The sequence below is a fragment of the Pinus tabuliformis genome, chromosome 4_1 (genome assembly GCF_031772625.1).
Source record: "Pinus tabuliformis cultivar Carrire ecotype Pingquan chromosome 4_1, CPIR1, whole genome shotgun sequence".
NCBI lineage: Eukaryota > Viridiplantae > Streptophyta > Pinopsida > Pinales > Pinaceae > Pinus > Pinus tabuliformis.
This window is the reverse complement of record NC_142303.1, coordinates 134639640-134711728: the sequence shown is the minus strand read 5'-3', so window position 1 is coordinate 134711728 and position 72089 is coordinate 134639640. Positions and strand designations below refer to the sequence as shown.

General features: G+C 36.7%; 1 protein-coding gene across 2 annotated transcripts; it reads left to right on the top strand.

The window, feature by feature from the left end:
• The first annotated feature begins 15725 nt into the window (after positions 1-15725).
• LOC149174572 (protein DEHYDRATION-INDUCED 19-like) lies at positions 15726-66049 on the top strand. Of its 2 annotated transcripts, XM_089419347.1 has the most exons (6): positions 15726-16076; positions 16618-16760; positions 17921-18000; positions 18278-18550; positions 65482-65603; positions 65717-66049. In XM_089419347.1, exons 1-5 carry the CDS (start codon positions 15998-16000, stop codon positions 65594-65596), a joined length of 690 nt encoding a protein of 229 aa, XP_089275473.1. In that variant the 5' UTR covers positions 15726-15997; the 3' UTR covers positions 65597-65603; positions 65717-66049. The 2 variants fall into 2 exon arrangements, with proteins under 2 accessions (XP_089275473.1, XP_089275472.1); XM_089419346.1 differs by having other exon boundaries at positions 65482-66049.
• The last annotated feature ends 6040 nt before the right edge of the window (positions 66050-72089 follow it).

Here is a 72089-nt window from a genome sequence, read left to right as displayed (position 1 = left end):
AATGATATTTTATGTTAGCGTTAGAGAATATTAATGGTTAGATGTAGTGTGGCAGAGTAATGCCTCGACATAAATATGATAGGTACAATTCTAAAATGTGTAGAGAGACAAACTTGATTTGCATAGAAAAATTAAGAGAAACATGTCCAACGATTTGTGGGCAGAGATTGTAGCTAGAATTTAGTTGAGAAAACATTCATGAAATGCAAAACTAACCTGCATAAAAAGGCCATAAAACAAGTGGCTCAAATATGAGGGCAGGATATCACCCGCTCTGATACCATGTTAAACACACACATGGCAGCAACAGAATATTAAAGATAAGTAGGAGAGTACATCTCTTATTTGACAATGATATACATTTATAGTACATTCGTGTGACTGTTGGGTTCCACATCCCAAGGTCTCTTGGACTCTCATGGTTGTTCACATTCTACACCAACCCATAGAGGATTAGGTGTCCAACACTATAGAGCGTATGCATAAAATTTAAATAAAATAATATTAAATTATTTTTAAATTTTATATTATAATTATTAAAATATATACTTTTTTGTATACAGTGGAATCGACAACAGGGGTAGCCTCGCGACTCGCGTTACATGGGGTCGATTCTGACCGCTACCTCTATAACCACTGGGAGCTGAACTCATGACCTTCAGTACGGAGCCCGCCTTTCTAACGAACTTCACCGCAGTGTGATTACCAACTCGCCTACCCCCGTGGGGCTAAAATATATACTTAAAAATAAAATAATCTACATTTTTTTCTCAGAATTTTTTTGGCAAATCTTATAGACATGATAAACGTTTAACATTTTAAAAATAAATAAATAATTGAAGTACACTAACTTGGTTCGTTTGCCATTTAACCAACATCTAATTTGCAACTTTTTCTTCAACCCATCTCCGAGAAATGAGTGAAACTTTGAAAACATTTTCGTTCTCCATGCCACGTTGACAAAACTAAAATAATATAGTTATTTCTTATTTTAAATGTCTATTTTTATCTATTATTTTTAGATATGGTTAAATTTTTTTTATAAGTATGCAAAGCTTATCTATATTATCAATATTTTATTATATATATGTTTAACTCATACTATTATTAGTAAAAATAAAATATATATTTAATATACAAATTTATCAATTCAAATATACTATACTATCTCATTTTTAAACTAAACTATCTTTAAAAATATAACATTTTAAACATCATTTAATATTTTTTCCTCATCCAAAACAAACTATATATTAGAAATAACTATTTATAAATAATACACTGTATTATTTTCTTTGTTTTTTAAGTTGAGTTACATTTTTTTTCAAACAAGTAGTGAATCCACCAAACAAGTGGTTCACCAACCACATTTCTTTCAAAATTTGTGCAAATATTAATTTATATTTTAAATTATAATTTTCGAGACTCACCACTGGATTGAAACTTGCAATTTTAATCCAACTCATTGTTTTAATCCCTCCCCCAAAAATATATTATAAAACTACAATTACAAATAATAGTAACCAATTCTTTTAATATATATAATTTTACTATTTTTTTACAGACAACCAGAACAAACTATTATATAACACTTGCATTAAAATTATTTTATATATCTCTTAAAAAACAACTTATTATTCGAAATAATAGCTATATATATAATATTCAATACTAAACAAAAATATTATAAAATATTATAGTTTCTCCCTTCCAATGTTCTTAAAATCGAAAGCCTATCTATAAAAAAATTCTTGTTATTAACTTGTTTTATTAGATATCTTAGATTGATCCATAATTAAAATGTCTAACATATCATTTATTTCCCAACATTTTAATATTATATTCTATTAATATATTTATACATTAATATAATGTAAAATTATATTAATGATATATAATCAAATAATATATATAAATTGTATAACATAAATTAAATAACTTTATGGATCACCAAAAAATTTATTATTTAGTCTAATTTAATAGATGGATTGAAAAATTGATCATTTAGTCTAATTTAATAGATGGATTGAAGTACACTATGTAAAGCCAATTTTACCATAGTAAAATTGCTTTCACTGTGAGAAATTACCTAAGAAATCATTTTTGTTAAGTAATTTATAGTTAGACCCATGAAGAATACTTAAATAAATAACTACTTATTTGATTTTCTTCTGGGAATAATTAATTAAACCATTGTTCAATTATTATTCCTTGTCATATTTGACTCAATCATGAAAAATAAACTCATTAATTATCTTATTTTTTTCTAAGAATAATTAATTAATTTCTAATTAATTATTATTCTTTGTTAAATTTGACTAAATCCCTTAGGAATAATTAAATAAATCCTTATTTATTTATTATTCCTTAACTAATTTTTTGAGATGATAAATAAAACATTTATTTATTTATTATTTATAAATAAAAATTTAAATACTTTTTCCCTCCTGACCAAATATAATAAAATATTCCAAATGGTTATTCCAAGAATGAGATCAATAATATTTTATTATTGCTCATTATTCAAGGATAGCTCAATATTTTGTTATAAATAGAAGGGTTTTCCATTCATTATTCACTTTTAATTATTTTCATTGTTGCACTCCATGTTGTAACTTTGATTATTTTCATTGTCACACACCATTATTTGTTGGGTTTACACATTATAGAGGAGAGAGACTCTACACAAGCTGAAGACGTTTGAAGATAGCCAAGAACCCATCCCATAGAGGGGGACTAGTAACATTTATTTGTTCCCTTCACAGGTGTTATAATAAAACTATTCTTTGTATATCTGGTTTCCATTGGATGATTGGAGTTATTACTCTTTAATTTTTGTTGTTTAACTATGGTTATGGCATAGATCAGAATTTTCTCGGGTTTTGTTTCTATCAATTGCTGCAAATCTACAATATTTAGTAGCCATTTATATTGTTAATATTGTTTGTCATCTACAATCTTAAGTGGGTTCTTTTCATACATCTTTGAAAAGAAAACACTACAACAATATATATACTTCAAATAAATAAAATAATAAATAGAAAGAAAAGTGATAACGCTAGAAAATTATTTAGATAATGCCCCACCTTTAGCTACTTTTCCTCTATCTTAAACTCATATTTACAATGACACATTACCCATATATATATGGGGTGCTAGAATACTAGATGTGTTGGTGTCTTAAATTATATATGTGGAGTTTTTTTTAATAAAAAGTATATTTTCATTTGTTTATAAATGTATATTGTAGAGTCTTGAGATTAAGAAGGCATTAAGGTTTATACTAGAATACTAGATTTGTTGGTGTCTTAAATTATATATGTGGAGTTTTTTAACAAAAAGTATATTTCCATTAGTTTATAAATGTATATTGTAGATTCTTGAGATTAAGAAGCCATTAAGGGTTCTTTTATAATCATTTGACAAGTGCTTAGAATAGATTAAAAATGTAATTTTTTATTTTGTTATAAATAGAAATATAATTTTTTCTTTTGGAAAATAAATAAACTAAAATGAAAATTAAATTTATAACTAGAAAACAATGCCCATAACATATTATTAGTCCCTACCTGGACTATAGCGATCGATTGATCGTTGACTCTGCATTAATTCATCTTTTGACCGATTTTTTTTCCACCTAAACATATTTTAACCAAAGTTTAATGCTGACAATGTGATTCACTGAAATTTTAACCAAAGTTTTCGTTTGAAAAATATTGTACCTCTTATTGCGGCCTTCACGTGGCCCGAGACAAAAATATTGTGGTAACTTTGTTTTATACAAAGTTTTCTGGCACCCTGCAACAGTGATTTTTTCGTGCCTTCATTTTGCAAGAAGCAATACCATTTTATCCAAAGTTCTATCATTTTATATACTGTTGCCAATTTCTTTACATCAAAGTTTTTGCAATTTATTTATATCGCAGCGTTTGAAATCTTTTATGCAAATTTTTTAAGTCTCCACTGGCTGCATGCCGGCCACCTGCATGTTCTTCGGGCCACTTGTCACCTCCTATATCTCATGTCCTGTATTCGTTCCACACAATAAACAATACATGCTCATTCCTCTTGCCCCTCCATGCTCATGCTAGCCCATTGTTCTCTGCAATAGTTGAGCCAGTCGTTGCCTGTCCAGAGAAAGAAATGGCGAGATAAACAATGAGATAAACGCATGGTTCAATAATAATTCGCTCTCGCAGAAGGAACCTGGAACCTTACACTATCTCCCGGAGTCAAATTATTATGTGAAATGATGGCTGCAGATGGCTTCTTTCTTCTGCAATTCTTAAGGTATGGTTTCCTTTTCAGTAGAAAGTACTTATTTCTTCTGTAATTCTTGAGGTATGTTCTTCTTTTCAGTAGAAATTTCACTGGAATTTTAAAGTTAGGCCAAACAAGCCCCCTTTTAAAAATTACAAGTAACATATATCCATTATATCTCTGATTTCTGATTTAGTGTTACAAGGATAGAATTGTTGTAGCTACATATTCAATGTATACTTTTCTATTTTTTTCAACCATGAAGATCTACTTGTAATTGTTTTTTTAAAGCATAACTCTGTTAACACCAGAACTTTATTTATTTTTGGTTCATTTTAAGGGAATTCTCCAGGGCGTATGGCTCTCGCTTGACGTTCTTGGCTATCAGGTATACAGATCCAAAATATGTGCAATTGCAAGAGTTATTTGCATTTGCAGTTCGGGAAGATATTATTAAGCTAGAAAATCAAATACCTGTATTTGCGCTATGGAGGATCCTTCAATGGGAGCTAGCTATACTTTCAGATTTATATTAAGAAATCATAAAAGATCTTGAAAGACAGACCTTTAATAGTCGATATCTAGTCATCAAGATCAATCGATGCTATCTCCTGCAATGGGTTTTAGGTGCAGGTCAAGACCTCAACTCAACTCTAAGACTGGCTTGGCACAATCTCTGCCCTTTTCCGAATATGCGTGACAACCCTGATTCGCATGTATCAGCCGGGGGAACATTGAAAAAGAATTCACATCTATTGGAATTTCTGTATGAAAATATCATCTGCTCTTTTGATTCCACAGATCGTACTAAATGCGATCGAAGGAAGAAGAAGATGAATTGCGGCATCACTCTCCCATCGGCGGGAGAACTCAAAAAGAAAGGAGTGACGTTCATTGCAGACGTAAAGCTTCTCAACAGAATTCGTTTTGATAGCAGAACTGGCACGTTTCACTTGCCCAAAGCTGAAATAAACAAGAGAATAGTGGTTTTAATGGAGAATCTGGTGGCTTTCGAGGCACTGGCCCGGAAAGAGGAAACAAAACCGCTAAAGACTTATATGGACCTGATGGAATGCTTGATAACCACATCTGCGGACGTTGATGTGCTCATAGATAGTGATCATCGACGAAGGCTCGTGCCCCTACGAAGTGGCGAGTGTCTGGAAAGGAATTGGGGAAGGACTGGACAGAGGTGAATATGAACCAATCCACAACGTTATTGACGAGGTTGCAACCTTCTGCGTCAGTTACGATTACAGAATAATGTATCGTGTTGTCAAGGAAAAGTATTTGCCCAGGAGATGGATAGTCTTGACTTTGATCATAGGATGTATCCTGTTAATTTTGAGTGTATTCCAAACTATTTTCGCCTGGAAGCAACTCCGCCTTCAACAAATGAGTATGAAAATGGTATAATCATACTCAGCTCCCCAGGGATTCCTTGTACGATAACCCCAAAGAATCCAAAATAGCAGTGACTTCTGTTGTCACAAGTTAGTTATTATGTCCTATCGTATCAGAATTATCTCTGAGAGTTTTATTTTCAATAATCTCTTTAGCAGTGGCTCTTTTTTATTGCTACCAGGATTTATTAATTCAAGTTTTGGTTTTCAGTATGTATGTTTACTTTTCCGTTAGTATAAACACAGGCCTGGTGCTTTCAACGAGTTGAATGCAATGAGCTACATGTTGTAGACTGGGCAATAAAATCCATGGTTTGCTTTGCACACAGGTCTGAGAATGATCCAAATTTACTATCCATTTAGTTACTTTTTCTAATAGTAAGACTGTATCACTTTATTACTCTTGGCACTAGCACTGACCTCACTTTCGTGCGGGGAAGATCTGAAAATAAATCCAAGTTAGATAGATTCTATTTTTGTGAAGTGTTTTGGAGTATAGGGCTTTCATAAAGTTATGATGTTTATGTTTAAAACATTAAGTTGAATTTAGGTTAGAGTTAGTTTATATCTTGGTTTAAGAAATAATATGGTTAATAATTTGATAATGGTTTCAAGATTGTGTTAAATTCAACAGAGAGTTCAGAGAATTTTGAGTCACATCTGTCCGAACTGTGTTGGCGACATCTGGTTACATCTGGTAAACATGCATGTTGATGTGACGGATGGGCCCACTTTATGGTAGTTGCGTTTGAAAAATCTCTCTTATTTGAGGAACAAGCAAACTGTTAAACTCTTTTGTTTTACAACTTTTATGAAAACGTTAAAAGTTTTATAAATGTGGCCACAAATATCACTCCAGTCATGAAATGATCGAAAATGAAAGATAATATTTATGAAACAAAACGATTTTGAGCTTTATGTTCTTGTGGTTGTTCAAGCCAAATACAACATACCTATCGACAATTATTATAGACACGTATGGGAAAAGAAAAGAATAAAGCATCACGTATTTCTACTTTAGTTGTTTATTTAATTTGTATGCATGAGTTAGATGTTCAAAACAATTAACCATAGAATATACATAGTCATATAATCCAGAAACTATTACATCCGACCAAATTTTTAATTAAATCACATTATTTTTTTGGCTAAATGACTAAAACTCTCGTGGAGAGAAGCTCAAAATTCCCTGTCATCTTTAGATTTCAGATTATGGAATATTTAGGAAATCTGGGTTAATAGAATTTGATTCATTTTCTTCAATTTTATAAAATATTTTAGAATATACAATAAAATTACACTCAAATTACTTTCCCTTTATTTTTATAAAACTTATGAACATATTCATCGGCTCTTTCATAGTATTCGGAAATTCATGTTCTTAATTGATGGGTTTTCGTTCGTGGTTTGGTTGCCTGGACTGCACTTAATCCAGGTTAAAAAATAAAAATAATTCTCGTGTTTTATGCTTTCACAAATTGATTGTTAGACTTATCTCAACGCGCAATAAATACAGAAAAACATATTTATTATCCGCTAAATGCTTTTGGTGGGTATGATATGTACAGAACATCTAGTTCACATTATGCATTATGATGACAGTGTGAAAGCGCAATGAATGACAGCATGACAATCCCATTAGTTTATTCATTGCTCTCCATCTTATTATGGTGATACTTTTCAAAAAAATATTAAACTCTTTTTTAAATGTGTTTGAATTTCATCTTATTGAACCTAATTTATACATAATACTTTTCCTAATCTTATAAAACAACTTTAATCTTTATTAACCATTATTATGTAAATTAAATATTAAAAATAAAAAATCATTATTATTTCATCTTATCACCTAATTTATACATAATACTTTTCCTAATACAAATTCTGCAATTCAGTCCAGCTCCTACTTCATGCAATCCATTTGCTGTTAGCTAACTTGAAGTTGTCCCTCCAGACCCCGGCAGGGACTACTGCCACGGCAGTGGCTCCTTGTTTAAAATATGATATTGGTGGAAGAAAAGGAAGGTAATGAATAGTCAAAGTATGACATTCTAACCCCCCTAAACCTTTAAGAATTAAAGGTTAAGGTTTCAAAGTTAAAGGTTAAGATTTTAAAGTTAATGGTGCCTATGACAAAATTTTCAAAGTTCAAAGGAATGGATAATAAATGAGATGGACTTTTATTCTTCTTCTTTATCTTTTTTTTTTTCACATTATATGTGTGTGTGTGTGTGGACACATATATGTAAATGTAGATGTGCATGTGTGTATGCGTTCGTGTGTGCATACACATATTTATATGTGTACATGCATACATATATATGTAATCTGTACACACACACATTGACATCCTAATACATTGAAACCTAGGTACAAAATGACACTTGACAACTCAAGCATTGATTGCGAGAGATTCAACAAATTGATAAAGAATTTGTGAACAAAACCCTCACGTTATGCAAGAATACAATCAACATGCATGCCCTTTTAATAGGGAAGAACACAAACCACTAAGCCATAAATGACATGCATTATGCAAGATGGTAGAATGTTCACCATGGATTAAACTTGGGTTATTGAGGAGACAACCTCTCTACGTTTTTGCTAAATCACAACTCAACATACTATATGTGTGTGTGTGTGTGAGTCACCTAGAATGTTGCATAGTCATTTAGTTGTAATTACGACAATCCCTCACGTATATAATAGTGAAATTCTTAATTAAAACATGAAACACACACACATTTTCCAATGAAAACTTTTGGGATCCCTCCCCCCCCCCAAACCTCCCCAACTTCCCTAGAATACAACAATGAAAGGTGACTCAATTGTCAATGACAACAATGATTAGCAACCCCAAGAAACTTGTTTGGATTTGAACATATCACCGATAACCTATCATATTTGTCTTATTTTCATATTGTCTACGTTTTGAGTCTAGAACAAGACTCATCAACATGACTGATTTACAAAGAAAAGAAACGCAAGTTATAAATATGATTAAGTGAGTTGTAAAGTAAAGCTGACCAGTTCAAGATTGTTTATTTTATTTTAATTATTTATTATTATCTTCTTAATAAAATATTTATTTATTTTATAAATTCTCTATTATTTACTTTGTTATAATAATGATTTACTAGAATAATTGTTAACCTATTTTTATTAATATATCCATAATGGTTATAATAATTCATGATGTTATTTATATTCCTACTTTTATGCTTTTTTGTAATAAGATTAGTTTCTTTAATTTTTAATTTAATTATATTCTAATTAAATTTCAATAGTTTATTTAATTATAGGTAAAGTGTTAAATATTACTATAATGCCTATGGGTTTTATTTCCGTTTATAGCTAGGGTTTTGTATAGTCCTCCACCTGCCGACCCAATTATGTTTGATTCTCATGTTGAGGATCGTCTTGATGAATCGTTTCATGCAAAGCAACTAGATTATTCTGACCATAATGAAGTTGTAGATCCTGAAATTACATCGGTTCGTATTACCAGGAGCATGGCTAAAAATGTCAAATTCCATTATGAAGAGTTGAAACCCTCACATTTTAGCCCTCGATTCAAACTTGCAAAACAAGAAAAGGTCAGTTAGTATGAGTATAATTCACAATATAAAGTGAAGGCTAAACAGATTAAAAGAAAGATTTCAAGGGCTCAATGTAATAGACGAAAGAACACCCCATGTAAAGAAGGCCTTCGTCGATCTAGAAGCAACAACCGAGCCTTCACCGAATAAGACTGAATCTTAGACCAAAGAAAATTATGACTTTTCTAATAATGATAAACTTAAGTGTGATGGCAATAGTAATGCAGAAAAGACTCCTCAGAGAAATTTTGGCTCTGACCCATTCCTTCTCGACATGTATTGGCACCAACAATTTCTTGTTATAGTTCCTTGCCTGGAACCTCGTATTAATCAATTGTTATAGGAAATCAACCAACATAAAGCCCTAAATCAATTAAGAGAAACTCAAAGAAAACAAAAATCTACCAAAAGTTGAAGTAAAAACGCAATCTAGGGACACTCATATAATCATAAAATCTTCAAATGTGAAGGTTGTCATCTCTCCAGATCCAAATCCTGCTTAATAAAGACTTATGTTTATCTATGTTTTAGCAGATCTTTTGATGTATGTTTTTTTTTCTATATCATTTGCCAAATTTAAGACAACTGCTACAGAATCTCGATTCTGTAGCAAGCTTTGTTTAACATCAATGGTAATTATGTTTTTCTTTATTTTGTTAACAGGTTATTCTTATTTTCCAAATGATGGTCTCGATGTCAACATAAGCACTCATTCTGGATACCTTTCATCTATGTGAGGATGGCTTGTTAGTCCTTCCATGTTTATTTCTTGCAAGTAGTTAGGATATGACCAACATGTCAAAGACATCATATTGTAATTTTGGTAAAAACAATTTTATTTTGCAAATTTTGCTTTGAATAGAGTTAGACTCTCGGGCCTGTATGTAAACCCTTTAATTTTGAACAATAGGGGACATAGGAGAGTACTAAAAGGAAATGTTAGTTAACATTACTTTTGACTGCATAATTTTTTTTAACTAAAAATTCTTTATGTAAGTGTGTTTGGTTTGGTTTGGTTCAATCAATATATACTTATATTATTCCTCTTTTCAATAGTAACTTTTATTTATGGTCTTCTCAATGCTCTGTGATTTGATTCTTGGATGTTTGGAAGATAACATGTTGTTGTTAAGTGGCATGGACTCGTGAACAAACAATGAAAATATTTGCATTTCTTTTCATCTTTCTTAGTTCAATTTTAGTTGTTTATAATTAATCATATCTTCATTCAATGATTTGTATCCTAAGGGTGATATTGATTTGGACATTAGTTCAATTCGAATTCTTGTGAATTGTGTCTAGGAATTTAGATTGTAAATAATGTTATTTTTATATGAGTTGGATTAACATATGTTCGATAACAGTTTCTAATGTGTATTTACATTTAATTATTTATTTAATGTTTTGATTCATACATGGATAATTGAAACATCATTTAATCGTTGGAAATCGTTACAGTCAACTTTCCACTTTACTTTAACCAAAAGTTGTAGATTAGTTAGTATTAGTTAGTTAATCCTTTAGTCTTGCATATGATGATAATTCTTGATGTTTAATTGAAAACAAGTCTAGTTTGATATGTCTCTGTTTGGAAAAGTTGAGGGCTTACATGTTCATAGTCTTTATCTTTTATCTTTATACCATCAAGAACTATCAACATTTCATAGATTTATAATTGCTTTCATAGTTTAGAATTAGTAATCTGTTTGAATTTAAACACTTAGCATAATATACATTCATTGTTGCATATTATTGCTAGTTATAGTGCTTTTTGGAGCTTATTTTTTTGCATTATATATTTGTATATTTTGTATCATATGCTATACCAATTTGTAACATATTTTATTAATCATTTAATTAGTAGAATAGGTAAATTAACATAAACAATAACTTTAGATTAATCATAAGATAGTGATAGAATAAACCCCTGTCTTTTCCTTCAAAAGAGAAAGAGGCAAAAGGCCAACTAAGCCTTAAAACTCATTGAAAGTGACCATCCCAAACAGATTGGGCTATTTAAAGAGCTTCGGCTTGGGTCACTTCTCCTTTGTTGACAAAGGTCATAAAACCTGAGTCAATAAGCCTTTAATAGGTCCACAGAAAGAGATGAACGATGTCCTTAGTCAACTTGAATGAGTAACCAAAGAGAGGGAGTCTCCTTTAGAATAATAACTCGACCCCTTAAAGGTTCAACCTTTACCAATGATAAACTCGACCCCTTTGACTATAATATCTTCAACCCTCAAATAATAACAACCCACAACTGAGAATAATCTAGTAATAAATCAACCAACAAGGAGAATAACCCACAACCCCCTTTGAATAGTGATCTCGACTTGAGATAAGAAGGAATTCTCGGTCTGAGATAAGAGGGAATCCTCGACCTTTGTTAATGGAGTAGAGTAAACCAACAACACTGGAAAGATCTCGACCCTTGGTGCAAGCAAAACTCAACTCTTATGGAATAGAACTCGGCCCCATAAATAGTGACTTCATACAACAATAAAAGGACACTATGACCTCTCTAAAGTGACTTAGATTTGGCCCTCAACCATAGCAAATAACTCAGACTGCAAGGAGATTATAGAATACCCAACATCAACATATTAAATCAACTGATAACACCATTAAAACTCACTCCATCTCTACCACCGCCTTCTTCCTTATCAACAGTGAAGCCCAATGACGAAATCTGAGTGATTATGCTTCAATACAAGTTAGAGTGTATAATTTCAACACTGAAACCAACAACCAAAATTAGGGTTTCCAAAAACGCTAGACTCTTTCTTAATAACTCTTCAAAATTTTAATTTTCAAGTGAGCAAATGCAAGAATGAGGAGAGACTTCTCTTTTTTTTCTTTTTATAACTCACTTGCCTCTTTTGCTATTTATTTTAGTAAAGTCCCTTTAGTGGGTTTTCTCACTTTTAATTTAAAAGTGACTTTTAGTTAGCTTATGACCCATGTCCCCTTCCCCCTTTTAGTTTTTGTAAGGTTTTCTCCTAGGTGTATTGCGTTCCCTTGATTAATTTTCCCATCCTAGCCTACGAGAACTTAATTAGGCTAGCATAATCATACCCTTATGTCTCCTAAGTGGATGGGGGCATTACACATTTGCTACTCGTCATGTATTGAATTTGTCATTTTAAGTGATTGCTTGATTTACATGCTTAAGGGAAATGAGTACTTTGTAAAAGGCTCATGAAAAATGTCCAGTGAAAGTGACAAGTGCATAGTTAGGAAAGAAAACAAATTAAAAAAATATGAAAATTGTACTGCACTTGTTTTGTGTATTTCAAGTGAAAAAGACAACTCACCTTTGGAGATACCCTCTAAAAAAATAAAACAAATAAGCACATAGTTAAGAAATAAAACAAATCCCAAAAATATAAAAATATCATATTAAGTTTGTGTTATGTATTTCAAGCGAAAAAAACCAACTCCCCATTGGAAATAGCCACATGAACAAATTTTAATGAAAAAAATATACTTCACACAACATTATTAGGTACCAACCAATAATATTCCAATTTCTCGCACCTTTTTCTTAGAATAGAAAATTTAATTAATTTAAAACTTTTCTTAAATTACTCTTTTAAAGACTCCAATTATATTGATATAATTTAAATATAATTAAAAAAATTAAAATACAATTTATATTATAACATTTTAATATGACGTATCTTATTAACATATTTATATATTATTAATTATAATTATCAATACAAAATTACTAATTTTATTAAATAATATAAATTACTTAAATCACCAAATAAAAAATATAAACCCTACGAAATTCAACTATATATCCAACTACCATGTTTTATATATAAACAAGTAATAAATTCTCTCACATTATATGAAGAATTAAATATAAGAATATGTGGACTCTGAAAAGGAGGATAATAGATGAAAGGAGGGTCATGAAGCTTAGAGAATTTTTGGATGGTACTCAATTTTTATGATTGCTAAGAGCTTTGCTTTGGTAAAGGAGAAGAACTACTCCCATGAAAGAGCTTACCGTGGTAGAGAAAAAGATTGTTAGCCTTCCTTAGAAAACGAACCTTAATAACCAGAGGTGAGTTAATAGTTTTTGGGGTAGGATGTGTAGCGCTAGGGTTCTTCTTGCTTGGAGGTCCTTTTGATAAGCTTGGGGGCTAGGTGCTTCAATCCCAAGCTAGGTGCTTCAATGAATGACTTTAGTTAACAACGACTTCTATACGATTTTCTCTTTAGGGCTAGCCAACCGACTACCCTAACCATTTAGGAACCGCCTTCCCACTTTTCACTTGAATGCTTCGAACCACCTTCCGACCAAACACCTATCCACCCACCTTCAGACCTAAACCTAAACCTATTAACCCTAGACCACTTGCTTCATGTTGCACTTTAAAGTTATATTTGCAATGATTTTATTTTATTTTATAAAATTGCAATGATTTATATATATATATATATATATATATAATTTAGTACATATATGTTGAATTTTTAAATTAAATATGTTAAGTTTTTAAATAAGAAATATATTTAAAATAATTTATAAAAGTATATTATCAAGTTTTGAGATTAAAACGAAATGGATTTTTTTATTATATATTATATATTATGTGACGAAGTGCAAATTAAAAAGTATCATTTTTAAATAAAAAATATTATATTATTTTAAACTATAAATAATAAATAAAGGTAACGAATAGACATACTACCATATTCTTATTTCATTAAATCTGTAACAAATTAAAACTCAAAAGTTAATGATGTCAATAACAATTTTATAAAGAAATATCTAGAAAAATAAATAATAAATGGGTTGAATACCTATACATATATATATATATATATATATATGATGTTAGTATTGTGAATATTATCATGTGCCACATATGTATATGGTTGTATAGAAACATGTAAACATATACACAAAGACAAACACATTTACATTAGCATGGGTGTATGTGTAAAATCTCAATATATTGAAACCTAAGTATAAAATTACACTTAGACACTCAAACATTTATTTCAATAAGAGGGAGTCATTATAGAGATCTCATAAATTGATACATTAATTTGTGAACAACACCACAACATTAGTGTGCTTATATATATAGAAAGCACGAGAAACCTCAAAGAACTTCCCCACATTTTGTGGATGGTAAACTGGGTACCCTACTTATGGGGTCTCATCCCATAATTAACCTAAAACAACATAATATATATAATAGTAGACATAAGTTAATGTCCACAAAAAATTGAACTTAAGTTGGTGTGGGGATAATCTCTCTAAATTTTTATTAAATCACAACTCAACATATCATATATAATATTACACATAATTCACCAAAAACAACATAGCATACTATATATAATATTAGACATAATTCACCCAAAATATGACATAGTAATTTAGATATGATTTGCCAAAGATGGGCACAATGATTTAGGTGATGTCAAAATAACCCCATGCATATACTATAGTGAAATGTTCAAATAAAACATGAAATAAATACACATCTTTCTTGAAAAAAAACCTCAAAAATTCTCCCATTTTCCCTAAATTATTTTTAAGTAGGGTGCCTGTTAATAAAAAAAAAATTTAATTAGAATTAAACACATTACCTACATTTTGTATAAAATATATTAATTAGATAATTTAATCAATTAAACTAACATTTAAATTATATAATAAATAAATTAATAATTATTAAAATTAATAATTAAATAAATATATTTTAAATATAAATAATTTAGTGTATAGTCTCAATAATTAAACCATCAATATTCTCCAAAATAGGCAGATCCTACCAAAATTTGAATTTCAAAATAGACTTACCTATCAGATTTGAAGATTTTCACACTTCGCCATCCTATCTTTACAGTTGCAAAGAAAAAAATTGACAAATTTGCAAACTAATATATTTTTTTATCTATAGTGGATGAGGGCAAATCACCGGGTGAGGTTGATACAATAAAAAGAAAACCCAACAAAATAAACGAATATCCTTTGAAATACTGCCAGCTGAATTTCCAATTCAACTAAAACTTTGAACCGTCCGGAATGAGAAACTCAATTCTCCTCTCCGCGTCTTTAGGAGTAAACTATGCTGTACAATCCGTTAATTTCTGACACACAATTCCTCACGATAAAAGAAAAATCTGTCAGTCTATCGGGTGGAAGGCGGCACACCCTTTAACGGACGACCGGTAGCTTTGCCCTTTAGATCCACCATCCAGTAACTGGCAATAGGCGGTGGCTTACTGGCCCACCTTGAGCTTGCCAATTCACCGACATGAACGCGTGTCAGACGGAAGAAGCAACACAATTGGACACAGAAATACGACTCGTTTGCAACCACAAAGGAACCATCCGTTGTCGTGTATTAATTAAAAAATGAAATGTTAAAAATTCAGAAAATGATTTATAATAGAAAAATTATATATATATATGGATCTGAATATCCTTCTCGTTGTTTGTTTCATAGGATAATTCAGAGAAGTCGCTTATATTCTATCCTGACACCCATTACTTGAAGGAAGCGCTCCAGTGTTAGAGGCCCTGGGGTTTGAAAGCTGATTGGTAGCAGGGTCTTTTATCAGTGTACCTCCTGGTTTAATTTCTATGAATGACATGCATCCTTATTAGGACAAGGGGTTTGATATATCAATTGCAAAGGGTTTGAGAGAAGCCAGGGTTTGGTCTTGTGTCAGGCGAGAAATTGTTAAGCTCCAGACGCCATGGACGCTGAATTATGGGCGGCTCGTGTCACGGCAGCAAAGCGCCATCACGCAGTTCATCATTATCATCATCATACAGGTTTCTTACTTTTGCCCTGTTTTTAATTTCGAAGTGTTCCCAGGGTCCTAAAATCTTGAGGGTTTTTGAGTTCTATGTGCTGGTTTCTCAACGCTGTAGATGGTTGAAATCTACCTTATCCGCTGGGTCATTTTGTTATAATGTTCAGAACATTTGCTTTTGTTGGACTAATTTTTAGGAATTATGGCACTTATTTTGAGAAAATTAAGTACCTTTGTATGAATGAACTCATGTAGTATTTGCAGTACTTTGAAGGCGACCCCTGTGGAGTTATCGCTACATATTAACTGCAGTGGCTCAAAGTTGGTCTTGCTGTGCTGTAAAGTTCATTTTTTTATCTATCTACTTTTGGGGTCAATTCCGTAAATGCATCGGTATTGCCCGTTAGAAGCCCCCTCTGTTTTGTCTGGGTTCAACCTACGAGCCTATTAATTTGACCTGCTTCGGGCTAATTGCCTTTTGGGGGTTTTCAATTTTGTAAACTGTGTTTTTGTTTGGGATCATTTGAAGTTCTGAGTAGGTTGTTTTTCTGTCTGTACAGATCGGCAGTTTAACTTTGATGAATTGGAGGGCGATGATGACATACGGGCGGATTTCACTTGCCCATTTTGTTTTGAGGATTTTGATATCGCATTGCTCTGCTGCCATCTTGAGGATGAACATTGCATCGACACAAAAAATGCGGTGTGTGGAAACTCTGTCCTTATTTTTACATTGTTTTTTGGGTCGCTCTTCAGCCGCAGTTACTGTTTGCCAGCATTTTTCCTGCATGTTTTATATTACACATTTTAATCTTGCAACTATGGTTGTAAGATTGAGGAAATCTTACAACCATCAGTTCTGGGTTGGCAAATCAGTTTATTTTAATCTTGTAACTATGGTTGTAAGATTGAGGAACGGATTCAAGACCTTTCAAGAGCCATTTTAGGAAAATATTCCATAGAATAGTTGCAAGCGAATACAATCTGTGCCATAGACAATGGGGCCCATATTATATAATCAGTTGCTCAGTCCAATCGCATTGAACCCAAGGGTATTTTTTGGCAAATGACATCCACTAGCCAATTGGATAAGCGGTTCTCTGCTTGAGATTTCTGAGTACCAAAATCAAACAGTTGCTTGATACTGACCAATATAACATGGGCCAGTGGAAGTCTTCCCACTTTTAATAAAGATATATTACTTGTTTGAGAATTTTCCAGCAAGAAAATGCCTGTATGTGGGGTGTGCCTTTTTGAGATAGACAGAATCTGTCATCTGTGTTAGTGCACATGAAACAATCCATGTTGACATTGTTCAAAAGTTGCTTTTTTCAAGTCTCAATGTGTGAGAATTTACATCCATGTTGGTTTAAACAACTTTTAGTATTTTTTAGTATATTTAAGAGTCACTCCTAGGACGAGATGACAGTGAATAGGCAGGTATTTGTTATTGAGATGGTCTAAGCCTAGGAGATGCATTGAAGAACGTAAAAATTCTATTCTGATAAGTCGTTTTAAACTTTTTAATTCGATATGTAAACGGTAATATACATAGGAAAACCATTCCTATTGCTGGATGAAATTGCCATTTGATTGTTTGATCTTTTCAGTCTTCTTATGACACATTTGCTTTCCTGCTGACTATTTGCAATAAGCTATGGAATACTTATTAGTTATTTCTGTCTAAACATTATTGTTTCCTCAAGTTTTTGGATGTATAGTTTGACTTCCTATAAAGAGCAAATAAACTTATTGTTTTAAGTAAGAGGAAACTTTTGTGGGTCTTTAATTTTATGAAGCTGGGCTGTTAGATGAGGTCTCATGTGTAATGCTTTCCTGAATATCTTGTGTATTTCTTTGCAGCTATGTCCTGTGTGCGCAGCTAAAGTTGGGAAGGATATGGTTGGGCATATAACTCTTCAACATGGTCATTTGTTCAAAATATCCTCTACTTTGACTATGACATGACAAGATATAGTGGAATCTAAGTTTGAAATGCTTGGGCAGAGAAGAATTTATATTTACTTTCAATATTTCAGATGCTACTCCCTTGTATCAGCAGAGCTGTGTTCTGACTTCCTTGGGTTTTCTGTCTGTTAAAAATGTAGATTATGTTTGTCAGTGCTTGTCCACCTTAGTGTTCTATCCATTAAAATTATAGTTCTTGAATGACATGGATGCGAAGGGTGTCAATTTGTTTCCTTTGATTACTAGATACATGCAGCGTAGGAGGAGATTTCGCAGAGGTGGGTTGCCACCTAATTCCACACTGTCTTTTCTGAGTAGAGAGCTTCGGGAGGGGCAGCTGCATCCACTTCTGGGAGGTGTGTCCTCGCGTGGGGTGGCTGCTAATAGTGCAGTACCAGATCCTCTGCTATCTTCCTTTGTTTATAATTTGTCGATTTCTGAGAGCAATGAGGATCAAATAAAACCAATTGTATCATCAGAGGAAAGCTCGACAAAAAAATCTCTTGATGTGCGAGTTATGGGCAGGTAACATTAAGAGTGTTTTTTTTTTTAATAATTTTTTAATGCTTATCTGCAATTGCTTAATGATTCTCAATGCTCATGTAGTTTTCTTTCCTATTGTTCTTTTGATTGCTGACCCATTGATATGTCTGTTTTATTTTGGGCTTATAATAACTTTATGCCAAACATTGGAAAAGGAAAATAAGCCTTTGTTGTTATGAAATAATGGACCGGCTATTTAAATGTCACCATTAGATTTGTCACAGGGAAGGGAGTGCTTAGGCATGTAACACGTTTTATTATTGTTTACCTGTTAGAATGCTTTCTGAAAAGTTCATATTTTAAAAACACCAACAGCACTGCAAGTATAAAGTGTCACGGTGGAGTTTATTAAATTTGCATATATTATTCCATATTGATGCATGGTGAAACTGCATATAATATTATCAACATACAGTCTACGATATACATATATACTAGCCTACATCCAACTTTTGGCTGGGGGGTTGTGCGTACAAACTAAAAATTCATAGCAATGGTATTAAACAGGGCTGTAGCCTGCAATAGCTAGTTGTTATCATCCCTTTTGATGCAAGTTTAGCCAGCTTTTCCATGATTGCATCAGAAATTATCTGTTTCTCATTTTGGAGTTGAGTTCTGTTCTCTATCTCAGATCAGGTATTTGGTTCCAAAGCTGTTGAGCCCTTGTGTAGATGTTATCCCCCACGCTAGCGACTTGTCCAAGACCATGACTTGCAGCTGGTAATTTCTGTCATCTGGGGCATGCACTTCAAGCTGTTTTCTACCACTAGAATCAAGGCCAGTTAGATCGGTGCTCTTTTTTATGCTCATTTGATGAGACCCTGGGTCCAGGGTCCAGACACATATCTGTGGTTATTAGGTGCTTGCATTTCAGCATGGTTATTAGGTGATCACATTTCAGCATGGCATGAAAAGTATTTGCTAACTGGCAGGGTTTGACAGGAAGATTTAGGAGTGTCATGTGCCCTGGGAATTCTCCAAATCAGCGCCAAACACTTAGGTACATTGGTCGATGCTCTTTGAAAGGATTCAATGAAGGCAAGCCGTCTAGTGAAGGCAAAGAGCAAAGACAAAACTGTCAAAACTGTGCATGCATCTAGAGAAGGCAAGCCCTCCTGTATGAACATCAGCTCAAAATCTATCACATGACAAAGTAATATTCCTTGATTGAGGCTCAGGGAAAATTGGGAAGCTATGTGTGATACATCCTCAAGTAGCTTTATCAAATGACTAGAAGAAAACAGCTTGATTAAGAGTTTGAATGATGGTAGCATTGTTCCGAATGTTGGAAAAATGGTAGGGGTATAGTTCATGATTTTTTTACAGAACAGAAAAAGAACATGACGTTCTTTGCATTAACATTTAGTTCCATTGGACATATTTATAATCTTCTGTAAGATATCTTTTGGAGAGACCCAAAAATACCACTGTGTTTTTCTGGGATAGTGGAGTTGTTCCTCAATGAAATGTTTCATCAAACAGTTTAATAACAAATTACTTTAGGTGCATTTTCAATCATAAAACCCAAAATAAAGAATACAGGAACACATCCACTACATAAAATCATTTCAGATCAGCAAATGTTCTGATATTAAGTTCAGAGGTAAGAAACATCCCAAATATAAATAAGTGCTCAGCCAGAGAGGACTATTGTAATCACAAATATCAGCATATATATTTTATAACATCAAATAGTGATAGCATGAAGCTCAGGAAACAAATCTGGAATATTATACCAGGAGGGACATTGGCAAACAGTGGTACACTTTGGCTGAAGTTCCTTCGTGATATCAATGGCTTGAATATGCATCTACAGGAGAAACACGTGCATCACTTCCCATAGTGACTTGACCTTCCATAATACAACAAGTCTGACCCTTTAAACTGTGAAAATTTCAACTACTGAAATTTTATTGCAGCATATGGAATTAATTCTTCTAACTGATAAGTTAATTATGCAGTTTATTGCTAGGACAACAACGAAATAATCACATTGCAATATTCACAAATAAAAATACCGCGGAAGATAAACTGGAAACTGAGAAAATACTGGCACGCACACACAAAAGTATAACACCGTTATTTTTGGACAAAAGTCCCGGAAAAACCTAATGTGGGAAAATTGGTGCAGAAACTGAGGGTTTTACACACAAAAATATAACACTGTTATTTTTGGACAAAAAATTCTGAGTACAATAAATATTGCCCAACTGACAAATCTATCCAAAAGAAATACTGGCAAAAATATTTGAGGGAATTTACCCTCACTTCGAGCAATCCTGACACTGTTTAACCTCTGAAAAGCTAGCCGTCCAAACTGGTCTGTGCAAGCTTTACGTCACCCCTGCGCTGCCCGCCAAACGCATTACTTGAAAGTTGAAACAACTACCAATCTAGCCGTCTTGCCTATTGCTGATTGGGAAAATGCTTCTCCGGCCCTCTAGAAAATCTTCCCGGCCTCTGGAACTAAAGACGTCCTTTCCTTCCACTGAATCACACTGCTTACTTGAGGCTTTGCGCAACCTCCTGGAGAATATTTTCAGCCTCCTCTTTCTGACTTTTCGGAACTGGAAAACTTCCTCTGGACTCAGTATCTCTGCCCCTCTCTGTCTCTGCGTCCCCTCTTTGGCCCAAACTCTTTTGACAAAATGCTGCTGCTCTCTGGAAAGTCGATCTGCCCAAGGAAATCGATCTCAAGTATGTTCCTCCATCCACACATTGACTTCTTATAATATCCAGTTGGGACTCCAACGGCCAAGATTAAATCTTAATCAATGGCTGAGATTATTTCCTAGTCGATCTGTGTGAGTTTCTAGAGAAATCTCACTTTCCTCAATTAATTGTTGTTAATTAATTATTTTCCCAAAGTTAAACTTAGGAAAAATTTAATTATTGATTAATTAACTTAATTAAGGCATTTCTAGGTGGATTTTCCTGAAACATTTTTTGGTTTATGGAATACTAGTGTTTCTTAGCCTCTTTGACAATTGTCGAGACTAGGACACCATCCGATGCTACAAAAGCTAACACTCCCTCTCAGTGAGGAAGTTCTTCTAGTGTCGTATTGTTACAACAACCTGTCTCTGCATCATCCTCCCATACACACTATTGATGTCTGGCCACTATGAATACTTGCCACTGCCCACCAACCACTGCGCAACTCTGATATTGCATCTGTGTTGCTGTTGACACTGCCATATTGCATTTGCATTGCAACTCCCTCTCAATTGTGTTGTTGCTACTGCAACCACTGCAACTGAGAAGCATTTGAAATATTGAATCAACTGTGTCTGTGTGCTGCATCTGTCTCCTAAGCATTTGATTGGTACTAGCCTTTGCACTGTGCACTGAGAAATCTGTGCTGCTGCTGGCTCTGCTACTAAGCCTTTTGCTTTGCTATCAACACTGCACTACGCTCCTTAGCATCTGACTGCTACTAGTCTGCAACTGTCACTCTGGGATTTGACTGCAACAACGAACATTGATACTCCTACTACTGAATACTGTGGGCCCCTGTCGCAAGGTAATGATACATGAGGAAGACACCTCAATGGACCTTGCCCAAAACTCTGCACAACTCTGGGACTATAGCTCCATATCGCCCCACCTCACTTTTGGAGGTATAGCTGCAAACATGGCAAAATATTCCTCGAGCCTGGAGGACAATTTGTCTATCTCTGTGGATGTTGTCGCCTGGTCCTGCTTCCACTGCTTGTCTTTCTTCCTTCGTGGACACAAAGTACTGTAGTGGCCAAACTCGCCACACCTGAAGCACTTGACCTTAGATAGGTCATTCTTTTTCTTCTTCTCCCCTTGTCCCTGACTGGGACCCTTTGATGCAAGGTCCACATTTTCTTCCTCCTTCTCACCTTTAGAACCTGTACTGCTGCTTCTGCTGATGGAGGTCTTCACAAGTGCTCGCCTCATCTCCTCATGTTGTAGGTCTTACCACATCCTGTCCCACCTAGGTAGATTCTCTCGTCCGAAAATGCCTTGGAAAAAGATCTCCTAGTCCTTTGAGACACTGTTAAGTGCCAAACGCACTAGCTTTGTATCTTGAGGCGCTTCCCCAATCGCTGCGAGCTGATCTCGGATTTCCTGAATTCTGGTAAGAAAGGGATCAATGCCTTCACCCTTATACATCTGGATGTTTATCAACTTTTATTTTCGGAACATCTTCCGCTGCTCGAAAGGATTTTGATATAGTTGAGCGAGAGCATCCCACATCTCCTTGGCGGTATTCTTGGCAGATATATGTGAGACTATATGGTTGTGGACTCCATCTAGGACTTTTCGCTTGCCTTGGCCATTTCTTTCCTGTACTCTTTCAACTGATCTGCATCGTTTGGTATTGCCACAATGCTTATCTTGCAGGAATTACATCCTAGCCTTCCAGATGACATAGTTGGAGGCTCTCTCCAACCTATCATAATCTCTAAGCTCAGCTGTGGCCATCTCTGTAATTGGAATGGAAATTTCCCTTTTTCTCTTGATCGGCAGATGATTCTGCTATTCACATTCCCTTTTGGAGTGAGAAAATATGCTTGTAGCTACTGCCGACTTCAATTGGAAATATGGATTTCTAGACTGGAAACCCTCTGAGAGAAATTCCCTCTGTGTGTGCATTTTCTCTTCCACCAGACGCTAATTTCACTCTAGCAAAACTATTGCAAAACCCTTCTGCGCACAAACAAGGAATCTTCTCAACAAAAATATGAGTGATTGTGTTCCCTCTGCTTGTTGGAATCACTCAATTTGTCAAGCCAATTTTTTATGCAACCTTGCATTGGAAAATTGCACTGCCTTGCCAGGCATTGCACAACCCCAAAAAATTCGTTCTGTTGCTCACTATTGAACAACAAATTTTCTTCTTTTGCTTTTGAGCTTCCTTCTTAGATCAAATTTGCTCTACTATTGAAAAATTCTATTGCAGCAACTGGAGTTAATTTTTCTAATTGATAAGTTAATTATGCAGTTTATTGCTACGACAACAACGAATTAATCACACTGCAATTTTCACAAATAAAAATATTGCGGAAGATAAATTGGAAACTGAGAAAATACTGGCACACACAAAATATAACACTGTTATTTTTGGACAAAAGTCCCTGGAAAAACCTGATGTGGGAAAACTGTTGCAACAACTGAGGGTTTTTATTATTAAGCAATAGTGAGAAAATTTCGAGCACAATAAATATCGCCAAATTGGCGAATCTATCCAAGAGAAATACTAACAAAATATCTTGAGGGATTTTACAGTTTTAAAAACCGGAACCGGTGACTAGACCGGTCCACCGAATAAATCGGGTTTCAAACCGAAACCAGTCAAATCGGGACTAGGCAGATCTCAATGAACCGGTTTTTAAAAAATACATGAAATAATTTATTTTAATGAAAAAAATTGCTTTTAAGATCGACTGGGCAGATCTCAATGAACTGATTATTAAAAAATACATGAAATAATTAATTTTAATGAAAAAAACTATTTTAAGATTTAAAACCATGATTCCAATCCAATAGAGACAAAATATGCGAAGTTTGCTCATTTATATACCATGTAAAGGTGAATATATCAAAATGGCACTGAGTGCAATACATATCATCGACAAAATACATAAGCAATGAGACTCTAAATGGCTTATAAAATCCAAAAACAATGCTACAAGCTATGGGGCCATTGGCCTACTACAAGACTACAATTCTACTAATTCATATCAATGATCAACATGATCAATCCTCATCATGATCAAATTCATCACCGCTACTAGACACACGATCATCAACAGGAGCTACATAAACATCATCTGGATCAGAGTCTAAGGATGCCTCAGCCTCATCTGTAACCTCAGTATGGCACTACCACCAATAACAATAGAAGTGGATCTAATGGAAACATGAGTTGGTTGAGTTGCACGACTAGTGCCTTCCATTGGTTGTTTGCCTTTGCTTGATGTGGCTACTAAATTTTGGTTCTGATGGTGCTACCAAATCCGCTTCATTCCCCCCTAACACCATGTCAATATCAAAAACAGCCACAAACTCAGGATCTTCAGTCTTCTCTCCACCCATTCTGATGTTGGATTAGTATCGTCTAACTCAATGGGATCTAGATCAGGTCTTCTATTCATCATTTGGTTGCACCTTTGTCGAAGGTAGTATTGCACAAATACAAGATCATTTTAACAGTTTTTGTTCCAAACGGTTTCTCTTCTTCGTGTGTATGCGCTAAAAAATAGACCAATTGCGCTCACACCTTGAAGCACTACAAGTTTGGTTGAGGATTTAACTGCAAACTTTTGCAATTGAAGACATTGGTTGCCAAATGACTCCCACCAGTGTGTTGCAAAGAAAAAGACATTAATTAGTAACTTGGTTCATTTCCTTACCTTTTTACAAGTATTTATAGACAATTTGAATTGTAAATTTGTAAACAATTGAATTTTAAAAGAAAAACAAATTGGAATTGCTTACTTGGTTGATTCACATCTCTTGCCATCTTTCCCAAGTTTTTGCCAGACGTACCTGTTGCCATACTGAAAAGAGTAAGCTGTGTATGTATTTCCAATCGGTCTGCATGGCTAGGGACCATGTGCTCCAAGCAATCATACATTCCATCTTTGACCTCCCCAACTTGTAGAACTCCTAGCCGAGCTTTATAATGATACTTTGGGTTCAAAAAATACCCAACTGCATGTATAGGACGATGGAGTTGATTGTTTCATTTGTTATCAATGATGTCCCATATACACCCATATTTAGCTAACTTATCCTTGTAAGCTGCCTGTATCTTCTCCTTTGCCTGATCCATAGCCTCATAAATGTAGCCCATGGCCAATTTTTTGCCATCCACCATTCATAGCACCTTAACATGGGGCTCAATAATTTTGACAAGCTCTGCAGACCTTTTCCAAAAATAATTGTTAAAAACTTTCTTTTTCGTGTCTTTGCCATCTTGTCTACGAGCCCGCTGAGATGAAGTCCAATCATTAGAAGAAAACATTTTCTGCAAGTTTTTTTGTTGAGAATTGAGACATTGCAATGTGAGGATGAGAGTTGCAAATCTCATAATTGCAGGTCTAACAAGCTCTTTGCCCCAGTGTTTTTCATCATCAGGCTCAATACCCATGGGTGGTTGTAGACGTATTTTGTAATGCACTTGGCATGCTCTACAATGTTTTTTACCCACTTCACTTTGCCTATGTCCTCAAGCATGAGGTCTATGAAATGTGTAACACATGGAGTCCAAAATATGGTCTTATATTTGGACACAATCATCTTTCCAGCAAGAAGATAATTTGAGGCATTATCTGTGATGACTTGCACAACATTCTGCTCCCCAACTCTTTGAATAATCTCATCCAAAAGCTCAAATAGAAGAGTTGCATCCTTCACCTTATCAGATGCATCAATTGATCCCTCAAACATGGTTCCTTGAGGGCAAGAAACAAGGTTAATGACAGTGCTGTTTTTTCCATTGGTCCATCCATCTGACATGATTGAACAACTTGTTTTGAGCCATGATTCTTTATACTCAGCCAAATACCCATCAATGGAAGCAATCTCTTTTTGCAAAAGAGCTCCCCTCAGTCATGCATAGTAGGGCCTTTGAAGCCCTTTCCTGTAGCTATAACAGAGTCCCGCATAGCTTGGTAATAAGGTGAGTGAGCAACATTAAATGGGATATCTGCATTATACCACCATCTAGCAATGTATTGCTTGGAAAGAAGATTCTTTGCATTCTTTGTTCCAATGTTCATCCAAAGTGGGTTGATGACTTAGTTGGGAGGAAGTGGGATTAGCAGAGGCAGTGATGGCAAAGGATGAGAAATAACTCTGGATGTTCGACCTCTTTGTTCCGTTAGATTGTTGGCCTTGATGATAAGACCCAAGAGCAGGAGGAACATAGTGATGAAAGGGATAGAAGAGGAGTCTTAATCTCAAAATCATCATACCCACTCTCTTTCATGGCTTGTAAAATTTCCTTCATCCTTGCAATTTCTATAGCCTTCTCCCTAGCCTTATTCTCCTTAAACTTCACAAACTTGGCAAGGTATTCTATCCTAACAGGACCTATCACTTCCTTTGGTGCATCACATGGCTTTACTTGGCCTCTTATCCCAGCCAAGTGTTGTTTCAACCTGAGAATACCCCCACTCCAATCATAATGAGCCCATACGTTGTCCTTGGCTTTTGGAGGCATGGTGGCTATAAATATTTGAAATTTGTAGAAATGTACCATTAAAAAAAAATTGCAGCTAGAAAAATGGAAAACCTAAGATAAAATTGGGAAAAAAATGGACATATTTAGCCTACAAAATTTGATAGCAAGAAACTAGAGATTTGATAACAATGTAGCATAGAACACATAAAAAAGCTAAATACATGGACAACAATGAAATATGGATTTTTTCAAGTGAAAATTCTTACTTGGAAATGCAATTTAGCTTCCTTAGCCTCCTCTTGAAGATGCCAAGTCTACTAACAACTCCAAACTATCTCCAAAATAGCTCCAAGTCCAACTTCAGGCCTCCAAGATGACTACTTCAGCAAACACTCAACACTCTCCAAGCTCCCAATGAAACTCACAAAAACTCCAAATGAGATGTGTGAGACAAATGAGAGGGGAGACCTCCTTTTATTGGCTTGGAGGGGGTGTTTTTGAAGGGAAACAACTCTTAGTCTCCCTGCAAACCACCTGGGAAGCCACAAAACAGCGTTCCGTGGGTCTGTGGCCGATGTGGCAATAATAAACCTGCCAGTTAGGCTCGGTTTTTGTGGAAAAAAGGAGAAATCAGCCCATAAACTCGATTTTTTTCCCGTTTGGCTGGGTTTGCCAGTGAAACGACTCGTTTGACCAGTTTCCGGTTCAGATCGACCCGTTTTTAGAACTATGATAAAGACGGATGGAATCTTGTACTTGTGTATGGATTACTGCGAGTTGAACAATGCAACAATCAAGAATCGATATCCCATGCCCTAGATCGGTGATCTCTTCAACCAATTGAGGGGGCTACCATCATTTTGAAAATTGACTTGCAATTTGTGTATCATTAGTTGGGAGATTAAAGGGCAAGACATTTCCAAGACTGCCTTTTGGGCACATTATTTTCATCTCAAGGTTTGGTGTTTGTGTTGGCCAATGCTCTTATTTTATCCACGAGTTAATGAATGAAGTATTTAAATTACTTTGTGCTAATCTTTCTAGATGATATACTTATCTATTCTAGGTAAAAAAGATAACACATAGAGGATTTAGGCCCTCTTTTATAGTTGCTTAAGAGAGCATTAGTTGTTTGGTAAGATGTCCAATTGATCCTTCTTTTAGAGCAAGATCCATTATTGTGGCTATTTCATTTTAGAAGAGGGATTACAATAGTTTTGGCTAAGATAGTAGTTATGGATCAGCAAACGTGTGGTGCACATTTTTTTTGGGCTCGCTATCTCTTTATAGGAGTTATACGGAAGTAATTTCCATAATCACTAACCCTATTACCTCACTATCCTTGAAAGGAAAGAAGTTTGAATGGATTGAAAAATGCTATGAAGCTTTCATAAAGTTAAAATGTTTGCTAACAAATGCACCAATCTTAAGAGTGCTCAAAATAGGAAAAGACTGTGCATTGTATGGATGCCTTCTTAGAGGGTTTGGACACAATGATGATGTGAGACACTGGTGTAATAGGTTATGCTAGCGAGAAATTGAAAGATCATAAATGGATTTGTATGACACATGACCTTGGACTAGTTGTTGTTATGATGGGACTAAAGTTGCAGAGACATTATCTTATTGTTATAGGTTTGTGTTCAAGGCTAACTACCAACACTTCCTATATTTCTTCTCTTAGAGGAATTTAAATGCGAGGAAGAGGCATTGGACCGAGTTTTTAAGTGAATGTCATTTTGAGATTACTAAGGAAAGGATAATTTGGAGGTAGATGCTCCAAGTTGTAGGCCACATATTCTCTCCTTATTTTCTTTGAATGTCTTCCTAAGGGAGTAGGTGTTGGGATATTTCCTTAGTGATGAGTGGTATTTGGAGGTTAGGCCAACACTCCAAGCTGTAACATAAGTAGGACCCTTGTATAAAGGTGTTTGTTAGAGGATGATGAACTACCTAGGTTTATCATGAGGATGTATGTACCATAGGAGGGAGACATCCAAATTTTGAAACTACCGTAGGAGGGAGACATCCAAATTTTGAAACTAAGTACCACATTGCATGGGTAAATAATATGTCTGCATAGATAAAGAAGCTCCTCTTTTGGGTTGGTATGAAGAATGTTGTGGTCCAATTTGTAGTGTAGCACTTAGGGTTAGTCAGTAATGTCAAAGCAGTAACACCAAGTTTGACATTTATGCAACCTCACATATTCTCCTATTGAAGATGAAGGTAATCTCTATGAATTTTGTAACAGGATTATCCCTAAAGCAAGGAAGGCATGAACCAACTATAGTAGCCACTGACAAGTTGACCAAAGTTGTTTACGTCATTTTGTTGAGGACCACGTATGAAGCAATGGTTGTGGCATGATTCTTTACCAACGAGCTTTTTTATTTTAATGGAGTCCCCTTGAAGATTATCTTCAATTCATATTCTTTATTTATGTTTAGATTTTGGACTTTTGTTCGGTTGGGACTAGTTGGAACGAAGATGACGGGGTAGGTAATCTAGGCAAGGCAACATTTGAGAGGAGATAAAAAAAGAGTTATGTTGATTCTTGTAGGAAATTTCTTCTAGCGTGAGAGATAAGGTCTTCTTGAAGGTTAGGATGCATAAGAGTTTTGTTTTGGAAAGGGGTTTACATTGTTTCCTTGATTCGACAGGGCTTTTGAATTCAAGGAAAGGATTGGGCATTATACAAGTTGCTTATCATCTTGCATTTCCATTGAACTTGCATAAGATGCATGATGTATTTTTTTTGACATGATGACTATGTTGTTCATGATTTTTATATTCTTAATTTTGATTTGTAGGGGGTGGACAAAGGGCCTTTAAAGTAACTAGTTCATATATTGATCTAAGAGCTTGATAGCTTAGGCTCAAGTTAGTGGACCGAGTTAAAGTCTAATGGGATCAGTATAGTCCCGTATCCACAAACATAGGAGGGTTGTGTGACTAGGCATTGAGATTTACCCACATCCTTTTGATTAGTCAAACTTTTGGGACAAATGTGTTTGTTGAAGGGGGGCTGTATATAGTAACTTGTATTGTGAGACTTCGTATGATTTGTGTTGAATATGTGTTGTCATTGATGGCTTAACAAGGTATATCTATGACCTATCATTGATGGGTCAACAAGGTATTTCCATAGCCCTTTTATGAGACTTCAGACTCTAAACCATGGATCGATTTAAATCTAAGTAGGAAGAAAATATAAATATATGGTCAAGTAAATTGAGCAATGGGACTGTAGGTGTGAATGTGCCAGCAAGAGAGTGTGAGAGAGGCAGCAAACATGTATGCTGAGTGATAGCAAATGTAAATACTGAGGAACAACATATGTGTGTGTGTGTGGATGAATGTTGTAGGTGTGTGTATGCAGGGACAACAAGGTTGTTTGTTGAATGAGACAGCAAGTGAGAGTGATTGTGATAGCTGGTGTGAATGTTGAGGGGCAGAGAAAGTGTAGAACATAGAACATATCAGATTGTAGTGAGTAGAAGACAAAGTGCAGAACAAAGAGCAGATAAGATTATAGTGAGCAGAAGTCAAAGTGCAATGAGAGGCTGAATAGTTGCATAGTAGATTGCTGTAAAGAGTTTATACCATAGAGCTGATTGAGTCAGCAACAAATAATATACAAACCAGAGATCTAAAAGGGGTTTGGAGTTCCTTGCAGCAAAATTCCTGCAAAACTTTGGGGATTGGTGTCTCCAGCGGGTTGGAGCATGCAAATTTGAAAGGGGACTGGTGTCTCCTACAAGTGGGTGCTTGCAAACCATGTAACTGTAGGTTGGTGCCTACATCCATCTATAAAGAAGAAACTATTTTGTAGTTTTCTATTGTATGGGTTTCCATGTTAAATCTGGTGTTTTGTGTGCCAATTTAACTTTGTGTGGTTTATTATCTACTCATTTAAGTTGTGAGATAGATCTAATATTGAAGGTGAATGTGTTAAAATAATGCAAAGAAATAAAAATACTGATTCACTCCACCCACTTCCCCCCCGCCCCCCTTCTCTTAGTATTCAACAATTTGTAGATTGTTATGGATATTCCACTTGAACAATTTGTCATAAGGAAACTTACAATATTCTACAATCTCTAATTATGCTATGTTTTACTTTAGATTTTAGATTTAATACCACTAGTATCACACACACTATTGCAACTGAAACTGAATGAAAGAAGCTAAGAAAATAACACACCATGCACACAATGAACATAAGGTGTACCCTGGGAAAACTCAATATGTGAAAACCCAGCTAGAGGTGAGGCCTAAGCCTTGCTCTTTTCTTCTTGGTTTTGAAATGCAAATACAAAGAAAGGGGCAGTCACTATGGAGTTGCCATGAACAATGTGGCCATTATGGCTGCTGCAAGATCTTCTACTTCCTTTTGCTCGAAAGCCAACTCTCAAATGCTCTGCTCAGTTATGGAATAATAACAATACAATAAGAATGGAACCCACCCTTTCCCTAGTAGCCCAATATTTAACACGTCTTGATAGCTGTCTAGGGGTAGGGTTAGGCTTTTTGCATGCCTCAGCTCCCAATTAGTGTTATGGTTTTGGGCTCTTTAGGATCTGCTTGAAATTCAACACTTGACTAACTCCACATGTGTGAGTAATGTGAGTTGACATGGCATCCACTTGGTATCATGGTGGTCAGTAGGTTAGTTCAGCTTGTGGGAGGTATAGCTTCCACATACAAACTCTAGTCGAGGTGTTGTTTGCACTGTTAGAAAGCTCCTGAAGTGTAGAACAACTTTGAGAGTTTGTGAACATAAAAGTTTTGACCCCAAAACTGGCCATTTAAGGCCTCAGACAAGCTTTAGAAGTTGCTGCACCCCAAATCACCAAAGCTGGACCTGCCCCTAAAATGGGTCATTCAAGCCAATAGCTCCATTTTTCCACCTAGAAAATACCAAAATGGGTGACAAATTATATAGTGATCCATTTCAGATCATTGTGTAGGATGTAATTTTGGATGTGATGGTATCCCTTTTTGGGTCAAGCACAAGTGATTGGGGTTTGGTTATAAGAGTTGAGCCAAGAAAAATAAGTCCTGGTAAAAGAAGTATTATAAAAGTTATACTAACATGTAGAAGTTTAGAGAGAAAGGGTACCACTTAAAAGTTCCAAGAACCAAATAAAGGTCAAAATGCACGAGGAGACATCTAGTACCATATTGAATAAATTAGATAATGCAACAATCCAAGATTCCTTCCAACTTGTCCATAACCCAAGGAATATCATCTTTGGAATTAAATATGGGATTTTTTGATGATAATAATGAAATAGTACTGGTGATGAAGAACAAAAAAGATACAAAATATCTTCATTGGAGGAATCGTTTCAATATAAAATTGAAATCAAAGATTGTAAAAATGCTAATGCAGATCTTCAATATGAAGTGCATGTACTACAATTTAAAGTGGAAAAGGTTAACAAGGAAAATAAAGTCAAAAAACAATTACAAGATTCAAAGAAAACAAATTAGAACTTGTGAGTCAAGGGTTAAACACTGATTCTACAAGACATTGCAGTTTTGACTAGGAATTACAATAACAAGATGAATGAAAAAAGCAGTATGAGAGGACCAATGTTGAAATTTCTACTAGGTTTTTGCAGATAAGGAAATTGCTCGTTTTAGAAAGCACATTTAACAGAGCTCACTAAGGTTTAATCAATTAGAACGGGAGGATCAATGATGAAATTTCTACTAGGTTTTTGCAGATAAGGAAATTGCTCGTTTTAGAAAGCACATTTAAACAGAGCTCACTGAGGTTAATTGATTAGAACTAGAGAAAATATCAAATATCACTTCCAAAAGCTGTTAAAACAATATCTATGAATGTGGTGAAATCAAGAATGTTTAGCTAAAGTCAGAGAGAAAACTATGGATAAAGAGACCTTTACATGCTCACGGTTGAAGTTAAAAACCCCGAGTGTCACAACTCTTGAAATATTACGGACCATCAAGGCACAAGTACATGACAAAAATTTAAATACTTGATTTAAAGTGAATCAGAAATATCCTAAAATAGAGATTAAGAGGAAACAAGTTATAAGGGTACCTTATCAACATCCTTATCACATGGGCCAATTAACCTAGCAATGTTGAGTTTTTTCTAACCAAAGGTGAAATGTTGCTTATATTCTAGAGATTCAGGGTCCAACATAACTTGGCCTCCTATCCAAATTATTCAAATTGTCTTATCAATATACAGTTTCAAAAAAACGTACTACTAGTGCATCTGATATCAATATCTTATGGCTGGTATAATGAAATGATTGAAATTAAAAAGATTTCCTTTGTTTACATCATGTCATTGCACAACTCAAAATTTTGCTGAACAGTGCTTTGCAATGGTAGCTTAAACATTGACACTAGCTTATCGTCAGCCTTTGTACCAAGGGTGAAAGTATACAGTGTAGTAGATTTCCTCTCATGAATGGAACTTGCCTAATTGGAATTTGTGAAACCTATTAATTGAAAATCCTCTTGTCATACATGATACCATACTCAAGTTTACTGTATATACTGCAAACCCTCTTAATTGCACTCCAATGTTCAACCTGTAGAGTTGGTATAAATGTGGAAATATAGCTAATTGAAAAAGTTAAAACCGAACTTGATGTTGTAAGATATATCAAACTGCCCAGCAACTGTTTGTAGACTTACTCATTATCTGATTATGAGTCAGTGTTAGCTATAAAACCCACTTCCATAGGTGTAGATTGTTAAAATTTGGGTACCAGAGGACAAGTGGTTCCCTAACGTTTTTTGATCTTTGGCCTAGGGAAAAGTGTCCAAATTTATTTTTTACTTTCCTCCTAAAGTGACTTTGTAAGTGGTTTAAAGTCAATGAAGAATTAGAAATTGAAAAAGTGACTATGGAAATAAAAGGCTAAGTGGGTGAGTTAAAAGATAGAAAGTGAGAATTAAATGCACATTTATTCTCATCCCTAGATCTAAAGGAATCTCAGCCATTAGATCTTAGGATAACCCAAAAGGTCATTTAGAGAAAAAAGAGGAGAAGAGGAAAAGATCAATTCATTTTTTCATGAGCATTTGAGAGAAAGAGAATAGAAAGCAAGGAGAAAATTTCTGAGTAGTGAGGAAGTGAAGAGAGCAGCAAGAAGACATTTTAGCAAATTTGGACAACAACATTTATTGGCACACATCCAAGGCAAAATCGTACAACAAGAGAAAGGCACATATATCGAGGAAGAGGGACAACGTAGAAATCAAGGAAGAGGGACAACAGTAAGGGCATGAATTTCAAGGCAGATTTGGGCATGAATTTCGAGGCAGTCCTATTGCTGAAATCTATACAGTGCGCACAACAAGTTTTGGGCACGTTTTTTGAGGCTGGCCGTACAGCATTTAATGCTGTTTTATTGCTGGAAAATTTCTGTTTTGGCTATTCGCTGATTGGCACGATGATTTTCGAGGCGGAATTCAAGCACAAAAATCGAGATAAGTTGTAATTTGTGGTTGGTGGAATTTTTATTGTGTATTTCAGTTTCTCTGTAAAAGCGTTTTCAGAAATAAAGAAGAGCTCTCAAACTGTTTTTCCCCAAGAGTTGTAGGGGGTTTTTCCAAGGTCACATTGATAAAAAATCACTGTGTTATTTTCTGTGTGTGGCTGTCATAATTTTGCTGTGTTTTATTTCTGCAATTTCAGCAGTTGTGAAATCTTTAAATTTGTGTTTTCAGAAAAATATTGTCATTTCCGGATTTTAAAATTTTTATCATGCTTGGATTTAAAACTAAATGCATGGAGTGATAAGGAAAACTGATAATCGGAGTGGGGTTGAAATTTCTTCATGGTATCGGAGCTTGGTTGGCTGAAAAGTGCAGTTTGGGACAACAAAGTGAAAATTACAACACTCTATTTTTACACAAAAAACATAGATTTGAAAATTTTAATTTGGTAGGATAGTGAAACATGTCTTTGGGTTTGAGAGTTGAAGACAGGTTGGATGGGTAAAACAACTACAGTGCATGGAATGAGAGAATTCATAGCATCTTTGAGGAAGCAAAAGTCTGTGGCATTATGATAAATACCACATAGAACCCAGTAGTAGTACCTGTTGATCTTGTACAGTTAGCAGAGTTTAACAAAAAGAATGCTAAGGCAAAAAGATTGATTCTGGAAGGAATCAAAGACCATGTCATTCCTCACATGAGAGGAAAGACTTATGCACATGAGATGTGGACAACCTTGATTAGTCATTACCAGAGCTCAAATGAAAACAGAAAAATGGTCCTAAAGGAGAAACTGAAGGCCATTAAAATGGCTAAGATTGACAGTGCTACAACATCAGTGAGAGATGAGTTGGCAGCCGTAAGTGAGATCATTGCACCCACTGAGTTGGTGAGGATTGCTTTGAATGGTCTTCCCAAGACTTGGGAGAATATTGTGGATGGCATTGTTGCACGAGAAAACCTTCCCGATTGGGAGAGTTTGTGGGATGATTGCATTCAGAATGAGATCAGAAAGAACCATCTTGGGGCAGCCAAACAGGTGGAGGAGGATGTCAATGTGGCATTGTTAGCAAGAGGCAAAAAGGCCAGAGCAAAGAAGCAAGCTTCCAACAGTGGAGGCAATGGCAAAGGCAAGCAACAGAACAAGGAGAAGGACTATTCCAAAGTCAAATGTTGGAATTGTCAAAAGTTAGGACACTATGTTGTTGTGTGTCTGGAGAAGAAGAACAAGAAAGGGAAAGACAAACCCATGGCAGCTTCTGCAGAGATAGAGAGCTTCTCAGAGAGCTTTGATCGGGAGTTTGGGTTCATAGCTTGTGAGGCCACTAGTGTGGGATCACCTGCCATATAGGTTCAGAGGGAGTGTGCATTCCCTGTTACTAGCAGAGCATCTTCTAGCATTTGGTATGTTGACAGTGGCTCTTCCCGCCACATGACAGGAGTCAGAGAGTATTTCTTTCAGAGGGTGACACTGATATGGAGGTAGTACTTGGTGATGACAACATTGTTAGAGCAGTTGGTGTGGGGACATTAACATTTGATAGGAGACCCAAACCTCCCTTGAAAGTGTCAGATGTTCTATGTGTGCCTGGAATGAAGAAGAACCTGATATTTGTCTTAGCTCTTGAGGACACAGGGTATGATGTGTTGTTCAGGAGAGGGCAGGTGCTTATATATCCTAGGGGAACTCTAGCTTCTTTAGCTAGAGAGATTGGTGTGCGCCATGCCAAGGTGTACAAGTTCTCATTCCAGCCCCTGATGGCATTGAGTAGCAGCACCCGAGATAGGACCGACAACAGATCTAGCAGTTCAGAGTTGTGTGAGATTTGGCACTGCAGGATGGGGCACATGTATCATGGGGCCTTGAGTACATTGTGGGAGATCACCACTGGTGTGCTAGATTTCAGTTCTGATCACCTTGATGTATGCAGAGGATGTGCTATGGGGAAGTTTTGCCAGATCCCCTTTTCCCAGCAGTGATTCATACCGATGTGAGTGGTCGGATGTCTCATGTATCCTTGAGTGGCTATGATTACTATGTTTTATTCGTTGATGACCACTCCAGGATGACCTGGATTTATTTCTTGAAGACCAAGAGTGAGGTCTTCAAGTGGTTTCAAGAGTTCAAAGCTCTTGTGGAGACTTAGACAGGTAGGAAGATCAAGGTCCTCAGGTCGGACAATGGAGGGGAGTATGCCCTTGGTGAGTTTGTTTATTTTTGTGCTAAGGGAGTTCACAGTTCCTTACTACCCCCAATAAAATGGGGTTGCGGAGAGGAAGAACAAATCCATTGTAGGGGCTGTCAAAGCCATGCTTTATGATCAGGGGTTACCTTTATTTTTGTGGGCAGAGGTCTGCAACACTGCTGTGTACTTGCAAAACAGGAGTCCACATTTTGCCTTGGGGAATGTGACTCCGGAGGAGGATTTTTCTGGGAAAAAGCCTGATGTTGGGCACTTTCATATCTTTAGGTGCCTTACATATTCCTATGTCCCCAAGGAGAACAGGACCAAGCTAGAGCACACTGTAGACAAGGGCATCTTTGTGGGTTATAGCGAGACCTTGAAAGCTTATTGGACTTATATTCCTGCGTAGAGGAAAGTGGTTGTTAGACAGGATGTGAAGTTCGAGGAGGAGAGAGCTTTGAAGAGGTCACGGGAGTTAGAGTATCCATAGTCACCAGACCCTTAGGAGCAGCTGAGTCAGTGACAGGGATCCGGTGGTTAGGGATCAGGAGGTACATCGATTATAGTGTCAGGTCCATCAGTGAGCAGTGGCTGTCAGAGTCAGGTGGGTGGTTCTTCGGGCAGCATGCGGGGTAGTCCGCAGAGCAGTTCACAGGGTAGTCCACTAATGGATAGTTCGCACGGTACTTTAGCATCTATAGGCACAGATTCAGGCATGAGGTCAGTTGGCAGGCCTTCAGGAGTTCAGGTTTTTGATGATGATGGGGATTCTTTCACTCCGGTGGGAGAACCATACTTAGGGAAGAGGAAGCCCAAGTGGCTTCAAGATACCTTGCGCGAGGCCACATCAGTTGCTGGGCCAAAGAGATAGGTTAGAGAGAGTAAACCATCTGAGCAGCTTTGTAGTTACATGGCATTGGTAACAAGCATTGTTGACTCTGAGCCTTCTAGTTATGAGGAGGCAGCCAACCAGCAGGTCTGGATAGAGACCATGATGGAGGAGTATTCTTCTATTATGAAGAACGATGTTTGGGAAGCAGTGCCGAGGCTTGAAGGTAAATCAGTTGTTACTTCTAGATGGCTCTACAAGATAAAGCATGTTACAGATGGCAACATCGAGACGTTCAAGGCTTGATTTGTGGCGAGAGGGTTCCCACAGGTAGAGGGAGTTGACTATGAGGAGACCTTCGCTCCCGTAGCTCGGTATACATCTATTCGCTCCATTATATCGATTGTAGTAGAGATGGTTTGGAAGATCCACTAGATGGATGTGAAGACCGCATTTCTCAATGGCTTCATTTCGGAGGAGGTTTATATTGAGCAGCTGCAAGGCTTTGAGGTGCATGGGAAGGAGTTTCATGTATGCAGATTGAAAAAGGCACTCTATGGCCTGAAGCAAGCTCCCGGAGCTTGGTACTCGAGGATTGATACATACTTGCAGCAGTTGGGTTTCACAAAGAGTGAGGCTGATCCGAACCTATACTTCATTGTGGTGGGTGAGGAGCCTCTCATTCTAGTGTTGTATGTTGATGACTTGATCATCACTGGTGCAGAGAGACTCATTGAATGCTACAAGAGAGATCTTGCTTCAGAGTTTGAGATGAAGGATATCGGCTTGATGCATTATTTTCTGGGATTGGAGGTGTGGCAGGAAGAGGGGCATTTCTTCTTGCGACAAGGGAACTACATTGTGGATATTCTTAGCAGATTTCACATGGAGGACTGCAAAGCCATGTCTACACTTATGATCACTAACTGGAAGAAGCTTCATGCTTCTGATTTCGAGTTGGTGGATCCTACTCTATACAAACAATTGATTCTCGACCAGATATATGTTTTGCAGTTAACACTATGAGTCAGTTCATGTGTGAGACCAGGAGAGTGCACTGGGTGGCTGCAAAACACATTTTTTGTTACTTGCAGGGGACTGTGGATTTTGGTCTGGATTATAGACAAGGTGATGGAGTGAGACTGACAGGGTACATAGATTCAGATTAGGCAGGTTGTGATTCAGATAGGAAGAGTACTTCTAGGTGCTGTTTTAGGTTGGGTTTGGCAGTTGTGTCATGGATAAGCCGGAAACAACAGTCAGTTGCATTGAGCTTAGTTGAGGCAGAGTGTATGGCTACGAGTTTGGCTAGTTGTGAGGCCATATGGCTTCGCAAGATGTTGTTTGGTCTATTTGGTCAGGGATTGAGACCTTCAGTGATTTAATGTGATAATCAGAGTTGCATAAAACTCACGGAGAATCCAGTTTTTCATGAGAGGTCAAAGCATATTGAGATCAAGTATCACTTCATTAGAGATTGTCCAAAAGGGAGCTATTTGTAGTTAATGGAGGTTACCTAAACAAGAAAGAAATGAAACCGACAACAAACACACAAGTAATAACTCAGGGTTTACGTGGTAAAACCCTGACATAGTGTCAAGGAAACATCTACAGGGCAAGGGATTGGAATCTCTATTCAATCAATAAATGATTCTCCTTTACAATAGTTCGAGCATTCATCAGTTTTATATGAGCCTCCTCAGTTACATAATTGCTTATTTGGTATGAAACTGACATGTCTATAACTAATGCAATTTACCCAAATTTACATTTACATTAATTCGTTGTCAATTACCAACAAACTCCACCTTGACAACAATTTTCCTAATCCCTTGCCCATGCCCATTCATCATCTTTTCTGCAAGCCAAGAGAAGCTAAACACCATCGCAGCTTCTCTACTGTAACTGGCTTTGTGAATATGTCTGCACAATTCTCTCGTGTATGGACCTTTTGAAGAGCTACTTTTCCGCCATCGATCACATGTCTCAGAAAATGATACCTTACATCAATGTGCTTGGTTCTGCTGTGATAAGCAAGATTTGTAGCCAAGTGAATAGCACTTTGACTGTCACAAAGTACATTCACTTTCTCCTGCGTCCTTCCAATCTCATCAAGTAGACCCTTTAACCAGATTGCTTCTTTACTGGCATCTGAAGCAGCTATATATTCTGCTTCGGTAGTGGACAACGCAACTGTTTCTTGAAGCTTTGACATCCAACTAATTGCTCCACCTGCAAGAGTAAAGACATAACCTGTAGTAGATCTTCTTTTGTCCAAATCACCTGCATAATCAACATCTACATATCCGCAGACTGATCCTTCACTACCATTAAAGATGATGCAATGGTCACTTGTGCCTCTTAGATATCGAAGCACCCATTTCACTGCTCGCCAATGTTCTTCACCTGGATTTGCCATGAACCTGCTGACAACTCCAACTGCATGTGAAATGTCAGGTCTTGTAGATACCATCGCATACATTAAGTTGCCTACAACATTTGCATATGGTACATGAGACATATATTGCTTTTCTTCATTAGTTCTAGGACTCAAAACCGAAGAAAGCTTAAAATGGGAAGCTAATGGAACATTAACAGGTTTCACATTGTTCATACAAAAATTTTGAAGTACTTTCTCCACATACTTCTGCTGTGATAACCAAAGCTTACCATTTTTCCTGTCTCTGTGTATCTCCATGCCCAAGATATGTTTTGCTGCTCCAAGATTCTTCATATCAAACGTCCTAGAGAGCTGAACCTTTAACCTGTTGATCTCTTCCATGCTTTTGCTTGCAATAAGCATATCGTCAACATACAAAGCTAAGATAATGAATATGCCATTGAAACTATTGAAGTATACACAATGATTATACTCACTTCTAATAAAGTTCTGGCTCACCATGAAGGAATCAAACTTCTTGTACCATTGTTTGGGGGACTGCCTCAGACCATACAAAGATTTCCTGAGCTTGCAAACTAATCTTCTGCTGCAACCTTGTACAAAACCTTTTGGTTGTTCCATATATAACTCTTCATTCAAATCACCATGTAGAAAAGTTGTTTTAACATCTAACTGTTCTAACTCAAGGTTAAGTAATGCAGTTAGTGCCAACACAGTACGAATAGAAACAAGTTTTACAACTGGTGAAAAATTCTCATGAAAGTCGATACCTTATACCTTTCGATACTTCTATCAACTTTTTGTTTCAGTTTGAAGACCCATTTGCATCCAACAACACTTCTCCCTTTAGGAAGTTCTACAAGATCCCAGGTATTGTTCTTGGCTAAGGAATCCATTTCTTCTTCCATAGCCGTTTTCCATTTTTCGCTATCCGTATCATCTACTGCTTCCTGATAACAAGAAGGTTCCCCATCTTTAGTAATCAAAGCAAAAGATGAAGCAGAATCTTCATATCTTTTGGGAGTTTTTCTTTCCCTTGTAGACCTTCTTAGAGTGACTAGTTGCTGAACTGGTTCGGAAACTTCAACAGTTTCCTTTGTATCTTCAACACTTTTTTCTCCAAATGTCTCTTCTTCCTTTTGACTGTCATCGAAAGGTCTAGCCTCCAAGTAAATTTGTTGATTTGGCGATACCTGTTCCTGTTCAATTCTCTCAACATTTGATTTAAAAAAAGAAGATTTATGAAATGTTACATCTCTACTAATGACTATCTTCGGCGATGTAGGATCCCACAACTTGTATCCTTTCACTGCATAGTCATACCCAACAAAGACATAACATTTCGATTTTGGATCTAATTTTGAACGCTGATTTTTAGGAATAAGAGAATAAGCATCACAACCAAATATCCTTAAATGTGAATAATCACAAGACTGACCTGACCAAATTTCTTCAGGAATTTTACAATTAATTGCTACTGAAGGTGATCTGTTAACTAAATAAGAAGCAATGGATACTGCTTCTGCCCACAACTCCTTTTGCAAGTTAGCATTGCTGATCATGCTTCTGGCTCTTTCCATAAGAGTCCGATTCATACGTTCAGCAACACCATTTTGCTGAGGAGTATAAACAACAATTTTGTGTCTAACAATTCCTTTCTCCTTACAGTATTGTTCAAATTCTATTGAAGTGAATTCACCACCATTGTCAGTTCTTAAACATTTAATTGATTTGCCTGTTCTTTTCTCTACTATTGCTTTAAATTGTTTAAAGATATTGAATACATCAACTTTCTTTTTCAGCATAAAGACCCAAACTTTACGGGAGAAATCATCATTAAACGTTTAAAAATATAGAGCACCTCCATATGATACAACAGGGGATGGTCCCCACAGATCAGAATGAATATAGTCTAAAATATCTTTACTATTATGGTTTCCAGTTTTAAATCTCTGTTTACACTGTTTTCCATACACACAATGTTTATATAAATCCAACTTCAAAGATTTCAGATCGGGAAGAGATTTACGTTTCATCAGTATCTGAAGACCTTTTTCGCTCATGTGACCCAATTGCTGATGCCATAGGCGAGTACCTTCTTCTTCTTTTTCTGACACAATCGCTGCTTCACTGACTTGAGTACTTCCTTTGAGTTTGTAAAGATTTCCGACCTTTTCTGCTTTCATAACAACTAGGGCACCTTTAGAGACTTTCAACACTCCATTCTGACCTGTAAACTTATAACCATCCGAATCCAACACTCCCAAAGAAATCAATTTTTTCTTCAAATCAGGTACATGTCTAACACTAGTTAATGTTCTAACTATGTTATCATACATTTTAATCCTGATATTTCCCATCCCAACAGTTTGACATGATACATTATTACCCATAAACACAGAACTATCATTTACATCTTCATATGAAGTAAACCAATTTCTGTGTCGACACATGTGATGAGAAGCACCAGAGTCTAACAATCAGCTTCGAAAACCCTGAGAGACATTACATATAGGTGAAGTTTCATCTATCATACGTAATTTTTCAGTAGATAAAACTTCGTCTATCATACCTGAATCAACCTGATTTGCTTCCTTCTTCGTGTTATCAGAGTCTTTTCGTTTCTGAAGCGAACAAAGTTCCTTCTACAAATTAATTACTCCTAAAGACTTGGAATATAAAGATATCCATGGGGAATAAGAATAAGAATGATAATAAGATGATTTACAATGAGAACGAGAGGCTTGCTTATATATCAGGCAAATGTCTTTTCATGAAGAGTCATGTCCTATTAGACATGCCTCTTCAGCCTAATTACTAGCTTAACTAATTATTATTTATGATTATTATCATTTATATTATATTTATATTATTTGTATATTTTATTCGTAACGTTGCCTCCTTCCTCAAAAAGCTTTGTCCTCGAAGCTTGTCGATGAAAAAGGCTTGATCTCTATTTTGGCTTCGAACGACTTCCTTTGTTGGAACAATCATCTTTGTTGATACAAGCTGATATGATCTTCTAAGTGACAAACAAAATTGTCTCATTGAGAAGGGATCAGACTATCCGAGAATAATCTTCTGTATAGTATTCTGATCACTGGAATTTTGTAATGACTTGTCATCGTAAGGCTGGATTGAGGTTACTTTACTCTTCTCTGGAACATCAGTTTGTTGTTTCTGGTCTGAATGGTTCAGATATGTGGCATGGTTGATTCGTCTATTCTCATGATTCGGATGTCGATATGTGACTTTATTTTCCCTTATTAGGTGTGTGGAATTTTTTTTGATTTACTTCAGGGGATGATGTTGTTGAGTTCATTACCACACCTTCTCTTGGGGTGTTTATCATCTGAACTGCAACATCCAAGCGTGTCTTTTCTTCAACTTGCTTGTCTTCTTCCTGAGTTGTGACATTCACTGGATTGGTATTTTTTGTTTTGTCATCAACTTGAATTCCTACATTTGATGCTTCTTTCTTGATAAGTTGTTTTACCTGGTTTTCTAATGACTTCGTATCCTTCTTAAGTTTCTTAATTTGCTTTAGTAATTTTTCACTATGGTTTTTAAGTCGAGAAACTTCTTCATTTTTGTCAACAGTGATTTTGTCAATTTCATTTTTCATATTTTGTAATACTTTTTTACCTTTTTGAGAAATTACTTTTGAAATATTTGATATATCTTCTGGTGTTACTGAATTTGGTTTCAGCGTAACATCTTGGAGTGTTATTTTCTTCTTCTTGTAAGAAAATGTAATTTTTTTTTTGTTTTTTTTTGTTTTCGTATTTAAGATAACAGATCCTAGAGTTTCCATCCAAGGTGATTGCAAAACAATGTCACTATCGTCAAGAAATAAGGTTTTCACGGTGAATTGCGAGGTAAAAGTGTAATCTCCAATACTTAGATGTAGATTGCTTATGTCATATTGTTTGTCATATTCGCCATAAATATTCTTTTCAACTATATTTGATTTAGGAATCACCAATTGGTTAGTACATTTAGGACTAACATAATTACTTTTTTTTTTTTTCAGCAGGACTGATAGAGATTATGATATCTCTTCTTGCGAGTGATCATTTGATTTTAATTAATGTATCAACACATTTACTAAAGGTTTTAGAAAATCGTCCCTCTTTCATTTTTGAACTACACTCAATTTCTTTATCGTCAACGGTTGACTCCATTTTTACTTTGTTAAGATGAACTTGGGATTTTGTATTTTAAAATAATTCCTTTTATAAAACTTCAAAACTTTGTTACTTCTTTGAATCTTGGAATTCACCTTTATATATATATATATATATATATATATATATATTAATCTTCCTTTTTTTATATAATTTTTTTATAAAATTAATTAATTAAAATATATTATTTTAATTAATTAATGTTACTTACATATATGTTTTTTGTTTTGTTTAATATATATATATATATTTTTAAATATCCCTTTTTTATATATTTTTTCTTCAATGTTATTTTATACTCCAAATAATTTCACTACCTTTAACAAAAACGTCATGTCATTAATATTATCAAGCGTCACAACCTTCTCTCACAACTCTATTTAGATTCGTACCATAAGTGTGGGTAACTTATTTATTTAAAAAATTAATTTAATACCAAGTTGAAAGGCACTGAGGGTGAGAGGCACACAGAGGGACGTACGAAGATACACAGTTGTACAAATGCAACGTTTTTAAATTTAATTTTGCGAACGGTAGCGTGGACTGTACGAGCGACAACGTAGAAGGTCTGGATTGCACTGAGGCCTTGATAGTGTTGGAGGAGGCGGTGAAAAATGGACCTAGTGGTGCCCTGTCGGAAGTGGCTACGACGCCCGTGGTTGTAGCTTGTAGCGGTTGACTCTGGTAATTGTGTCTTCCGCATGGATGTTTTTGTTGTTGTTTGATGGCAGCTGCACACTGTGGTTGAAGGTCGTCGAAGGTCGTCTTAGTCTGATTTTTGTTTTTCTTTGGTTTGTGGATTTAATGATATTTTTATTTATTTATTTATTTTTTCCACTGGAAAAATCCGTAATTTTCATTAATATGAAAAATTTACATGTGTAGATGCATTGAAGCATATGCCATAGTCATTTTGTACATCTGTGCTTTTTGCAAAAAGATCGGTATGAGTTGCTGTACAGATTTACCACGCAGGGTATTCTGTTTTGAGCAGATCACAGTGTGCCTTTCCGGCATCTATCTAACTGAAAAAACAAAAATAAAAGTTGTCAATATATATACTGCTGTCATATACATGCGAATTCATTTATACTGTTAGATGACCCGTTGTTGGATATCCCGGGTCTATGTATGGACGGTGGTAAAATTTTTGTTCCTGTTGGTCTTGGATCTCGGTGATCTCCCAGATGCCTTTGTCCATTATCGCTGCCTCCTTGGATAATTTATCAGCGCCTTTGTTATGTTCCCTGTAGATGTGTGAAACAGTGATATTGTTAAATGCCGATTTGAGTTCGAGTACTTCATTCAAAATAATGCTGAGTGTGTGTATGTGACATGTGGATGTGCCATTGAACCAATTTATGATGATCTGAGAATCCCCGAATATGTTGATGCTAGTGCAGTGGTGACTCAGTATATTTTTATTTTTTCATATATATAAACCTTTTTTTGATTTTTTATTTGATTACTCCTTTCTATATCTCTTATTTATATCTTTCAAATATATATATATATATATAGCCAAAGGCTGGTAGCGAGACGGAGAAGCCCCAAATATTGTGCAAACGCTTGAACTGCAATAGCAATAAATTTGACGAAGAGTTGGTGGCCAAGGGCTTGGATCGAAGAGCGTGGCTTTGTGCAGTGGTGAAGCAGCCAGAGGATCGACTCCTTTGATACCAAATGAAGCGAACAAAGTTCCTTCTACAAATTAATTACTCCAAAAGACTTGGAATATAAAGATATCCATGAGGATACAAATATTATATATTAAATGTTTGAATAAGAATAAGAATGATAATAAGATGATTTACAATGAGAACGAAAGGCTTGCTTATATATCAGGCAAGTGTCTCTTCATGAAGAGTCATGTCCTATTAGACATGCCTCTTCAACCTAATTACTAGCTTAACTAATTATTATTTATGATTATTATCACTTACATTACATTTATATTATTTATATATTTTATGCGTAACAGTTTCCAACAATCTTTCTTCAGGTGTCCAATTTTATTGTAGTGCAAACATTTTGCCTTACACTTCTTTCCCTTTGATTTAGATTTGGAATGTTAGGATATTCCGACACATAGGAAATAGTTAAGTACAACTTGGTCTAGTATAGAGTTAGGTAAAGTGTGTTTCTTTACTATGTACATTTTGTAACTTACAATCCGACGGTTCATTCTCTCCTCAGTATTACCGACACTTGATCCATGGCTTAACACCCGATTGGTCCATGATCTCTATTTAAAGAGCATGGAGGGTCATTTTGTAGGGTAATCTGTCTATGAGAGAAGCATATGTAAATTTTCATTCTTTTATTAATAAATTGCCTGAAGTGGTCGCGTTGGCTCAGGCCGTGGACTGTTTCCTTCTTTGAGGGTTTTAACCACGTCAAAATACTGGTGTATTGATCTGTGATCTGTTTGTGAGCGGTGTCCTTTGGGTTTCTGTCTGAGGAACTTACCCTGCAAATTCCTACATGGTATCAGAGCTATTTGAGGGCCGCGTCCGTTGGTGATCCAAATCTGAAGCCGGTAGAACTGCATCCGACTGCCGTTTCCTAGATCTACTGTTTCTGACTGCTTTCGGGCCGAGAGGACTGCTCTGTTGTGTTGGGAGCATCTGTTCCAGTGAGGAACCCCTTTAATGATCTTGAGGTATACAATGTTTATTTGCAGTTTACAGTTATTTTCTCTTTGTTTATTTCGGTTTCGGTTTATTTGGTTTTTTTTTATTACCGGATCTATACCTTTCATTTCTGCGTATGCTCTTTGCCCTGCGACTCTGTGCGATCTGGGCAAATCAGAAACAGAAAGGAAGGATTTTTCTCATGCGTATGCTCTTTTCCGCTGCGCCTTAGTGTGATCTCGGAAAATCAGAAACATTGAGGAAAATATTTAGTTTCCGGCTAAAGCTAACTTCGAGTCGCAAGGTTCGTTTTTGAAAATATTTAGTTTTCGGCTAAAGCTAATTTCGAGCCGCAAGGTTCGTTTTTTTTGTATGTCCGTGTTGGGTTTTGTTTTTTTTGTTTTGTAGGGAAAAAGAGCTTTCTCAAAGCAAGCACGCAACCCAAAGCATCAACCCCCCCCCCTCTCTCTCTCTCTCAAACTTTTTGTATAGCTCACTTGGTGCAAAGCTAATTTATGAGAGTAGAGGTCTTGGGTTCAAGTCTCCATTTTGTGGGGGCGGATTTTTTCATTCCCGCACTTCGTCGGCGACTTCGTCAATTTTTTTTCAAAAAGCCATAACTTCTTCATCCGGAAGCCGTTTTCAGAACCGTTTTTTTGAAACGACCTAATTTTTCGAGATCTTTCCATTGGTACACTTAGTTTCAGCATCTACAACTTCAGTTTCTGTTAAAAATGGAAAGTCCATGCCAAGTCATTCTTGATAGCACTAACTACTTCCAATGGTGGTCCTACATTGTGGATTTACTTAGAAGAAAAGGTCTTTATAGAATAGCCACAGGCCAAGAGACCAAACCGAAAGATGAAGATAAGGCAACTAAATGGGAAAATAGGCAAGACCAAGCACGTGGGTTGATAGGGATGTCTATTTCTCCAGATCTTAGATTCCATATTGCAGAACTTGATACTCCTGATGAAGCACTGCAACAAATTACTAAAGTCTTTGGAATTAAAAATGAACTTAAAGCCCATCAACTTGAAAATGAATTGCTTACATTGGACCCCAATAATTTTTCTTGCATTGAAGATTGTCCAAGTTCAAGACCCTTAGACTTCTCTTGGAAGGTGTTAAGGTTAAGAAAGAAGATAGTAGCCTTATCTACTCCATTCTTACTAAGTTGGGACCAGCGTATTCTGTGTTTGTTTCCACCTTCCATTCTACAAGAGAAGCCTTCATTTCTCAAGGACAAACCTACAAGTCCCCTTCCTTTGATTCCTTTTATGATTTTTTAATAAGAGAACAAGAAAAACTCTTACACCTTGGTCTTCTTCATCTTGGAAACTCTTCGAAGAAAGCGTTAGCCGCCCAGCAGCAACCAAATCCAAAGAATCCTAAGTTGTATCCTAAAAAGAATGGTCCTAAACCAAACAAGGGTCCTAAGCAATTTCAACCTCAAAATGAAAATTCATTTCAACAAAATGATAAGACAAATAAAAACAAAGGGAAAAAGACTGATAGACATTGCAACTTTTGTAATCGAGATGGCCACTTAGAATCCAAATGCTTTAAGAAGATGGAAGCCTTGGAAGCAACAATGAAGAAGCATAACATCCATTTGGAGCAATCTTCAACTTCAACTTCATCTTCAGGAATGGCACTTTCTGCATGTGGTTGTCAAGCATATCGGTCTGGCTATGCACTAAATGTATCTTCTTCTTCTCATTCTCATGAGTGGCTCATTGATTATGGAGCTTCTTATCACATGGCCAAAAACAAAGCCATGTTTTCTTCTTTAAATGATCGTAACACCAAAAATATATATGTTGGTGATGATAGATCTCTTAGTGTTGTAGGGACTGGAACTGTTCATCTAGACAATGGTCAGTTTAATGATGTATTATGTGTTCCAACCTTATCCTGCAACCTTCTCTCTGTATATCAGATAACCCATTCAGATGAATGTAAAATCGTTGAATTTTCACCTCACGATGTTGTAATTAAGGACCTAAGAGATCCTAGACAGATTTTAGCTACTGGCATTGCTGATGATTCTACAAGGTTGTATAAGTTTCACAACTTTGGGTCATCAAATCTTCCCTCAGTATTTGTTGCTCATAATGATGAAGTGAGCAAACTTTGGCATGAGCGATTTGGTCACTTAATCTATCGCTCTCTTCAGAATCTATGTAAAGAAAATATGGTGACAGGTCTTCCAATGGTATCTTGCAGAGATGGTGTTTGTTCCGGATGTGTACTCAGAAAACATCATCGGGATAGTTTTGAAAAACGTGCCTCTTAGCACGCCTCAGCCCCTTTACAGCGCGTGCATAGTGATTTATGTGGTCCACTTCCAGTTGCTTCATTCTCTGGCTACAGGTATTTCTTAACTTTCATTGATGATTTCTCCAGACGCACTTGGGTATACTTCTTAAAACTCAAGAGTGAAGTATTTAACATGTTCTTGGCCTTTAAGGCCTTTGTTGAAAAACAATCTGGACATCAAATTCTTAAGCTAAGATCTGATAATGGCGGAGAATATGTTAAAAACACATTCATCAACTTTTGCACTGAGAATGGAGTTCAAATGCAACATACTGTTCCATATACTCCACAAGAAAATGGTGTAGCTGAAAGGAAGAATCACACCTTAAAGGAAATGGCTAATTGTATGCTTCAATCTAAAGGACTTAGTCTTAATTATTGGGCAGAAGCAATTAACTGTGCAAATTACATAATAAATCGCACTCCTACTAAGGTTTTAAAGAATATCACTCTAGAAGAAGCATGGAGCTTAAACAAACCAGATGTAAGTCACTTTCGTGTTTTTGGAAGTGAAGCATGGGCCCATATTCCAGATGAGAAACATAAAGCTTTAGAACCAAAGAGTGAAAAATGTATTTTTGTTGGATATTCTGAAGATGTCAAAGGATATAGACTTATTCCACTTAAGTCCAAAAATGTTATCATTAGAAGAGATGTAAAGTTTGATGAAAATATATCGGCCTGCGAGCCTAGTTCGGCGGATGTGCCACCTCTCCCTATCTCTTCTACTTTTGAAAATATTTCTTCTTTAGATGATGAAAGCGAGGATGAAAATCCTCCCCCACCTTCTTAGGATCCTCCTTCAGCTCCTCAACTTCCAAAATGGGTCCGTGCTACTCGGGATGCAGTAGGTGATCTTGCCGGTGATCCTACAGATCAACGACGTACACGTTCTCAGTTCGAGAGAGCCTCTTCTTTATTGGCTCAAGCTTCAGTGAATTATGATCCTGACACCTTTGCAGAAGCTTCAGGCCATCCAGATTGGGAAGCAGCTATGAATGAAGAATATCATTCATTATTGGCAAATGATACATGGGATCTTGTTCCTCTACCAAAGGGACGAAAACTTGTTAGACGCAAATGGGTTTACAGAACCAAGTATGGACCAGATGGGAAAGTTGATAAACATAAAGCTCGTCTTGTTGCTAAGGGTTTTTCACAAGTTGAAGGCATTGACTATACTGAAACCTTCTCCCCTGTTGCCAAAATTAACTCTATCTGCCTTGTTCTTTCCCTTGCTGCCTCTTTCAAATGGGAAGTCCATCAGATGGATGTTAAATCCGCCTTCTTGCATGGGGACTTGCATGAAGAAATCTATATGGAACAACCTATTGGCTTTATAAAAACAGACTCCAGCCTTGTATGTCGGCTTAAGAAATCCCTTTATGGTCTCAAGCAAGCTCCTCGAGCTTGGTATGCCAAAATGGATAACTTTCTTTTAGAATCTGGCTTCTCTAGGTGTCATTCTGACAATACTGTCTACACCAAGAAAGTGGGCAAGTCTCTTATCATTCTTGTTCTTTATGTTGATGATCTTATCCTGACTGGTAGTGATCCCAACCTTATAAACCATGTGAAGTCTAGCCTTAAAAGGAAGTTTGAAATGACATACTTAGGACACTTACATTATTTTCTCGGTCTTCAAGTCTTGCAATCCAAGGAAGGTATTTCCCTTTCTCAGTCCAAGTATGCCTGTGATATTCTACGCCACTTTCACATGGAAGACGGTTAGCCAGCCCCTTCTCCCTTTAAGTCTGGAGTCAAACTTTTAGTCACTTGTACTTCTCCTGAAGTTGATGCTACCTTATACCGTCAACTTGTAGGAAAACTTTTGTATCTAACCCATACTCGTCCTGACCTTTCCTTTGCTGTTGGCCTTGTTGCTCGGTTTATGCAAAACCCACGTGAAAGTCATTGGAAAGCAGCTAAAAGAATACTTCGTTATGTTCGAGGTACAGTTCAGTTTGGGATTCATTACAGTGCCGAAGCATCTCCTCTATTGGTTGGTTTCACTGATTCCGATTGGGCTGGTGACCCTGATGATCGAAAGTCTACTGCAGGTTATGTGTTCACTCTTGGTTCAGGACCTATTACATGGGCTTGCAAGAAACAAGGTGCCATTTTTCTTTCTTCAGCAGAAGCAGAATATCGTGGTGCTGTAGAAGCTAGTAAGGAATCCCTGTGGCTTTGTCAGATCCTGTCAAAGTTTGGCTTTCAGCAGCAGCATCCGACTACACTTTGGTGTGATAATCAAAGTGCCATTCAGCTATGCAAAGATCCAGTCCAACATCAGCGCAACGAACACATTGAACTGCACATGCACTTCATCAGAAAGCTCATTCACGACCATGTTCTTGAAGTGCAATATTGTTCAACAGATGATCAAGTTGCAGACATCTTTACAAAGGCTCTCACAGAGGTGAAGTTCACTAAACTTCAATTTATGGTTGGAGTTCAGGAAGTTGTCACTAAGGGGGGATAGGCTCTAGTGCCTCCTTCCTTCTCCTATTGTGTCATATTTGTAAATCCTTCAATCCTATCTCAAGTTGTTCTTAAGGGGGGATGTTAGGATATTCCGACACATAGGAAATAGTTAAGTACAACTTGGTCTAGTATAGAGTTAGGTAAAGTGTGTTTCTTTACTATGTACATTTTGTAACATACAATCCGACAGTCACGATATGTAGTGATCTGACGGTTCATTCTCTCCTCGGTATTACCGACACTTGATCCGTGGCTTAACACCCGATTGGTCCATGATTTCTATTTAAAGAGCATGGAGGGTCATTTGTAGGGTAATCCGTCTATGAGAGAAGCATATGTAAAGTTTTATTCTTTTATTAATAAATTGCCTGAAGTGGCCGCGTTGGCTCAGGCCGTAGACTGTTTCCCTCTTTGAGGGTTTTAACCACGTCAAAATACTGATGTATTGATCTGTGATCTGTTTGTGAGCGGTGTCCTTTGGTGTTCTGTCTGAGGAACTTACCCTGCAAATTCCTACATGGAAGACCCCCTTGTTGTTTCTCCTCTTTCCTTTGACCGTCCTGCAGCTATCATGGCTTCTAATGCACCTGTTTCAGCACTGGATTTCTTTCGTACGTCTTCGGACAAGAGAGCTCCCACCACTGATTCAAATTTCAAAGAATCAACGGTACTCAAACTGATTGAAGTCACGAAGTGGTCCCATGACTCGTGCAGAGAACACAACAAGGTTATAACTTTGTCTTCTTCCTGAATTTTAATTTTTATATCTGCTAATTGGCATATAAGTGTATTAAAAACATTCAAATGTCCTGCAACTTTTGAACCTTCCTTCATTCGAAGACTTTACAATTTTCTTTTCAAATAAATTCTATTGGTTAACGACTTTGTCATATATAGTTTTTCCAGTTTTTCCCATAAACCTGAAGCTGTACTCTCTTCAACAATGTTGAAGAGAACTTCATCAGCCAGGGATAACCTGATGGTACTGAGAGCTTGGACATCCAAGTCCTCCCAGTCCGAATCTTTCATGCTTGCAGGTTTCTTATTTGCCCCATCCAAAGCTTTGTGCAACCCTTGTTGCACCAACAAATCCCTAACTTTTAGTTTCCATAGAGCAAAGTTGCTCTTGTCGGTGAATTTCTCCACCTCGAACTTTGCATTCGACATCTTGGCCATTTCTTTCCTCCTAGGGTTTCCTTTTTTTTCCAACTAGGGTTTATTTTTGGTTTCCCTTTCTTAAAAAAAAAAAAACTGAGCCCCTTTTTAAATAAACAAATTCCTTTTTACAATTTTGAGCCTTTGTTGTTTTTTTTAGTCTGTTTATTAAAAAAACAAATTTCTGAACTTCCCCAAGAATTTTTTTTTCCTTATTACAATTTTTTTTCTTGATTCTGTTAGAGAAACCCTTCAACAGATTTTACTAAAAAATTTGTTCTCCTTTCCTTAATGAAACCCTGCTCTTCTCTCATCAATTTTAACAATTTTCTAAAAGAAATTTCCACTGGCTTTTGAGCCCAAATATTTTGGGGGAAAAAATTGTTTTCAAAAAATTATTTTAAAATTACTCGGATCTATTTCTGCTGATCGAATTCCTCTGGCAACAAGCAAGCCAGGCTCTGGGGTCCCTCCTCGACGACTCTTCCTTTGGCGGCTCGGACTTATTTATGCTGGTTGCTGGTCGAATTCCTCTGGCCACTGGTCGAATTTCTCTGGTGGTAAGCAAGCCGGGCATTGGAGCCCCTCCTCGACGACTCTTGGCAGCACACAGAGGCAGCACGCTTCCTTGACGGCTCTGGCAACGCGCAGGCTCTGGACGAGCTCACAACGACCCCTCCTCGACGCACAAAGCTCTCCTCGATGCACACAGAGACTGACAGCTCTGGCTTCAGCACTCCACGACGGGTCCGTGGCAGGCTACGCCCTCCTCTCCAACATCGGCATGGACTCTGCTGAGCAGCCCAGATTTCTAAAAAAAAACTACGTTTCGTCCCGTAATCTTCTGCTGCTTCGTTGATTTAAACCGGCGTCTACTTTTCCCCTTCACAACTGCGGACTGGGTAATATGATGGCTCTGATACCATTTGTAGTTAATGGAGGTTATCTAAACAAGAAAGAAATGAAACCGACAACAAACACACAAGTAATAACTCAGGATTTACGTGGTAAAACCCTAACAGAGTGTCAAGGAAACATCCACGGGGTAAGGGATTGGAATCTCTATTCAATCAATAAATGATTCTCCGTTACAATAGTTCGGGCATTCATCAGTTTTATATGAGCCTCCTCAGTTACATAACTGCTGATTCGGTATGAAACTGACATGTCTATAACTAATACAATTTACCCAAATTTACATTTACATTAATTTGTTGTCAATTACCAACACTGTCTAGTTTGAGTACATTTCCACAAATGAGCAGGTAGCAGACATTTTCACCAAAGCCTTACCACGGGGCAAGCATGTCTACTTTAGAGACAAGATGGGAGTGGTTAGGAACACTTTCCTCGGTAAGAGGGGGTGTTAAAATTTGGGTACCAAAGGACAAGTGGTTCCCTAAGGCTTTGATCTTTGGACTAGGGAAAAGTGTCCAAATTTATTTTTTACTTTTCTCCTAAAGTGACTTTATAAGTGGTAAAGTCAATTTAATTTAAAAGTGACTTTATAAGTGGTAAAGTTACATTTTAATTTAAAAGTGACTTTATAAGTGGTAAAATTACATTCTAATTTAAAGGTGACTTTATTAAAGAAGAATTAGAAAGTGAAAAAGTGACTATGGAAATAAAAGGCTAAGTGGGTCTTTATTTAAGTGGGTGAGTTAAAAAATAAAAAGTGAGAATTAAATGCACATTTATTCTCATCCCTAGATCTAAATGAATCTCAGCTATGAGATCTTAGGGTAACCTAAAAGGTCACTTAGAGAATAAAAGGAAAAGAGAACAGGAAAAAATCATTTCATTCTTTCATGAGCATTTGAGAGAAAGAGAAGAGAGAGAAAGGAGAAAATTTCTGAGCAGTGAGGAAGTGAAAGAGAGCAGCAAGAAGACATTTCAGCAAATCTGGGTAGCAACATTTATTGGCACGTATCCCAAGGCAAAACCTTACAACAGGAGAAAGGCACATATATCGAGGAAGAGGGACATCACATAAATCAAGGAAGAGGGATAGCAACGAGGGCATGAATTTCAAGGCAGATTTGGGCACGAATTTCGAGGCAGTTGTACTGTTGAAATCCGTACAGTTTGTACAAGTTTTGGGCATGCTTTTCGAGGTTGGTCGTACAACATTTAATGCTGTTTTATTGCTGGAAAATTTCTGTTTTGGCTGTTTGTTGATTGGCATGATTTTCGAGGCGGAGTCCAATCATGAAAATCAAGATAAGTTTTTATTTGTGGTTGGTGGAATTTTTACTGTGTATTTCAGTGTCTCTGTAAAAGCATTTTTAGAAATAAAGAAGAGCTCTCAAACTGGTTTTCCCCAAGAGTTGTAGGGGGTTTTTCTAGGGTCGCATTGACCAAAAGTCACTGTGTTATTTTCTCTGTGTGGTTGTCATAATTTCGCTGTGTTTTATTTCTGCAATTTCAGCAGTTGTGAAATCTCTAAATTTTTGTTTTCAGAAAAATAGTCATTTCCAGATTTTAGAATTTTTATCATGTTTGGATTTAAAGCTAAATGCATGGAGAGATAAGGAACATTGATAACCGGAGTGGGGGTTGAAATTTCTAAATAGATGCTCTTGAAATATAAAGTCAACCATGAAAACTCTCCAAAAAGGGTTTAGGATACTTAGTTCGTGGAATAAACAGAGAACCACCAGTCTCCCAAAATTCTATAGCGAGGCCTAAATTAAACATGTCAAATCTGAATGCCATTTTGCACCTGACACTGTGCTCTGAAGCAGTTGCCACAACTTTTTCAAGGGCTTTGAATGATAAACTTAGGGAAGGCACTTCTGTCAAAAACATAAACCCTCTCACTTCTATGTGCTCTTTAACTTAAGTGGGGTATCTCTATGAAATATGGAGCTTAATCTTCAAAAACTAGCAATAAAAGAATTCAATCTATAATACGACTTGCTGATCTCAAACAAAAGGAAGAGAAGAAAGTGAACAAGGTTGTTAAATTACTGAATCTTACTACTAGACTTTCCAAATTAGATCAGACGAGAGAGTTTGAGCAAATACAAGAAGGTATTCTCATACAAGCAACATCACCAAATCAGCCATGAAAAAGCATTGATGCTGTATTCTGTAAGATGGTTGTCAAACGTAAAGTTATAATCAATATTAGATACAATGCAATTCTTATTGAAAGACCTAAGGAGCTCCAAGCATCTAATCTTAGGACTCATTTACTTGCTTATACTTCAAAGATACAATTCCTGGAAGAATACACAGAGATATGACCAACAAGAAACCTTGCTCTCTGCTCAAGGACTCAGAAAAGAAAAGAAGAATATGGAGGGCGAAAAAGAAGACCAATGAATTATGAGGGACTGAAGACACCAATGAGGATTCCTTTGCTTGCTTCTCTTCTTATTTAAAACTCTTTTCCAAAGGGAGCGTTGGAGTAATTTAGAGTGCTTTTTTAGAAAAGTCCCATACCAATAAGACACTGCCTGTTAGGGGAAGAGGATGTTGAAAATAACACAAAGCAACTTGAAATGTTGAAATTTTTAAGTCTAACACGTTAGAAATTCTTCCTTCATTAGCTGGTTTATTTCACCTACTTGTTTATTTCTTAACAAGTTATTTAACCATATAAATACTGAAAATAAACACAAATGCAGTGTCAACCATTTACAGATTTTCAACTGAAAATAATAGACAAACACACAAGGGACAATGTTATTTTTGGACAACACGTCCCCAGAAAAACCCAATGCGGGAAAATTAGTGCAACAGTTCTGAGGGTTTTATTATTAAGCAACTTTCTTGAGTACAACTAGGGGGCCAAACTGGCTCACCCAATAGAGATATCTATCTGGCAGTGATACCTCTCTTCAGAAGCAGATATTCAGCAAGTCTGCTCCACGCAAATCTCTCCAACACTTCTCTAAGGCTTTGCATAAGCGCTCCTGGCCTCTGCATCACTCTGAAGCCTCCTACGTCAGCCTTCTGCTGCTCTGTGCTAGCTTTCTGGCTTTCTGCATCACCCACGTAGGCCCTGCTAGCTTCTGTGCAGTCACTTTGGCCCTCTGTGTGGCTCCTGCTAGCTCTGCGTAGCTTCCTCAATCTTTGCGTTGGTCTTTCGGCACTATCTCTGCCTCTCTGCTATGCACTCACTACCCCTCGCTGCAACTCCGGTCACCTGTTTGAATTTTCTCAACAAACCCCGCGCTAGAAAATCGAACTCACTGATCAATCTTGGTGTATCTCCAACTGACCTTCAAGCCTCCTCTTATACTTTTTCTGTTGAGTCTTCAACGACCGGGATTAAGTCTCTAATCAACGGCTAAGATTAGATTTGGCGTGATCCATGTCATTTAGAACATTCTCACTCAGTTTTATATTAATACCCATTAATATTTTAATTTTCCTAAGTTTAGACTTAGGAACCCCATTAAAAATATTAATTATTTTAATATCTCTCTAACTGGGTGGAATTTCCCCAAACCATTTCTAGGTCTTGGAGATCTCATGTGCTTTAACCTCTCCACCAATTTTCATGGCTAGAGCACATCCGATGCTACCCCAAATCAACACTCCCTCTTAGTGAGGATTGTGCTCTAGTAATGCTCCACCACTGAACATCATACTGATCATCTAGCATCGGTACCTGTGCTGATGCTTGGCCTGCTGCCCAACATCCACTGCACTGCTGCCCATGGCTCTGCCATTGCCATTGCTACATCTGTACTGCAGCGCCCTCTCAACACGCTGCATCATGCTGCCCATAACGCTACCACTGCCACTGTTGCAAACACCTATGTGCCTCTAACACTACTACAACCTCCTCTGTGCCTTTCTGCACTGCTGCAACCACCTCTGTGCCTCTCGCATTGTTGCAACCTCCACTGCGCTGCTACAAACCTCTGCACTCTAGCACTGCCTTGTTGTTCCATCCGCATCTTGCTTCTATCGACATCCATCATCCTGCCACTATCATTTGGGGCTCCCGTAGCCAGATATGATCCAAGAGTTTGGGTACCTCAAGGATCTTACCCCTCATCTTCTGTAGTCCTTCTCACCACAACACGATGTCTCCCTACATCTTCTCTAGAGGTGCATGAGCACTGATGGCATAGTCGTCATCAGTCTCGACTTCTTTCTCCTTCATAGTCGGGGTTTACTTGGAGTCAGAAGCCTCTCCCTTATTCTTCTTCCTGGGACACTAGGTTGCACAATGACCCAGGAGTCAGAAGCCTCTCCCTTATTCTTCTTCCTGGGACACTAGGTTGCACAATGACCCAGGTCCCCACAATGGAAGCACTTCACCTTGGAGATGTACTTCTTCTTCCTCTTCCCTTCTTGTCCTGCATATGCCAGAGCTGCATCCTCCTTCTCTTTCTTAATTCGACCTCCTTTGTTGCTACTTCCCGCCTTGATCAACCGTTTGATCTCTTTTTGGTGAAGAGTTGTCCACCTCTTCCCATCCTGGAAGATCAGCTCTGCCCAAAATGCTTTGGACAAATGTCTTCCAATCCCTGGAGACTGCAGTGAGGATAGTCCTCACCATGAACTCCTGATCTGGTGTGGCCCCTATGGAAGTAGGTTGGTCTCGAATCTCTTGCAACCTGTTGAGGTATAGATATATCTGCTCCCCCTTCTGCATCTGATATGTTCGCAGCTAATTCTCCAGCAACATCTTCCTCTACACGGAAGTGCTCTGATACAATGTCGTCAAGATATCCCACATCTCCTTTGCCATGTTCTTCTCGACAATATGTGGTATCACATGATCCTTGACCCTATCAAGGATTATGCACTTTTCTTTCGCCATTGCATCCTAATACCTTTCATTATTAGCTGGGTCGACTGGGATAGCCATGGTTCTCAAGGTGAAGCCCTTGATGCGATGTCTATCCAGAACAGTTAGGATCCTGGCCTTTTAGATGACAAAGTTGGAGGCCTTGTCCAACTTGTCCAACTTGTCCTAATCCCTTAGTCCGTCCATTGCCGTCTCTGCTCTTCTACTGGACTCCCTTTGACTCTCGACTTCCCTTTTGGAAGTTCTCTCCTGCCAATTGTCGAACTGCTCCTCTCCGATCCTCTATGCCCCTGCAACACGAATTTGGATTTCCTGGCTAGAAATCCTTCAAGGCAGCGGTTCTCTCTACCTCGGTTTTATCCCGTTAGGTACTGTTTTGTTTCGACAACAACAACACCCCACCAGCTTCCCAATCCACAATCTGCCCACATCTCCCTAGGCCCCAACAACTGAAGAAACTGAGCCTCTTAGCTTTGCGCAATCCTAGCAAGGCTGAATTGCTCCTCTGGCCAACTGTGTTAAGCCTACCTGACTGAGTAGCATGACGTGGCTCTTCGTGAGCCTCATCTACCTCTCTTTGCCTTTGCACTGACCCTCCATCTGGCTCGAAATGATGATGCAGGCCTTCCGCGTCACTCCTTTACTGCTGCCTTTTTCTTAGGAACAACTCTATCTCTTGGGACAACTGTTTCTACTGCAAATTTTCTGATTTAGCTGGTGCCTTCAGCTCTCCTGTGATTTGCAATGCTCTGATACCATGTTGAAATTTCTAAGTCTAACACGTCAAAAATTCTTCCTGCATTATTTGGTTTATTTCACCTACTTGTTTATTTCTTAACAAGTTATTTAACCATATAAATATTGAAAATAAACACAAATGAAGTCTCAACCATCTATAGATCTTCAACTGAAAATAACAGACAAACACACAAGGGATACCGTTATTTTTGGACAACACGTCCTTGGAAAAACCCAATGCGAGAAAACCGGTGTAGCAGTTCTGAGGGTTTTATTATTAAGCAGCTTTCTTGAGTACAACTAGGTTGCCAAACTGGTTCACCCAACAGAGATATCTATCTGATAGTAATACCTCTCTTTGGAAGTAGATATTCAGTAACTCTGCTCCATGAAAATCTCTCCAACGCTTCTCTGAGGCTCTGCGTCAGCCCTCCTAGCCTCTGTGTCACTCTGAAACCCCCTGCATCAGGCTTCTGCTGCTCTGCGTTGGCTCTCTGGCCTTCTGCGTCACCCACGCAGGCCTTGCTAGCCTATGCGCAGTCACTTTGACCCTCTGCATGGCTCTTGCTGGCTCTGCGTAGCCTCCTCAATCTCTGCGCGGTCCTTTGGCACTATCTCTGCCTTTCTTCTATGCACTCACTGCCCCTTGCTACAACTTTGATCACTTGTTCGAATTTTCTCAGCAAACCTCGCTTTAGAAAATCGAATTGACTGATCAATCTTGGTGTATCTCCAACTAACCCTCAAGCCTCCTCTTATACTTTTCCTGTTGAGTTTTCAACGGCCGAGATTAAGTTTCTAATCAACAACTAAGATTAGATTTGGCTTGATCCATGTCATTTAGAACATTCTCACCCAGTTTTATATATATATATATTTTTTGTATACAATGGAATCGGCAACAGGGGCAGCCTTGCGACTTGCGTTACACGGGGTTGATTCTGACCGCTACCTCTATAACCACTGGGAGCTGCGCCCGCCCCTCTCCACAGCGCCGGGTTAGTCCGGGGGAATTGAACTTGTGACCTTCAGTACAAAGCCCACCTTTCTAACGAACTTCACTGCAGTGTGATTACCAACTCGCCTACCCCCATGGGGCTTCACCTAGTTTTATATTAATACCCATTAATATTTTAATTTTCCTAAGTTTAGACTTAGGAACCCCATTAAAAATATTGATTATTTTAATATCTCTCTAACCGGGTGGAATTTCCCCAAAGTTCAAACCATTTCTAGGTCTTGGAGATTTCATGTGCTTTAGCACCTCCACCAATTTTCATGGCCAGAGCACATCCGATGCTACCCCAAATCAACATGAAATATATCGAAAAGGCAGCGCCTAGCTTGGCTAATATTACCCTCACAAAAACATGCCACATCTACCTTGCATGGAGTGCCCTATCTGTCATCATATGTAGTGCTCAACTTGGACAAAAATAACAACAATAAACAGAGGATAAAGCGAAGAAGAGTGCCATAAATAGCCAAGAATAACAAGTTGATATTTGAGAAGGTAAGATACTGAAATAGGACTGTGAGTTGCTCTCAAGAGGGGTGCCACATAAGAACCCACCAATGAGGGGAAAAGTATGTTGAAAATAATACAAATCACTCTGAAATAACTCCAAATGAAGCACCTGGATTGGTTGATTTTTTATTTGGTTCAATTGGTGACTAGAGGAATTGGCCACTAGGTCGTTCTTGTACTTACCTGACATGGGGTCGATTTGGACCGCTACCACTATAACTTCAAGTTAAGGGTTAGGCAGGTGGGACACCCATGGGGTTTTGAACCAGCGACCATTACACAAGGAGTGCCCTAACAGTGCACCCATTCACTTACTATTCCATGCCCCATGGGCACCTAGCTTGGTTGATTTTATCCTCGTAAAAATGTGCCAAATTTACCTCACATTGGAACACTCAACTTGGCTATAAATAGCGCAAAAAACAGTGAATAAAGCCAAGAAGAGTAGTGTCCTATCAAGCCAAAAAGCAGAGATTAATTTGGTGTCTCCAAGTGAAGCACCCTCTTTCCTAAAGTAAGAGTTCTTTCCAGAAATCAGACTCTCCATAAAAGGTAGAGCATCCCTTTCAGATGAATCAACAATATAATCTCACAAAAGCAGCTTCTTCTCTTCTATAAATAAAACAGCTTTTGTGCGCTACTTAGAGTGCCCCAGCATGGCTATGTTTAGCAGTTCAAAATAGGCATCTCATTCATGATGTATTGAGCACCATACAAGAATTATGAAGCCTGAGCAACAGGTTCAAAATAGGCATCTCATTCATGATAACTTGAGCACCTTACAAGAACGATGAAACCTGAGCAACAGGGCTCGTTATGGGCTCACATTAGCATCCACTGTGTACTAATTTTATGGGCTAACTTTAGCATTAGCATCCATTGTCTACTAATTTTATGGCTTAACATTATCATCCACTGTCCACCGATTTTATGCCTTCGTTGCCCAAGCTTAACTCTGCAAGTAGGGCCTCCAGTAATTGCCTTGAGCCCCTCAAAATTAGGTCTCCTCATGGCAGTACAATTATTCAAAAGTCAGCATTTCACTGTAGATAAATTTAACCTCAAGAAAGAGTTCACGGTCACCATGATGAATCAAGCCTCTTATAAGCTGTGCTGACCCATCTTTATCAAATCTTCAACAGACATGGATCAAAATCAACTTTGGCTGTACTTGTCTTGTTGAACAAACAATTGCTCTATTGCTTCCTGGATCACTGCCTTTGTTGTCAAGCTCTGATTTCAAGTGATTTTGCTGATACAAAAGTCCTGAATCATGTTCTCCAATGATGGTACTGTGATTGACAACTCAGGGTCCTTATTATATTCTCATTAACCATGCCACCTGCAACCTTGATTATTGACATCTCGTACCATGTACTGGGATGATGATACTGATAACAAACACAAATCAGATTTTACCTCAATTTTGCCATCCTTGCTACCTGTGATGATTATATGGTCAAACACGCACCACAAAAATGACTATATTATCTTATGTACTTTTGACTTGCAGGTTTGTATGAGAAGGGACTCTCTTGAATGCAGAGATTGCAAGATATTTGCCAATTTTAATTTACCAGGCTCTTGGTGCCTGCTTCAACCTGAAAAGAACATTCAGCAACTTACACACTAGATGCTCTTTACTTGCAAAAATGGACCCTTGTGGCTGATTAATAGATTCTTCTTCCTCCAAGTCTCTGTTCAGGAGGCACTCTATGTATCCATTTGTTATAGTATCTAGCCAAGATGAGCAACCATGGTTAGAAATAACCTGATTGTAACCAACTTTGCTATGGGGGTAAATGCCTCCATGTAGTCCACCCTTTTTCTGTGCAAATCCCTCTGCAACTGATGTCGCCTTTTATTTATGTGGTGACCCATCAACTTTGTATTTTGTTTTGTACATGTGTTTGCAACAAACGGGCTTCTTATTTGAAGGCAACTTTTCGAACACCTAATTGTTTTTCTTCATGGGTTCTCCAAACTCAGCATGATCCTCTCCCACTACTGACTGTCTTTCCTAGTTTTGAGGTTCATAAGAATTTAGTGAAAGAGAAATTGAATAAAAATTAACATGTTCAACCTACACATTTTCTCGTTGGCCTCTCACTTCGTCCTTTCTCTAGGTTGTGGGCTTTCATCCAACCTTCCATCCTCCAAAGCATTGGAGTTACCGTTTTAGTCTTGCTTGTTTTTTATTCACCAAAACTGCCTATCTTCTGCTCTTTCTAGAGCAATTTAATATTCTTCAACTTCATGTGTTACTTGCACACCAACACCCGATGTCTGTTCTTCATTCTACAATTGTTTTCCTTGCACCTTGGCTGTTTTTTCAGCATTATACCAACAATTTTTATTGAGCAAATTAATCTTCGTCATCTCCATGTGTTACTTGCACACCAACGTCTGATGTCTGCTCTTCATTCTACAATTGTTTTCCCTGCACCTCGACATTTTTTCCAGCATTATACCAACAATTTTCATCTGATTTTAACTGAATCAGACTGAAATAAATCTGTTTTTTCACCAACAGTGACATCCCTACATATATTTTTCTTGTTAATCTCAGTTTCCGACCTCTTAGAAGCCTTTGATTATCCTTGTAACTGCGTACTTCTGATCACATGCATGAGAGATGAAAGAAAGGAGAATGATTTTGTTATTCAAGAAGTGATCATATACAACGAGGGGAATCCTCTTTTATTACATTGGTGTGGTTGTTATACTAACTAAAAGAAGAATGATTTTATTATTCAAAGAAGTCATCACATATAACGAGGGGGATCCTAATGATTAAGAACATGTGTTTCTTCTTTGAAGGTCAGAGGTTTGAATCTAACATATAACGAGGGGGATCCTAATGATTAAGAACATGTGTTTCTTCTTTGAAGGTCAGAGGTTTGAATCTAAAGGGGATTGGGGTATGTACACCCCTGACTACACAGTCAAATTGCTGCATAGAGTGGGTCCCTTGTTCTGCAAACAAAGGGGTCTCAGACATCAATTTGGTGTCTGGCTTGGCCGTGACCATATAGTTAGATTATCATATTATGATTCTATTATATTGCTGTGGTGCTTTACTACTAATTGTTGTAATCACTTATTAATAAATGCCCTAATCATTTTAAATATTAATACCATCAACCTTATTGCATTTCAACTTTAATATTGAAGGTGTTAAAACTTCAACATTAACCAACAAATGTGAACTTTTTGCATTTTGGGTCTAACCTACTCTTTTCATCTGGAATCAAAACATATGCTGCATGACAATTTTTTTTTTGAATTACATGTGGTTTCCTGTTGGACCAAGCTTCTGCTGGTGTAATATCCCACACCACCTTTGTAGGACTCCTCTTTACCACATCTAACCATCTTCAGTAGTATTCTATGTCTTCTCTCAGCTATACCATCCCACTAGGGTGTATAAGGTGCATATAAATGTCTTTGAATCCCTCCCTTGCAATAATGTAACAAACTCATCGTAGGAAACTTCTCCTCCCTTGTTAGATCATAGAACCTTTATACTCTTACCTGCTTCACTTTCTATTGTTGCTTATAAACATCAAATTTTGCAAAAGCATCAGTCTTCTTTTGCAAAAGGTAATACACAGAATCCTTCTAGAGAAATCTGTCAACTTAAGTAAAAAACACCTTGCACTGGAAATAGATGCAGATTGCATAGGTCTGCAAATATCATAATGGACTAGATCGAACACACTCATAACTCTCTAAGTCTTTTCTTTCTTTAAATATGTTCCTTTGTTGTTTTTCAGCTAATGAAGGTGCACATCCTTCTTTTCCTGTTCTAATAGTCCATGTAGCATGTTCTATCTTAAGTTATTCACCACAGAAAGATATTGAAAATAAACGTGTCCATACCTCTGATGTCATAATTAACCACTGTCGATGTCAACTTTGATCACCAACTTTATCCTCTACAAATCTGTATGATACATGTTCATTAAACTCTGATGCCACTGCTACCACTGATGTGACATTGACTTGATGATCTTTCAAATGTTAGCTCAATAGATTTAGAGGTAATGTGAAGTGCCTCAACAAATGTTCAAAAGATTGATGAAACATTTTGGAGTGATAACTACCATATTCACTTCATCCACCTCCCTACCAATACCGAGCAACTTACCCCAAACATTCTTCAATTTCAGTAAATGCTTCCAAATGGAATTCCATTCATTGAGTTTCATGGGATAAGATAGGATATTTAAGAAACTTACACTTATCTGAAGTTTCATGCTAACTCGTAATCCTTTTTCTCAGAGTACATGCATTTGCAGCATCCTGTGGAAGCAATTTTTGGAATCACCATGTGGATTTTTCACTACCTTCCCTGCTGCCAACTCCAGTGACAGTTTCTTCCTAGAAATGCTATCATACTGCCCCATTTATTCATTATTATCGTGTCCTTTAATTTTTTGAGCCTTTGAGAGCAAGTACTGAATCATCTGTTTAAAAAAACTCCAATCAACTTTCCTCTTGCCTCCCTTAATTATTCTTTTCTCCAGCTATGTGTCCCTGTCCTGTTTTTCATACTTCCACTGTATTTTTCTTTGGTTTTACACAGTACACACTCCCTATGACAATTATGTTTTCTGCCAATACTACTCCCTATGACAATTATGTTTGCCGCCAATACTACTATTTCTAGTATCAGCAATACTCTGATGTATAACTGAATTGGCATCATCTCCTAAAAAATGGTATATTTATTGCTTTTGCATCTTGCAAACTATCACAAACCCTAGGATTTTATTGACCTCGAACTGAAGGATGAGCATTTGACCGTTTGAATGTATACAGTTATATGATACATTGGATGTGTGTTTTGTGAAGCTTTTACTTTACCATTTGAATTTATGAGTTTTTAATCATACTGGATGTGTTTCTGTGAAGACTCGCATATTATTTACTGCTAAGCATGTCAATCTTGCATTTTTGTTTTTATTTTTTCGTGTTCACATGGATCATTACAGCTTATTGACAATTTTATTGGTGCAGTGTTGAATCATCTCTAACTGCGGAAGAGAGGGAACAGAAATTTGAAGAAGAGGCCAGGCGGTCAGAGTTTGTGCAGCAGTTGTTGCTGTCTACTATTCTAGGCGATAATTTATAAAGAAAAGGTACCTGTCAAAAAGATTCTCCTCATCGCTGGGCCTCTGGATGTTTATGGCATCCTTCTATTCTACCTAGTTATGTTTGTAAGAATAGAGGTGACGAGCCTGTTACTTTGCAGGAAGGCTAAACTTTACTTCCAATGTATAATCACATGACTGGTTAGTACATTGGGTTGGTGCTGGTCTAGGTTCAAAATGCAAGTGTCACCTGCTTTGGCTTCACTTCTTTCGTTCATCACAGAAAAGTTCTCAAGGATGCTCGATGTTTTAAAGCCCCCCCCCTGAAGGCAGCAAGCATGAGATACCTGTAGACATATATACGGCTATTGCATGTATTTTTTTCTTTTCTGATTTAAGCTACACAAATGTCGAGCTTTGATAAACTAAATAGTAAATAGAGTTCAACTATCTTATTTTCGTGGGCATAGTAAATGACAAATGCTTATTTCCTATTTTCCTATTTTTTAATGAATTTAGATCCTCCTAGTTCAATTGATCAGCTTTAAGATAACTATATTTCGATTGATCAGCTTTAATATAAACTACAATTCAAGCTTCTCATATATTGTAGTTCCGTTTTTGGTTGATGGAAAATCGCTCATTTGGATCCCATTTTTTACGGTTTTGTTTATTTTGTTAACTTGAGAAAACAATAATGGATTGGTTTTTACTGCATTCTACAAAAGTTGCAGTATTGATCCAGCTTTCGATATTCTAAGAGCTGCTCAAGCAATGAGTGCAAATGTTCTCCACCATCCATAATACGACTTGTACAGTACATATCTCCCTTTTAAGATTCTAAGCAAATTAGAAATATTTTTGTGCATTCAAATTTTGATTTAGTTTTTCGTCCTTGTTGCTTTGTGCGTAACATAGAGTGCATTTGAAATTTCAGAATCAAATAAATTCCATGTCTCTGTAGCTTTCGAATAATAATAATTAGTTTATTTTATTTTCCTCAAGAGACGACGAATTACTTTACTTAATTCATGTGTGCTTTTCGAGGCACTTGTTGGCTCGTGATCTTGGATGCCTGGATGGGGATGTCGATTTTGAAATTAGGGCACGTTTGGTTGCAAAATAGAAAAAAGGAAATAGATACAGAGACTAGCTAAGAAAGTGATTCTGTTGGGTAGTGCCTCACTGTTCAGTGACAGTTTAAACTTTAATCACATTCCAAAATGAGAGAAATCTGTTCACTTCTCATCTCTGTGCATTAATCTATAGTATTTTTAAAATATACAAAATTTATGAGACGAGTGCTGTACAACTCAAACGTTTCCTTTCCTTGGGGTTGGACTTATTCACTGTTACATTCTATGGTTGCCTCTTTTCAACACCCTACTTGTCAAGAGTTTATACACTGAAGTTGTAAAGTCCATTCCAAAGCTTTGTTCACAAAATATTCCAATTCCATTGCATGTTTATAATCCTTTCGGTATTCACAATCTTGATTCTTCCCTTTACACCAAAATGTAATCCTAGCACCTTTTAGGTTGTCTCAGATCCCTCGTGGATTTTCTATGTACAATTTGGTCTACTCAGTTGGGATCTAGTGGTTGAGCATGCAGTTCCTCCAACACCATTAAGCTTGAAATTAAACATTTAAACGTGCAAGTTTGTTGTTTCACATCATCTTCCATTCTCACCTTTCACTCTTTCTTCTCTGACCCTATGTTTTATCAAAGATCTTATCCCTATCATTGATAAGCTTCTTCCTCGCCAAATCTCAACAGTAGCCTCACAAATAATCAAGGTGCATTTTACACATGTAAATTAAGCTTCTTTCACTCCTAATCTGTTAAAAGATGTAATTAGTTTTGGTCTTTATAATTGTACTTTTATGTGTTTTTTAAAGGTAATTTTTCAACATTTTTTAAAAATGGCAGTAAAAGCCAATAAAAACAATTTTTTTTAGTGCAAAAAACACTTTGAAAACAAAAAATATTAATGCTGGAATAATGTCGTTTTTTTCAGTTTAATTTTCAATATTTATTAGCAATGACGTTAAGGATAGAACATGGCTCTGAAAAACTTTTAAAATTCCAATGATTTTCAACCATGACATTGAAAATAAAATATCACTTATTTGAAAAGCCTTAAAATTCCAACAACTTTCAGCCATGGTGTTAACAAAACAAATGTGTTTTTATTTATTGTTTAGGGGTATTTTTTTAAACATTTTTAAAAAATAGCAGTAAAAGCTAATAAAAACAATTTTTTTTTGCGAAAAATACTCTGAAAACAAAAAATGTTAATGTTGGAATAACGTCATTTTTTTTGATGTAACATTTCAACATTTATTAGCAATGATGTTGAGGATAAAATATGACTGTGTCTAAAAAGCTTAAAATTCCACTGATTTCTAAGCATGACATTAAGGATAAAATATCACTTTTATAAAATTTTTAAAATTCCAACAATTTTCAGCGATGGTGTTATAAAATATTTATAACTGTTTCAACCATCGCATTAAAAATAAAATATCATGACTCGGGAAAATTTTAAAATTTTGACAAATTTTCAACCATGGAACTAAAACCAAAGACTGTGACTTCAAAAAATCTATGGCATTATGAATCTTTTCAACCATAGCATTAAAGATAAAATATCACGAATCAAAAAAATCTTAAAATTTTGATAAATTTTCAACCATGGAATTAAAACCAAAGATTGTGGCCCCAAAAAACTTATTACATTATGAAATCTTTTCACATATTTCAACTATGGCATTATGATTTTTTTTATGACTAAAAAACTTTAAAAAATGAACACTTGAATCAAAGAGTTATTATACCAAGAGTAATTTGTTAGTGCAACAAAAAATCAACCATCAAATAGACATGCTGTGTAGGCAAATTTGACTTATTGTAATGAAAATTTAAGAATTGACCATAAAATTGACACATTTTGGAGACGGACTCAATTTATTATAACGGAAACTTTAAAATCAACGATCAAATTGACATATAATAGAGAAAAATAAAATAAAACAAAATAATAAATAAAAATGAAAAATGCAAAAGAAAACAAAAATTTAAATATTGAAGAAAACAAGTGGGCCTAAATTTTTCAATGCGATTTCTTCCCAAAAAGTTTCAAATGTACAAACACAAAAATAAAAATAATAAAAAAGTGATAACAATAAATAAAATGATATTAAAACATAAAAGATTAAAAAAGAATAAACAAATATTAAAAATAAAAAACATAAAAGATTAAAAAAGAATAAACAAATATTAAAAATAAAAAACAAAAAAATCGAACATTAAAAAAATTTAAAAATTTAAAAATAAAAAATAGAAAAGACTAAAAAGATGAAAGATAAAAAATAAAAAAAATAAAAAAACTAAAAAAAATAAAAAATAATAGAAAAAAAAAGAAAACTAAAAGATTAACTAAACAAATATGAAGAGCAATAAACAAAATTTAAATAAAAATAAAAAATATAGCGAAAAAATACTTAAATTAAAGAAGAAAAAAAAATAAAAAATTAACCAAACAAATATAAAGAACAATATAAAGATAATTTAAAAAAAAAAAAAAATAAAAACCCACAAATTAAAAAACATTAAAATAAAATAAAGCAAGAATACATTATAACAAAATAAAAAACTAAAAAAATACGAAAACTAACGAGACATTATTTTTTAAAACATTAAAATTGAAAAAAAAAGCATAATAGAAAATACAAATAAATTGAAAAAACACCATTCAAAATTAAAAAAAATAAAAAAATTAAACCAATTAAAAATAAAAAATAAATAAAACACATAAAACAAAATAAAATAAATAAAATAAAATAAAATAATAATTAAAAAAACACATAAGAAAATACAATTAAAAAAATAACTAAAAAAATTAATTAAAAAACAATATATAAAAACATAAAAATTATAAAAAAATTTAAAAATTATGGCCCCACTGGCTCGCGCAGGGGAGATCCGATTCCCGAAATCAGATATCTTCCTACCCTAGCCTCGTTGGGTTGTGGTGGGTGGGCATCGGGCGTAGTTGAACGCGACAAACCTGTCCCCCACACACCCATCGCAGCCCAACAGGCCTAGGGGGAGATTCAATTCCCGCCTTGGGCCTGTTGGGCCACAAGGAATGGGCAGGCTCCGCCCCCTCGCAGCCCAATGGGCCTAGGTTCTCTCCACGCCCTGGGCCCTGTTGGGCTAGGGGGGCAGAGCTACAAGTTGTCGCTCTGCTCCCTGCCCACCCCCCACGACTTAACGGGCCCAGGGCGTGGGCAGGGGGTGGAGTTTCAGTGCTGCAGCTTTGCCCCCCGCCCACCCCTGTGGCCCAATAGGGCCACGGCATGGGTAGGGGGCGGAGTTTCAGCGCTGCAGCTTCGCTCCTCGCCCACCCCCGTGGCTCGACGGGCCAAGGTTCTCCCCACACCTTGGGCCCATTGTGTTATGGGGGTGGGGACCGGGGAAGTTGCACCGTGGCCCAACCGACCCAGCTCATGGGGAGAACTGGGGGGAGGGGGAAGTCGCACTACAGCCCAACGAGCCCAGGGCATGGGGAGAACTGGGGTGGGGGTGAGTTGCACTGTGGCCCACGACATGGGGAGAACTAGTTCTCCCCATGCCCTGGTGTTATGAAATTAGCTCACAAAAAAATGAAAAGATAGATCAATGCCTTCAAAATCATCATCTTTCAGGGAGCAACCTCTTTTACATTACACAAATGAACAATTCTTGGATGATACAAATGACAAAACTTCCTTTATATATATAAGAGTCTAAGGGGTCATAATGTACTCAGAGCTGACATAACAAAAATAATGTAAGGGCATAACAATAGCAATAGTGGGCTTCTATGGTGCACAATAATAACAATATGGGGACTACATGGGTACAATAATATAATAAGGGGGTTGCACTGATAACAATAAGGGGTTACACTAGTAGTATAGGGACCTAACATGCTACTCTCCTTCAAAAAGTGTTGTCCTCAATGCTCGAGTAGTTATGGATGCTTTTACATAAAATTTTCGTCCTCCCATGTGGAATCTTCAACGAGTAAGTTCTTCCACTTGATGAGATACTCTGAAATTGATCGATTTGGTAGCTGTCGGGTTCTTGTTTCCGTCACTGCTTCAGGTTCCAATATGATTTTTCCTTCCTCATCAAGTTTCGACAATATTGTTTGAACTGAGAGCTTGTCACTTATAAACTTCTTTAAGCATGAAATATGGAAAACTAGGGGCACTCGGGAAGATGTAGGAAGCTCCAATTTGTGTGCCATAATACCAATCTTTTGCAGCGCCTTGTAAGGACCATAGTACTTTGGTGATAATTTATTATCCTTCTTAGCTTGCTTGAGGGACATTTGTTTGTATGGTTGTATTCATAAAAATACCCAGTCACTAATTCAAAAATTCTTTTGCTGCGATGTTGATCTGTCTGTTGTTTCATTCGATTCTATGCCAAAGTGAGGTTATCCTTTAAGAGTTGGAGAACTTCTTGTTGTTGACGGTTTACCTTAGCACCTTCATGAGATATAATATGACCCAAGTAGTCCACCTCTTGTACTCCAAAGAAACATTTGGAGGTTTTTGCATATAATTGTTTCTTGTCCAATAGTCTGAGCACTCTATCAACATGTTGAACATGATCCTTCCAAGACTTGCTGTAGATTAATATATCATCAAAACATACTAACACAATTTTTCAAAGGGTGGGTTAGAAAATGGAATTCATCAACCTTGGAATGTAGAGGGTGCATTGGTAAGGCCAAAAGGCATGACCAAAAATTCATAATGACCCTCATGAGTTCTAAATGTTGTTTTCGGAATGTCTTGAGTCTTCATTCTAATTTGATGATATCTTGCATGAAGGTCCAACTTGCTGAAGTAAATTTATCCATGCAATTCATCCAATAATTCATCAATGAGAGGAATGGGAAATTTATTTTTAATAGGGAGCTTGTTGAGCTCTCTATAATCCAGACACATGCGCCATGATCCATCCTTTTTGTGCACCAATACTATTGGAGTAGAGAAAGAACTTTGACTAGGTTGAATTATACCAACCTCTAGCATTTCTGCAACCATACGTTCAATTTCACTCTTTTGTGCAAAGGGATATCTATAAGGCTTGATGTTTGGAGGAACACTTCTTGGAAAATGAACAACATGATCATGATCACAAATAGGTGGGAGGCCTTTAGGAGTCTCAAATACCTTGGAATGATTCTCTAAGACATTATGGAGATTTGGAGAAAGAGATGATTTCGACGTGGGAACTTTTAGCGAACATAATTGTGTAATTGAGTAGTTCTGGATGCTTCTGTATAAAATTTTCTTCCTCCCATGTGGAATCTTGAGCGAGTAAGTTCTTCCACTTGATGAGATACTCTAAAATTGATCGATTTCGTAACTATCGGGTTTTTGTTTCCGTGACTGCTTCAGGTTCCAATATGATTTTTCCTTCCTTGTCAAGTTCCGACAATATTGTTTGAATTGGGAGCTTGTCACTTATA

Bases quoted from the DNA above. Each gene is read 5' to 3' on its own strand.
- LOC149174572 (XM_089419347.1), top strand. From the start codon at position 15,998: ATGGACGCTGAATTATGGGCGGCTCGTGTCACGGCAGCAAAGCGCCAT. The intron at 16,077-16,617 runs GTTTCTTACTTT...CTGTCTGTACAG, and splicing joins TCATTATCATCATCATACAG to ATCGGCAGTTTAACTTTGAT. The intron at 18,551-65,481 runs GTAACATTAAGA...TTATTGGTGCAG, and splicing joins GATGTGCGAGTTATGGGCAG to TGTTGAATCATCTCTAACTG.